The 72,089-nt window shown below is 30.4% G+C and overlaps 6 protein-coding genes across 7 annotated transcripts in view; 4 read left to right on the plus strand and 2 right to left on the minus strand.

Moving 5' to 3' along the window:
* LOC125857177 (protein VAC14 homolog) overlaps positions 1-13,108 on the plus strand; it is a 16,923-nt gene extending 3,815 nt beyond the window's left edge. For both annotated transcript variants that reach the window (XM_049536859.1, XM_049536860.1), the window contains exons 9-20: positions 2,582-2,668; positions 2,824-2,931; positions 3,064-3,155; positions 5,478-5,559; positions 6,903-6,968; positions 9,026-9,141; positions 9,258-9,378; positions 9,592-9,753; positions 9,864-9,992; positions 11,124-11,192; positions 11,811-12,095; positions 12,740-13,108. In XM_049536859.1, the coding sequence (XP_049392816.1) occupies positions 2,582-2,668; positions 2,824-2,931; positions 3,064-3,155; positions 5,478-5,559; positions 6,903-6,968; positions 9,026-9,141; positions 9,258-9,378; positions 9,592-9,753; positions 9,864-9,992; positions 11,124-11,192; positions 11,811-12,095; positions 12,740-12,748 (1,326 nt within the window). In that variant the 3' untranslated portion in view covers positions 12,749-13,108. The remainder of the gene's footprint in view (positions 1-2,581; positions 2,669-2,823; positions 2,932-3,063; positions 3,156-5,477; positions 5,560-6,902; positions 6,969-9,025; positions 9,142-9,257; positions 9,379-9,591; positions 9,754-9,863; positions 9,993-11,123; positions 11,193-11,810; positions 12,096-12,739) is intronic.
* A 3,825-nt stretch (positions 13,109-16,933) lies between these two features.
* On the plus strand, positions 16,934-17,666 carry LOC125857213 (probable calcium-binding protein CML25). The gene is made up of 2 exons (XM_049536908.1): positions 16,934-17,294; positions 17,389-17,666. The coding sequence occupies exons 1-2, from the start codon at positions 16,947-16,949 to the stop codon at positions 17,626-17,628; spliced, it is 588 nt and encodes a 195-aa protein (XP_049392865.1). The 5' UTR covers positions 16,934-16,946; the 3' UTR covers positions 17,629-17,666.
* A 5,522-nt stretch (positions 17,667-23,188) lies between these two features.
* On the minus strand, positions 23,189-23,676 carry LOC125857266 (uncharacterized). The gene has a single exon (XM_049536961.1). It carries the CDS (start codon positions 23,599-23,601, stop codon positions 23,398-23,400), a length of 204 nt encoding a protein of 67 aa, XP_049392918.1. The 5' UTR covers positions 23,602-23,676; the 3' UTR covers positions 23,189-23,397.
* Positions 23,677-31,162: 7,486 nt separating this feature from the next.
* On the minus strand, positions 31,163-36,361 carry LOC125857200 (1-aminocyclopropane-1-carboxylate oxidase homolog 4-like). Its single transcript, XM_049536890.1, has 2 exons — positions 35,407-36,361; positions 31,163-31,591 (listed from the first exon to the last, which is right to left on the minus strand). The coding sequence occupies exons 1-2, from the start codon at positions 36,244-36,246 to the stop codon at positions 31,331-31,333; spliced, it is 1,101 nt and encodes a 366-aa protein (XP_049392847.1). The 5' UTR covers positions 36,247-36,361; the 3' UTR covers positions 31,163-31,330.
* Positions 36,362-45,602: 9,241 nt separating this feature from the next.
* LOC125857221 (ubiquitin-conjugating enzyme E2 variant 1B) lies at positions 45,603-53,921 on the plus strand. The gene is made up of 5 exons (XM_049536916.1): positions 45,603-45,887; positions 47,789-47,928; positions 53,033-53,158; positions 53,237-53,363; positions 53,671-53,921. The coding sequence occupies exons 1-5, from the start codon at positions 45,845-45,847 to the stop codon at positions 53,727-53,729; spliced, it is 495 nt and encodes a 164-aa protein (XP_049392873.1). The 5' UTR covers positions 45,603-45,844; the 3' UTR covers positions 53,730-53,921.
* Positions 53,922-59,711: 5,790 nt separating this feature from the next.
* Positions 59,712-64,736, plus strand: LOC125857212 (probable peroxygenase 5). The gene is made up of 7 exons (XM_049536907.1): positions 59,712-59,847; positions 59,970-60,065; positions 60,988-61,073; positions 62,709-62,803; positions 63,006-63,131; positions 64,327-64,470; positions 64,587-64,736. Exons 1-7 carry the CDS (start codon positions 59,817-59,819, stop codon positions 64,603-64,605), a joined length of 597 nt encoding a protein of 198 aa, XP_049392864.1. The 5' UTR covers positions 59,712-59,816; the 3' UTR covers positions 64,606-64,736.
* The last annotated feature ends 7,353 nt before the right edge of the window (positions 64,737-72,089 follow it).

A 72,089-nucleotide genomic window follows, 5' to 3' on the forward strand; every position in this document is an offset into this window, starting at 1 on the left:
GTATTTCTGAAGACATTTGTTCAAGTTATAAAATTGAAATGGTGTCATTACATAATCCTTGACCTCTCCCATACATGAGGCTGAAAAGAGTAGTTTTTGACCAACTTCATCTACACTATCAGTTATAGTAATGGAAGCAACTTCAGTCTTAGTAGCAGTATGAATATGAATATCATTTGTTAGGAAGTGTCTGTATGGTAAAAGGAGTAACTCTAGTTTCAGAATCTCTTAGGCCTCATTTGTTTGCACTTAACGAAGGTCCTAATTGTAATCCTTCCGATTTCAGTCATTTAGTGCTTTTGTTTTTCTAGGTTTGAACTTTTTTTTTTGGATGACTGTGGTGTTCGAGCCAGGTTTCGCGCACTTCGACTAATTCCACGGGATACATGTCACCTCCCACAAGCAATAGGTACTAGGTAACTCTGTCCACCAAGGCTAGGACAGATGGGAAGAAATAAGAATCACCTAGTGTTTTTTTTGTCTCCGCTGGGAATTGAACCTGAAACCTCATGGTTCTCAACCACTTCATTGACCTCTGGGTGCTTTTTTTAAGGTTTGAATCTTAATAATTGAATCTTAACATTAAGGTTTTTTTAATGTTACAACTCCTTAATGGGTCTAAATAGATTTGAATGATTAAGAGTTGTAATAAAGTCTTAATATCATTAAGATGTCTATTCAAGGACTTCTACAAATATGAGTTCACCAATTCCATCCATTATACCTCTACCTCCATTGCCCACAATTATCAATTGCCTATGCCACCGCCTATCATTATCAGCTAGCACCACCCACTACCCATAACCACCATCCTCAACCATAACCACCACCACTGTCAATCACTACAATATGTCACCACCATCAACTACTATTGCTAACAACTGTCAACACTAGCTACTACCCACAACACCACATTAGTCAACAGTCCAACACCATCTCCAATCGGCACCCACAACCACCACTGCTAGCCATCAACACAACCAACCTCCATATAATTTTCTTAAAATATTTTGTGATATTGTGTTAGACTAATTTAGTATTTAATTTAATTTATATTTATTAATTTTTAAATAAAGAAGTTTTTTTTTTTTTTTGAGAAGGTAACATTTGTGTATATTGATAAGCTTTATATATTCAGATGTTGAAAAAATAGTCTTAATTATTTATCATTTAAATCTTAATACAACATCTTAATAATTAGTTGTGTAGTCATATTGAAACATCTAAATCTTAATCCACATCTTAATATTCAAATATGTATTCAGTTTCAAATGTCTCAATCTTAATACAAACAAATGAGACTTCAGTATAGAACTAGATGCATGACCAGACCTGCGTGAACACAACTAATCTTTCAAACCAAAGTCAGCCCAAATTTGACAACTCTATAACCTAAAAGTTCCGGGGAAAGAGCTTTCCTCCTTTCGCAGGTAAAAAATTTATTGACAAAACAAGGTGTAACTTTACAAGAGTAGCATACGACATACATTTAATGCCCCAAAAATCAAGCTGAATATTCACACAAACTGAATCTCTTATCTACACAAGAAAACAAAAGAAACAAACTAAAGAGGGCTTCTGATCCATAACAATGGATATTTGGCTCCTTCAAACAGTTCAATATCATGAATATGTTGCTAATATTTACTCAATATTCTTCCAAAATATAGCACTTAATTGCCCAGCCACAATAAAATCTCACTCCCTGCATCACCATCTATATAAAATATTGATGACCAATCAAGTACTTTGTCGAAACCACTAGCCAACCTGAGGCAGTCGAAAGAGCATAGCGAATACATCCACCTTTTGCCACTTCAGTTTGGAATTAGGTCTTAGGAGCTCTAATATTGTTATTGTTGCACTTGAGCCGGGGGTCTTTCGGAAACTGCCTCTCTATCTCCATGAGGTAGTGGTAAGGCCTGCGTTCACTCTACCCTCCCCAGACCCAACTTGTGGGATTTCACTGTGTATGTTGTTGTTGTTGTTCGAGCTCTGATATAGTTGTTTTTTGTAATGTGGTAATCGAACCCCCTTACCAACAAGGTGAAAGTTCAAGTAACCAACCAACCAACCGAACTACTAAGATCCCCCTAGCTCTAATATAGTTGACTCTCTATTGCATTTCTAATTATCTTAGCTCAAGATTTAGTTTTAAAATGGCAGGAACAGTTTTTATGGGACTGAATTATGTTAGATAAAAGAGAGAAATTGAAGAGGTGATCAATGTATACCTTATTTGTCTAATTTCTGTCCTTCCATGTGTCCAAATCTTCTTTTCTGCTTAATGCGTCATTAAAATATATCAGTCAAGAGTGACCACTCAGATGAATTTGATTCATATGGAAGTACTTTTTACAACTCTATAATTCTCTGTAGTTTAAGCATAAAAAAGAGAAGATTGGTTATTGTAGTGATTTGTGGAGAAATAATATGGTTCTTGAAGGGAATATATGTCATTAGTATTACAAGGACGTTTTTGTCTATCAACATTTGGTTTGAGGCTTTCAACTTTTATAATAATGTATAGATTTTGTTTGTCCTTAGTTAGTTTTCTAACTTGAAGAATGCTTCTCTTAAGTCTGTAGATTATGGCCGCATGGCTGAAATACTAGTGCAAAGGGCAGGCTCACAGGATGAATTTACTAGGTTGACTTCTATCACTTGGGTAAGTATGTTGATATGCATGTTGCTTGTACCATGTTATCCTTCTTTCTATTGATCAATATTGTGTCTCTTGGCTACGATATCTTCTGGTGTTAACAATATACTAGTGTTTTAACTTGTTAAATCTGTTTGAATAGATTATTTTGTGCCATGCAGATAAATGAATTTGTGAAACTTGGTGGAGATCAACTTGTCCCGTATTATGCTGATATTCTGGGAGCAATATTGCCTTGTATATCTGATAAAGAAGAAAAAATAAGAGTTGTAAGTCGAGATGGTTCCCTTTTCCTTTTATTATATTTGTGTTTTCCCCCTTCTAGTGCTACCTTTCTTCGTTGTTATTGCTTCTTTGTCTGTCACTCTCACTTTTCTATTCGTTGTGCTTCTTCCTTTTAGGTTTCTCGTGAAACAAATGACGAACTTCGTGCAATTGAGGCTGATCCAGCTGAGGGATTTGATGTAGGAGCAATCCTCTCTGTCGCTAGGAGGTATAAGTTACTTATTGAGGGATATTTGGATTTTGAAGATTTGAAGAAGTTGAACTGTCTTGACAGTTGATAGTACAGTAGATAATCAATTAAAGAATTGATTAGTTTCATTAAATAATGGTAGTTGGCTTTTTGTTGAAATATGATTTTTATAGTAGCCAAATACTTCTGACTATAGAACTATGACCTTAATACTTAAATTTTTTTGTTCTTTGTGTTTGTGGACCTTTGGCCTAACTCAATCTCAAAAGCTGATTGCCCAATATTATACAAGGAGACAACAACCTTTTGCCTTGAGCAATGTAGGACTTGACACCCTCCCTCACGCCCGGACAACTGTAGAATGGCTAATATAACATGGGGCTCAACATTGCAAAACCACGTCAACAAGGATCAATGGATCCAGATCAGATACCATGTTAAGTTATGAACCTTGGGCCTATCTGGTAGGTCCCTTGATATGGATCTAGTTATGTGACGCTGCAAGATGAAATCAAATGTTCTTATGCTACGACCTATGGTGCTGGTTCGTTAAGAGAGAGCCTGCAATCTCTCTAGTTAAAGTACTCAAAAACTGGAATAGTTTTTTGCTTATCTTTCCATTGAATTCAAATAACTTTAAATACAACATTGGTGGAGTAACCACCCACCTAATAACAAGGAAATAACTTCCTACTACTACTAGAATGAGAAAGTGGAGAAATAACCTCCTATAAAGAAACAAGAAAACATAATTAATAGATAAGTTGAAGTATTCTACTTTTTGATTTCTTTAAATTTTCTTTGGTAGACTAAAGGGGTGCTAACACTATCTCAATCCTTAATGCTAGCTCATGAGAGGATGATTGACCAATATCATATAAAGAAACCATAACTCAGTTCAGGAATTGACAATCTCTGTTGGGATGTGGGCCATTTCTCTTCCCTGCCTTCCAACTAATTTCTAGCAAATAGGTTTATTTAATTCTATTAGCTAACCTTCCTGATTTGGGTCTCAATCTCATGTTGTTCTCTTTTATTTTTCCTGATACGGTAAAGGTTTCATTAAAGGAAGTACAAAAAAAGTACCCAAAAAATGTTACAAACTCCAGCATAGCTTTATCAGTAACATTCCCAAAACACCTAGAAATTCCATAAGCTGATCTAAGTTATCTACTATATCTCCCTTACCCTGTAAGTACAAATTTTCAGGACATCTATTCTTTGATAAATCTAGGTAACTCCTTTGGTTCTCAAAGCATCTCTTATTTCTTTCCAACCAAATGGTCCAAGAGATCCAAAGAGGTATAGTATTTTAGATTGTCTTCAGATCTTTCTTGACTTTCTGAGATTGCCAACATTATCCTGTTAATCTCTTGTCCCTTTTTATTACTATTGCCTATTGTTTGATCTTCATGAGGCAACCATTGCCATGTGTAAGACCAGAGAATGTGTAAGAGTTATGTTTCAAAAGCAATTACTTAGACTGGAAAGTAGAGAGTGTCCTTTTAGTTACAGGAGTTTGAACAGGTGTACTACATTGCTGATGAGAAAAGACTTACTGGCTCTGAACTGCACATAGAAGTGGCAGATTCTCAGTGAACTCCTGCTATTGGAACCTAGACTCTGGAGCCTTCAACTTCCAGCAATGACTTGGAAATTGATTTAGGGAACTAAATCTTCACAGACGAGAGCTGATCTTTTGGTGTTAGCTCATGGTGCACGTCCCAAACAAATTTGCAAAAAGCAAATGCAGTGAAATGGATGTTTTCAAACACTTATTTTTGCTTTGTACTGTAGCTGGATAATTGCGGAACCTGCTTTTGAATAAGTTTGGGGTGAGATGGGTGATGCCAAATACTATGATGGAACTCTTGTGCCGCTGGATGTGATACATGTGTATGAATGAACCAAAGAACTTATGGAGAAAAACCCAGCTTGTGTGTGTTGGGTGATATGGAAAGAGAGCAACCTGAGATACTTGACGGAATATACAGTTGTACATATTATTAAAAATGTCGATGCCTAGATCTGGTAGCTCTCTGATGTAATTTTCACAATGCATGAAAATGTCAAAATGGCACAATTCATTTGTTCTATGCAACAGTGAACATGCTTCGTAAATGTTTACGACCCTTTTCTACTGCCTGTATGCTTGGCTATCAATAAATTACATATAGAAAAAGCTTATTTTCACCATATAACTAATTTAATAAAAAATGCGATTGGATTATTTATGAAAATCAAAACATAACAGAGTTCGTGATAAGATTAGTTATATCCAAGTAGCTATATGTTATAGTATTGCTTCTAGTTAACTTTCTGTCTCAATTTTTTTATCAGGCAGTTGTCTAGTGAATGGGAGGCAACACGTATTGAATCATTACATTGGATGTGGACCCTGCTTAATGGACATCGGTCAGAGGTGAAGACCTATAATTTAATGACGGTCATCTTGTTTATTCTTTTGCACAATGAGAATACTCTCTCATGGACTTACTGAATGACATAGGAGTTGATATCTTAAACTACGCTGGTTTTCAGTGGGGATACAATACCGTTATCTATTAATGCTGAGTATGGAGCCTGAGTTGCTAAAAGTACTTAGCTCATGTGTTGTTGCTTGTTGGGATGCTTATTAAAGAACAAGGACTCAAGGTTTTGAAAGTGTTTTCTAAAAGAGAGGTCATGAATCATGTTTGAAACCTACAATTTGTGTGTTTCACAAATTTGTATTTTTCATTTAGAAACTAATTGAATTTGCGTAGAAGAAGCAATGGGCTTTAGAAGGAGAGAAATCTCGGTTCCCCGCTCTTTGTAGTTGTACTTGTCCCTTCTCTCTCTCTGGAATGAGATGGAAGATCTGGGAAATGTGGTGCCAGTTTCTGCAATAATCTTTGAGCTATATTAAACTCCTGTGACATGGTTATTCTTCTACAGCTGCAAATGCTTATTGAAGAAACAGGACGTAAGGTTTTGAAAAGTGTTTTCTACAGGAGAGGTCATGAATCATGTTTGAAACCTAGTTGTGTATTTCACAAATTTGTATTTTTCATTTAGTTTTTTCTTGAGATCAGGTAACTGTATATTCACAAAAAACTCATCATCCAAAGAATGATGGGCTGGTACTTACAATCCATGGGTGTGTAACCATGTATTTTTCATTTAGTAACTAATTGAATCTGTGTAAAACAAGCAAAGGGCTTTTAAAGGAGAGAAGTCTCAGTTCCTTGCTCTTTGTGGTTGTCCCTTCTCTCTCTGGGATGAGATGGAGGAGCTGGGAAATGTGGTGCTAGTTTCTTCAATAATCTTAGAGCCATATTATACTCCTGTGACATGGTTATTCCTGTACAGCTGCATCACCTAATGTTCTGCTGCATCATAGTTGCATTTGATGTTGTCATATTCTGTTCTATCAAAATAAAGCTCTTTATTCATGCTACTATAGTTGTTTTTTCAGGTAAAATCATGCATAAAAAATGGATTTACTATTATCATGACAAGTTTTTTGCATTATATTTAGGTGTATATGTTACAAATTCGATTCAACTTTCACAAGTAGTATTATATATTCGGTATCGGAATAAGTTCATTGATAAATGATAATACTCAGATAATGGAAGATATCTTATTGTCAGTTAATCAATATACGTTTTGTTCTCTGTTACCTTTGTCAAAAAAAATAAAATGTTTTGTTCTCAATTTTTTTATGGCTTCTAAAGTTTGATCTGGTAAGTGAATGTTCATGTTTCCAATTTGTCAAAACAGGTCTTGGTTTTTCTGAATGATGTCTTTGACACTCTCCTAAGGGCGCTATCAGATCCCTCCGATGAGGTATCTCTTATTGCTTTTATTCTTTTTCATTGAGTTTGTCATGCTGGTTTGCTTTGCTAGGTCTAGCCATTGTTCTAGCTTCTGATCAACAAACTTACATCCCAGAATACCTTATCTTGATGGCAAATATGTTGATGGACAAGTGATAATAGCCAATACGACTTTTCTGGTAGCATTATGGTTGTGTTTTCCAGGCATTTGCTGACTTTCAAAAGTTCACTTAGGTTTTTGTGCATTAGCTGTGGCCTTTGTTTTGTTCCCCTAGTGTAGTTTCTTGGTAAATTTTGGCCGTAATTCATCCTTCCCTTTTCCCGCACTTAATACCCGTGATTCTTTTTGGCCTCCCCCTTCTTGATTCTTCTGGAAATTTTTACAGCTCTACATGACTCCTTCATTCTTGTTTCCAGATCATCCTTAACCTAATTATCAATCAGTTGAAAAAAAAGAAGAAGAGTAAGAATTAAAATCTTACCTTACATTAATCATTTTTTTAATCCATTGTACTATTTTAAGGCTGGTAAATATTTGCTGCTTGAGTGATTTCTAAAAGTGGTCTAAACTGCATATATGATATTTGATATTTCCTGAATTCATTGCCACAAATATTCTCTTGTTTTGAAGAATAAATGCTAAAAGTTTATTCTAGACTCTTATTACCTTACTAGTTTTTGGATATGCGCGATGCACATGTACTTTATCTCAAGGAGTAAAAATTTACTTAAAATTTGTGTTTGAGATATAAAATAGAAGAGTAAGTCGATGATGGATATTATTTTTCCTTAAAGATGATGAATGTTAAATCCTATATAACTAACTCAGTAAAAGATGAAACTGCCCCTCAATCATCCGTCAGTTATTCAACTTATAATTTGTTCTAGTTTTATAATTTCAATTTTACAAATTATCTATTACCTTTTTAGTTTCAGTGAGAGCATATAACTCTTGAAAATCTAAAAGTGTTGGAGGATAGAACATATAAGTAGGCAACAAATAATCCACGAGCTTCAAATGAACAGACCAAACCCCACTTGTGGTATTTCACAGGGTATGCTTCAGATGAACAGAAAATCAAAGTTCCATGAAAATCATAAAAAGACATACCCAAAGGATATTAATGCGAGTAAGCGAGAAAATTTACTATTAAAAGATGACTTATACACTGAGTGTAAAAAATAGTTACAAAATTAATTAATTTATTCCCTCCACCCCATTTTATGTGAAAGTATTAATGATTGGGGAGTCAACCGATTTTTCTTTGACTATAATTTTCTCAAACTTATTTGAATTAGTTTAAATCATTGGCAATGTTGACTTGTAGCCTTTTCGTGTAATTTTCAAGAATATACCCGAATTCATCGTACGTTCATGCTAATCCTTCCAAAGAATTAATTAAAATTAAAAAGGAGAAGCATAACAAAACCAATTTCACGAAAGAAAAAATGAGAAGAAAATTTCTAGTCATAGAAATATCTGAAAGGGAGACAAATGTGTTCAAGCTCAAATCCTTTAATACTTCATGGTTTATAAATAATAGTAGCTCGATGATCAAAGAACATAGGTGAGGAACTTAGAAAGGCTTAGAAGTTTGAAGCCAACTAAATAGCTGTAAATACAAGTAAACAAAGAGACCAAAAAAGGAAACTACTCTTTGGTATCATTAACATGACTGGACATTATCTTTTATAAAGGTATTTATGTTCCCTTCGGGGTGGTTTGGGCTTGGGACTTCCATGTTGGAGTATAGTATGATGATTAAAAAAAAAATTATGTTTGACCCTTATTACCTGATTAAAAAAACCATTTATGCTTGACCCTTATTAATCTATCTTGAAATGAAAATGAAAGTTAAAGATGATATAAGATAATGGGTTAGATGTTCCGATAAACATTGCCTCTCAATCAAACTTTTGTTTGAGATTGCTGAAGTCATCTTTCTCACTTCCAAGTTTAAATGCTTGTCTCAAATGAGTCTAGACACCCACTATTCGGGAAGGAGATTTTAGAGGGTGCTTCCTGCTATTTTGATTGTTCTGAGTCTTCTTTAAATTCTCTTCCAGGTAGTGCTCTTGGTGCTTGAGGTGCACGCATGCATAGCCGAAGATCCGCAACACTTCCGGCAGCTAGTTGTTTTCCTAGTTCACAGCTTTCAGCATGATCACTCACTCCTGGAGAAGTAAATGCTATATTCTTTTTTCGTTTCTTTGGGGAAAATTTATTGGTATGCTTTTGTTGTTTGGTTTATTGAAGATTCTCTTCTGATGGTATCTTAGCTTTCCTAATCTCTTTCAGACGTGGGGCTTTGATAATTCGACGCCTATGTGTACTTCTAAATGCTGAAAGAGTTTACCGTGAACTGTCCACAATACTTGAAGGAGAATCAGATTTGGACTTTGCTTCTGTGATGGTTCAGGTTTTACTTATATCTTATTTATCAAGAGACTATCACTGTTCCCAATATACAGAGTGAAAGTGCAACGATATAGATCTCACACTTTGTTTTTTTTTAATTAATTTCATGTGATCACAGAACTCTCAAGCTTGGTTTTGAGATATTGTCATGGGGGCTCATATTTAATGTATGGTGCTTAATGTAGTCTTTGATGTATGCTGGTGTTTGTTTCAGGCTTTAAACTTGATTTTGCTTACATCACCTGAGTTGTCTGACCTTCGGGAGGATCTTAAACAATCACTGGTCAAAGATGCTGGGAGAGACTTGTTGCTTTCTTTGTACGCATCTTGGTGCCATTCACCAATGGCAATGATAAGCCTCTGCCTGTTAGCTCAGGTAAGCCTTACAGCCTGCAAGTTTTAAGGCATTCCTCATACCTGTATCAACATCAAGCATTTGTTACCATTATTTCACAGTGAATATAATGAGCTCCGTCTTTGTTACAGTCATACCAGCATGCAAGTTCTGTTATTCAGTCTTTGGTTGAAGAAGACATCAATGTGAAGTTCTTAGTGCAACTACATAAGTTGATCCACCTTCTGGAGACTCCAACCTTTGCTTACCTTAGGCTTCAGGTGTTTTGAATTTCTCCTTTTATTGATTGTGAAACCTATAATTTTGAATTCCTTTTATCATTTATGGTTCTTTATGATTCAGAAAATAAACATATGAATGTTTGTAATTCCTTTTGCGCTGGAGTTCGCCTGGAAAAGGGAATCTAGTACCAGAGAAACCTGAGTGTGTCATTACTTCTAAGCATATATGCTTATCTTTTAAGCGGTAGATTGAAGGAAAAGGAAATACATATTCTTTTCTTTTTAGAGTAGATCATTCTAATTTTTGGTCGTGAAAGCTCTGTTCCTTTCATATAGCCGACCCAACTTAGTTGATTGAAGTGTAGCTGTTAGTTGTTTGTTAAAGCGGTCTTCTTTGCATTTAGCGTTTTCTGTGGAGTGCGCAAACAAGACTTGTGAAAAAATTGCTGCTCCAGTCTCCATTTGCATACATGTTAAGAAGGGAAACCAGATTGGAATTTAGAAGCTCAATGCATTACTACCAAACTATCTCGACAATCTGCTTTACTGCACCAATGAGAGAAATCCTGTATGAAATTCTGACATTGCTTTTAACAGACTTAAATTGATGACCTGCCAATGGGCAGAAATAAAAATTAAGGTTGGGTGTTGTGTGATGGTGGTAGTGTTATATGGTTGAATTTTATATGCATTGGTTCTGATGATTTGTTCCACAGTTGGGATTTTCATTGTGCCTTTATGAATTGCCAGCTTTTCCATGTGTTTTGAGGAGGCTGCAAACTCATAATTGCTCGTCTTGATACCCTATACTGATTTCTTTTTGTAAGAGGGACGTGCATTTTACCTACAAATTGTTGCTGCATTTCTATTTGAAGTCCCTTCCCTCTAGTGATTCATTGGTGCTCAAAGAACCCTTGGTATTAACTGCAAATATTAGGGTTGCTAAGATTAACTCTTTATATAATATCTATTTCTATTGCTGTTGATTTCTTCAACAAATTGGATTCTTTTTGTTTATGTATTTATTTTTAAAAAACATTTATTGTATTCTGCTTTTTACCTGTTTTATGAAGTTGGTGGTGTTATGATGTACAAGCAATTTTATTGGATTTTTCTCTTTTTCACGAATAAGTTCTTTTAGGAGTATCTTAGTGGCTCTATTTCTTGCAGCTTCTTGAACCTGGAAGATACATATGGTTATTAAAAGCATTATATGGTCTGTTGATGTTGTTGCCGCAGGTATGTTATGTATTATTTTCTCCATTGGTAACTTGAGTTGAAGGTTATTGCTATCAACTGCATACCATTTCTGATGCATGCCAGGAAAAGTTTGTAGTTGTGCATTTGCTTGTGCAAGTTGAGTTTCTGTTGAATCATATGTTTAAGAGTACTGACAAAAATCAATCACCGGGTTGCATTAGTTGTTCAATCCATTTACTATTCCTATATCCTTAGAGTTAGTATGTCATGGCTATTATTTCCAGCTTATACTTGAAATAATCATTCGTGAGTTGTTTCCCTTTTTTTTAATTATAATTATGGTGTTAGGACCAAATTGGAAAACCTTGATCATTCCACCGATACCTATTACCTGCTACCTTCCATCAACATAGGTACAACGCCGCGTCTCCGCCCACCAAGGCTGAGGCAAATTGGAAAAAACGCCTATTGTCATTTCTCTCTACTGGGATTTGCTCATTAGTTGGTTTTTATGTTAGTAACATAATGAACTACTGAACTCTTTACAAGAGCTTATCTAATTGATTTAACTGATTATCACTCTTATATGCACAACTTATATGTATTAAGCTGCACATCAAGTTTGCTAATGTAGATATTCTTGATCAATTCATGTAGCAAAGTGCAGCCTTCAAGATTCTTCGTACTCGGTTGAAAACTGTTCCTTCATACTCCTTCAAGGAAGAGAAAGTTGCACGAACATCGTCTGGGATTCCATTTTTCAATGGCGGAGGTGGATTACAAATTTCCGATGATGGCAACCCAAATGAGAATTCACATGATATGCATAACGGAATAAACTTTGGTTCTAGGCTGAAGCATTTTAAGCAAATTCAGCAGCAGCATCGTTTGCACTTAAAGTCAGAGACTCAATCACGATTTAGCTCTGCTTCATCAATGAAGGTTCGTGTGCTTCATAATGTCTACTTATTTTGCTGATAATATTTTAGTTGCATATTGCACTCTGATACTTGTCCAAGAGTTAAGTACCTGAGGCTAGAAATATCCTATATGTTAAGGTAGTTAATAATATTTCTACCGCGATGACTGCTTGACTGTCTATCTGGGTTGAGTATGGAGAAAAAGAGTTCTTGGACTTTTGGGTTGTGCTATTTATTTGCCAATGACAAATGATGGATATATTGGTGTGGGTTGCATTCGCGATAAACAAGTGCTTTGTAATGAGGAATGTATGTGTTTCATTATTGTGAAATTCCACATCTTTATTATGTGTGCATCTTTTTTATATCGGAGAAATTCCCGGTGGGCTTCTATCCAACTCCAGTTGGTGCACAAGTTCAGAACTCCTGGGAGTACTGCCCTGCTCCTCTACCCTTTTCCCAACTTAAATACTAGACTTTAAGTTTGAGTCCATGATGTGCCTTAACTCACACATCACATACTTGTGATTCTTTCACCACTGAGCCGAAGCTCTGAGACCCATATACTCTATTATATTGATTATTGAATAAACCTTGCTTTCTTTCCTTTTTTTTTTCTTCTCTTTGAGTGCATTAGAATCTTAGCTTGAACCTATCTTAATTCAGGAGTTATGAAGACCAGAAGAATTAAAACAATCTGCCGCAGCAACAGACTTGAACGTGCCTTCTTCAAGCGTATGGCGTAGAGCCCCAGTACAGTTGCAACTTTGATTGTTTACTCTTTCTCCTAATCAAGGTTTCTTATACAGCAATCTTGATTTGCTTTCTTTTTCTTTTTTTGGAAAGCATAGTCAAGCTCCGCTAAGTTGTAAATTGTATATCTAGTTATTTGTTTTGTCAAAATTCATTGAGTTGGAAAAATGTGGAGAAAGAGATATTACTTTTAGCTTGGATATTCCAAAGCTATTTTAAAAAGTTTTTGAAAGATATTAAAAGGTAAAATTAGCCCATGTGGTTATGTTATTTTTTGTTGAAGGGGAGCCTTGGAATAACATTGAAGTTGTCTCTGTGTGAGACCTGTAGGTCACGGGTTCGTGCCGTGAACTGACTGTCTACATCACACCCCACCCTTTTGGGATGTGGCTCTTCCTCGAACCTTGTGTGAATGTGGAATACTTTGGGCATGGCCAAAGTGGTAGATGCATAGGAGATAAAAAGTTCCCTTTTATTCATGAGTCTTCTTCTGTTACAAAGAAAGATTCAGTTTTGTGTATTATGAAAACTCTATCCTTCATCCCATTCTTATTACTTGGATTTGAATAATTCTCAAAGCTTGAGTTTTGTGATACTTCCCATGTTTTCTTTGAAATAGTGCTGTTAATCTTTTCGATAGATATTTGGTTCAAGGAAAATATAATTCAAAGCAAGTCGAAAAAAGAAATAATCGGAGGGAAGGAGTAGTGGAGTCATGGAAAAATTCTGTAGATAGCAAGTCAAAACATTCTTAAAAAAGAAGAAGAAACATAACTACAACACAATAATACGATAATTAAAGTGCAAAAGAATAATAGACATTAAGAAACTCTTTGAATAGTACTACGACTATTAGTATAGAAAGATAAATGAGACAACTCTCTACAACTACCAAACATTCATCCTAATTTGTGTCCTCCACAACCTTTTATCTAAGGTCGTGTATTCGGTAATCTGAAATTGTGTAATATACAGTCTAATCACCTTTACCCAATACTTTTTCGACTTCTTCAACATCTCATTAAATTATTCATAGTCAATTTCTCATACCTCCACACAAAAAGTATTCGTGCATCCCTTCTTCACATGTTCAAACCATCTTAGTCATGCTTCTCGCATCTTATCCTACATTGAGGTCCTTCTCATCTTATCTCGGATAACTTCATTCGTAATCTTTATCATTCATATGACCACATATTCATTGCAATCAAATATACTAAATTATAAACCCATGTATCTGTCCTGTCATAAGCTTTTGTCTATTTATTTGAACTCTTGGTAGTTTTTGGAATTTAAAACAAATTTAGTTTTTGCTAGGTTGGTTGGTTTTGGTTTAGTTTCTTGAAAAATGATCTCTACAGTTGGATTTGGTTTTGAATAAGCTCAACATATATACATGAATTGTTGTGACTAGTGAGTGCTACCTTGGGATTTTTTTTCACAAGATAGACATAATTTAGTTTCTATAATAACCTTTTCTTTATACAAAGTCTCTTCAATAGGTTCCTTAAGTCTCTTTCATAACTCAAACCTTTGTAGTCTTTAAGATGCAGTACATCTTTCTATGACCAGTAGCGGATTCAGAATTTTAAAATGATGTGAGCTAGCTCCACTATATTTAGCATAAAATAGTAAGAATATGATAAATCTTTGATGAATTCATAGTATTTAATCATTCAATAGTCTTTTAATTATAAATAAACATTAATATGTTGGTGCACATAACATTAATCAAAGCTTCAATGCGAAAAATTGCAGTTCCTCATGCACTACAAGAAAACTGTGAATTACATGGGGATTTTCCTGGGAATAAGTATGAAAATTTGCAGGAAAATAAGTTTCCTGTGAATTTTCATACTAATTCCCAGGAAAATTCCCATGTAATTCACACTTTTTTGATAGTGTTAGCGATAAGCTACCAAGGCATAGATACTTATTTAAGTTTTTTTTATGACTTGTATATATTTGTTGAATGCTATTCTATATACAAGTCATAAAAACAATGGATGTGGGTTAATCAATTTTGTTATTTTTTATTTATTTATAAAAGCAAAAAGCTCAAATATGTAATCTTATGCCATCCATTATAAGTTTGGCTCATTTATGTCATTTTCGTTTGAGAAAAATGCTTATCCATGGCATTATTTGTTAATGGACAACAATTTTGATTTAGCAGAACCATTTTTTTACACATGGTCAATTATGATTCAGTCTTGGCATCAATTAAGTCATTTTAAATGGAAAAAAGCTCAAATATGTCATCGAACTTTGAAAAAAAATTCATTTATGCAATCCGTTAAAAGTTTGGCTCATTTATGCCATTTCAATTAACACAATAATGACATGTATGAGCTTTTTCTCAAACGAAAATGACATAGATGAGACAAACTTTTAACATATGTCATAAATGAATATTTTTTAAAGTTTGATGTCATATTTGAGTCTTTTCCTTTAATAAAAAACCGACCTGGGTCGATTGATATTTTAAAATAATAATAATAATTTATTTGGATAAGTATATATCGAATATCAGATAGTTATATAAAAAAAATTCTAAATCTTTGTTACTTATATTTTTTTTTGTTCGAAGATATATACAAAAATGTTTGTTAAGCTATATCCACTATGTATATTTGTATATATCCATTCAAACTTTAGGTTAAGTAGGTTCTCTTACCTAATGTGCACCGAATGCAATAGGGATATCTTCTATCTTCTTGTTCATAATTTTTTTCGATAAGTAATATAAATAAAGATAAAAATAAAAATAAATTTTGTACGCAAGACAATATTAACGAACTCAGTATAATTTTATAAGTGAAATTTGATGATAAATAATGTGCATTCAAACATTTTTTTTGCTTTGTGGAGGTTCATATCCTCTAATCCCATATTTTAAGATAACAAATGAAAATTCGTAATCCTTTGCGACCAACTTTTAAAAAAAGTATATCAAATTGATTTTTCTAAAATGAATTATATAAGTAAATCAATCTAAATTGTGTATTAGTCTAGATAACTTTTAAATTTATTTGGTCAAACTTTTAAATCTGCTTTATTTAAAAGTCTAGATAACTGTAAATTTAATTGGTCAAACTTTAAGAATCTATTTATTTCAAAGTCTAGATAACTTTTAATTTTATTTGGTCAAACTTTTAAAATCTGTTTATTTTAAAAAATAAAATTGTCATAAATAAATTTTAAAAGTACTTTTAAAAAATTATGGTTTGTATTTAACTAATCAATTGATGTATCCTACATAAATAAACTACTATAAAATCATTAAGCCTAAATTTTATACAAGGTCAGTCTAAATTACTTTTGGTAAACAACACATTAAAAGACTAGATAGATTTCTTAATCTGTTTTGGTCAAACTTCCAAAACTTACTTATTTATAAAATGTTTTTTTTTTATTATTATTGTAGTCCAAAGTAAATTTTAGAAAACTACTTTTAAAGAGTTATAATTTGTTTTCAATTAATCAATTTGAGAAACATTCCTTCTAATACTAGAGCATCAATTCACCAAGACAAAAATTAATTTGAGAGAGAGCCTATTTTTTCCTTTTCTGAAAAATAACTTATTGTATAATTATAAATATTTATTTTCAAACACCTTAATTATTACTCTCAAATATAACCATTTTTTCGTTTTAAAAAAAAAACTTTTAATCTTCTAGACGTTTGGTCAAGCATGTGGAGTTAATGTATTCAACATAAATAGTAAATCACTATAAAAATCATTAGCTATTAAATTAGTAAGTATAATCCAAAAATATAAATATTTTCCTTAAAATAGTTTATAAATATTCCACTTGTCCTTAGCCTTTTTAAAATCACAACTAATTCATAAAATCAGTCCTTGTCGTGCATGCACGTAATAATAAAATTTCTTAATTTACCTAAAAAAAAATCAAATCTCAATTTCTATTCCTTAAAGATCTCAAAAAAAACCAAACATAAATTTGAATTATTCTTTAAACAAGATCCTTAATTATCTCTCTCTAATCTCTATCTAATCTTCTTGCAAAAAAAATAAAAAATCACAAATTCTATTAAGGTTTTCTCGTTTCATTTCATTCATTTATTCATCGATTTGTTTGAATTTAACTTGACGATATGGGGTTGAAATCTTTGTTCAAAATCAAGAAAAAAGGTGACCCTAGTGCAAACCCTTTCATTGTCAATAATGATAATCCAATGCCTGTGAATTTATCGAGGGTATCCTCGATAGATTCACGTGCAAGGATCGAGGAGGAACTAGAACAAGTGTTCAAGAAATTCGACGTAAATGGTGATGGAAAGATATGTTCATCGGAATTAGGGTCCATCATGGCGAGCCTCGGGAACCCCGCCACGGAGGAGGAGTTGGTCAACATGATACGTGAAGTGGATTCGGATGGGGATGGGTTCATTGACTTGCAAGAATTTATCGAGCTTAATACAAAGGATATCGATTCTAATGAGGTATACGTTAATTTTAAAAAAATATTTAATCGTATTATTATTATTGAACTATTTAAAATAGGTCAAACTTAGGTCTTACGTTTTTATTTTTAAGGTACTTGAGAGCCTTAAGGATGCATTTTCGGTGTTCGATATGGATAAGAATGGGTCCATCTCCGCCGAGGAGTTGCTAACCGTTCTCCGAAGCCTCGGAGAGGATTGCACCTTGGCGGAGTGTCGGAAAATGATTAGTGGTGTTGATTGTGATGGTGATGGGATGATCGATTTCGAGGAGTTTAAGATTATGATGGCAAAAGGTTCTCGATTTGGCGTAACGGATGCTAGGATTGTGTAAATTTGATTAGGTACTTTTATGTGTTCTTTTAATTTCATATGTTTGATTCGAGAAGTAGAAATTCAAATTCTATATAGAAAAAAGAAAGAAAAGATAAAGGAGGATGAATAGTTGTTCTCATGATCGGAAAATTGCTAATTTCCAACGGAAATTTTCGACGAAATCTGTCAATGACTAGTCAAATCTTGAATCTTGATAAAAAATTAGCAATTTTCTGATAGTGTCTCTTTTATTTTTAATTTTAATTTATCGTTGTTAGAATTTCTTAAATGTAGTTCCAAGTTATGGAATGATGAGCAAATGGAATTTAGAGGATTTAAAGAATTGTTAGTAAATTATTGAAATTCCATTTTATGAATATTATTGTGTTTGATGATAATTGGAGAAATATATGGTTTTAAATTTTCGTTTCCATATTGGCATTTCTAATTATTTCAATTGGTAAAAACACTTATGAGATTCCATTTGTATTTTTTTTTTTCTGAGCTAATTGTGGCTATGTATTTAGACTCATTTACTGAGGTTAAATATGAAAATGGTCCCAAAGCTTCTTGAAAGAATCACATTAGATAGTTCCTTATATATAATTGCAATATTATACCACCTCCGTCCACTTTTAATTGTCATGTTGCGCTTTTCGAAAGTCAATTTGACTAATTTTCAAAGTTAATTTAGATTACATCAATTCGATATTTTAAACAAAAAATTTAGATATTAAAAAACTATACGAAAATTACTATAAATTGTAATTTTTTGCATATCAATATGATGAAAAATACATCGTATCGTAAAATGCTAGTCAAAATTCTTATAGTTTGACTCTAAAAATGAAAATCATGACAATTAAAAACAGAGAGTAATAAATGATAATTTCAATTCAAATAACTTTGAACAGATCAATATATAACTTATCTATCTTAATGTATCTTATTTTATCCAAATTTGATTCAATCCGCTCATTTATCACTTCTAATTTTTTTTTCCTTTTTATTTTAGAGTTTATTCGAATTATGAACCCCATGTTTAAAAGAAAGTCAACTTATAAGCATATACATGAAACTTCAAGATGTGAATCCAGAAGCTTGAAAGAAAATATACAGCGCCCCACATACACATTGCATTTACATATAGCCATATATTTTTCAGTTTACATTTACACAACTAATATCTTTTTGCAATCAATGTATATAGCCTATATATTATTTAAAGAGAATGCACATTTTCTATGTCAGGTGGACAAAAATGATATAATAATATCAGTTCAATATTGTTTAGAGGATAATAGGACGTTCGCATAGTTAAAATGTCTTTTTAAAAATTCGGGACAACTTCAGATGTCACTTTATGTCTTTTCTCTATTATATACAATATGTTTTATATATTCATATACTATGAATCATGTNTTATATATAATTGCAATATTATATCACCTCCGTCCACTTTTAATTGTCATGTTTCGTTTTTCCAAAGTCAATTTGACTATTTTTCAAAGTTAATTTAGAGCATTACATTAATTCGATATTTACACAAAAAAATTGATGTAAAAAAACTATACGAAAAGTACTATAAATTGCAATTTTTTGTATATCAATATGATGAAAAAATGCATCGGCAAATGTTAGTCAAAGTTCTTATAGTTTTGTCTCTAAAAATAAAAATCACAATTAAAAATGAACAAAAAGAGTAATAAATGATTATTTCAAATCAAATAACTTTTGAGCAAGTCAATAGAACTTATCTATTTATTATCTTAATTTATCTTATTTTATCCAAATTTGATTTAATCCGCTCATTTATCACTTCTATTTTTTTCCCTTTTTATTTTAGAGTTTATTCGAATTATGAACCCCATGTCTAAAAGAAAGTCAACTTATAAGCATATACATGAAACTTCAAGATGTGAATCAAGAAGCTTGAAAGAAAATATACAGCGCCCAACATACACATTGCATTTACATATAGCCATATATTTTTCAGTTTACATTTACATAACTAATATCTTTTTGCAATCAATGTATATAGCCTATATATTATTTAAAGAGAATGCACATTTTCTATGTCAGGTGGACAAAAATGATATAATAATATCAGTTCAATATTGTTTAGAGGATAATAGGACGTTCGCATAGTTAAAATGTCTTTTTAAAAATTCGGGACAACTTCAGATGTCACTTTATGTCTTTTCTCTATTATATACAATATGTTTTATATATTCATATACTATGAATCATGTATCTATCTTATATAAAAATGTGTAAACATATATTCACCTTATATAAAGAGCATAACAATGTACATAAACTTTGTTAGTTACAGTGACGAACAACTTCTACGATTTCAGATGCAATTGTCATTCAAAACCAAATTCAAAATTTTATCAAATGATTTCAAATTTTGTTGACAAGCTTGTTAAAATATTTCGAATAAGTCTAAACAACACTCATTTTAAATCTATCACAAAAGTCAAATTTTAAATACTAACTCACTTTTTTTAAAATTATTCAATAATGATAGATTACCTTATTAACCCCGATTAGAGCTCCAAATTGTTATGAATCAGCCCTAACTCGATACCATTGGTGGTGTCACGAAAAAATTACTTAGCTCTCAATTAATAGTGTACGTGTGTGCTTTGTTGTATGATTTTTAATCTACTCCTTCCGTTCACTTTTACTCTTATTGAGTTTATGTCGAGTATTCAGTGTCATGTTATGTTATAATGTTCATAGAACTATGAAAAAATTAATTTGTTCACTTGATGATCAATTCAGGGGCGGAGCTACACCTTAACATGGGTGGTCAGATAAACAACCTTTGTTGGAAATTTTTTGTGAGTATATATGTTAAATATCAATATTTTTGGATATGTACAAATCGTGGAACAATCTTGACATACTAAAGAAAGATAGCTCAATGGTTAAGGCTATTCAAAGTCACCTCAAGGGCTTGGATTTGAGCCCAGACTAGGGCATTTTTTTGTTTAATTTTTTTTTTAGTTTCGTTTTTAAGAAAACAAAAGTGACGTTCCTATCTTTATAATTTGACTAACGTGGTTTATTTTTTTACTTGTCCTAAAGTATGAACACCCTCGAGGAAAATCTTGGTCCCACCACTGGATCAACTGATAGTATGAACAAAATAATATAATGTTGAAAAGGTAAGGAAAGACGTCTATAAATTAATTAAACAAAATGGTATAGTGTAAATAAGTGAAAAATGTAATTATTTTACCTTAATGATAAATAAATTTAAAGATTTTTTTTGGTTTTACTTTTTCAATTTACGTTAAATTTAAGAGCAACTTTCACATATAGCAAACACAAAAATCATATTTGTATGCTATAACTATATAGTTTGCATAATTGCGCTCCATAACAAATTTTATGTTTGCTATGGCTATTTCGCTATACATATATACAAAAGAAGCTGGCTATTTCGCTATACATATATACAAAAGAAGCAATTGTATAATCTGTTTCGGTATACATATACAAAAGAATCAATTGTATAATTTGTGTTTGTATAAAGCGAGAAAGAGAGAAAAACAAAAGAAAACTGGACATGGGAAGATCGTAATTGTATAATCATAAGTGTATAAGACGAAAATATATGCATTTGTATTTGTATATACAATTTTCTCTCGATTTATACAAACACAAACGCAATGTATACATTTATGTTTGTATAAAGTGAGAGCGGCGAGCGAGATCTGGAAGAGGGGAGAGAGGGGAACGAAAATATATGTATATATACAATTTTCTCTCGCTTTATACAAACACAAACACATTTTATACATTTGTGCTTGTATAAAAGTTAGAGAGGCGAGCGAGATTCACCAAGGAGAGGCGAAATAGCAACAGTTTGCTATGGGGTACAATTAAATCAAAGTATGGTTATAACATTTAATTTGAATTAATAGTTTGCTATTATATACAATTTTTTCTTAAATTTTGATAGGTAGATTTGTTAGATATATGAAAATAAAAAAGGTTGATTTTTTTTAGCAAAATAGTATATTTTTGTTATTTTCTCTCATATTTTAGGTACGATTTTAATCAAATTTATTAAAATTACTTTTGTGAAAGAGGAGACAAAATCAAATAAATTTTGTGCAACAAAACAAAAAAATTGTAACTTTAGGTAACGAATACAAAATTGGATTACCGCCCATGAAACATAATCTAACTAAATTGAGGAATTAGTTAGAGTTTAGTTACACTATCCTTTTGATATGATCTAGTCTACTCTAATGAAACCCTTTTAGCCCATATTTTTTGCCGTTTGAATGCTCATACTATCTAACAAAAACTTATAAGCGTTTTGTCATAAAATTTCTAGATTTATCGAACTGTTATAGTATGATGATGGGATTTAAAACGCCTTCATTCTTAATATAGCATTTTGCCACAAAATTTTCTATATTTATTAGTATCAGTTGTGGTGGAATGATGGGAACTTAAATCACTTTCATTCTTAATTAAAACATAGTTTTCATAAATGAATCTTTATAAGATACATTCAAATTTAATTGACTTCAATAATTAAGATCGTTTTCTTTATTTGTAATGTATAACCAACTAGCCGTTCAATCATCATTAATTTTTTATTTATGAATTATAAAATCTTTAATTTTGTGACCCCATGACAATGAGTTGCCTCAACCACATACCAAAAAAAAGAAAATGTGGAAAGAATAGATTAGATTTGTTGAATTCCACCCCACTAATTTCTAAATTTCAAAAGTTGAAAATTAAAAACGTTTCTCCCATTCAACATACTTTTCACCAATGAATATTTTGTCTCTATTATTCAAAAATTGAAAGATGAATATTGTTTGAATATTTGGCCTTCTACTCTCTAGTATTCAAATTTAAAAGGTCATTAATCTTCTTGTTAAACGTCTTAACAACTGCGTACATCATATCCTCTTCTGTTCTCACTTGTGTAATTATACTGAACATACTACAGCTAAACAACGACAACATCTTAATCATTAGATCTATAGAACTGCAATCATCGTTGATATTTTCTCAAGTTAATTCTAATTTAAGACGGTATCCTAATAATTTCTTGTTTCAAGCCCACAGTATTTGCCCAGAAAAAAAAATCTATCGGAATCATTTGAGGAATCAGATACTTTATAACAATTGGAATATAAAATTGAAAAATGTTTGTTATAGACACTTTAAGAAAAAAAATTTATACCAGAAAATTACATTTTTCTAATGTAGAAAATAATTTATTTTATTTTCAACATTACATTTTTCAGATTTTAGCAAAACTTGCATTAAAAGAATTTATTGACGATGACACGATTTAACGAAAATATGTACATAAAAAGATAAAGCAAGCAAAGAAACGAGTAGTTATAGAAAGACTTGCAAATTCGAAGATTCAAATTTGAGTCCTGACTATAAAATCATTTTTGAAACAAAAGTTTTATGTCGATAATGAAATTTTCTTATATGAATCCAGATTTAATCGAGTTCAATGATAAACAAAAACAGGAAATATAAATTCAGATTAATCGAATTCATAAAAACACAACAACTAAATTACGAAACACAATCTATTACTGCAAAATCTGAAAACAGAGTAAAAAAATCCAAAGAAACAGCGGACCTGCATCTTTATATATACAAATCTATAGAAGAAGAAAAAAACTACTATGAAAAACTTCTCGAGACTGGAGTCTTCTGATTAAAGGTGGATGAATCCTAACCATCTCATCACATCACGACCTTCGATTTAGCGCTAACTAAAAGTAGATTAACTTCCAACAGAAATAGGCCTATGAGCTAATCCAAGCGGCGATCTCGATCGTTGCTGCTGCTGTTTTCCGGTGATCTCCGGTTGCGTTAAAGCTGGATACTTAATTTTCTCCATTTCTTGTCTTATTTTTCGAACTTGGCTATGAATTATAACAACTCCATCTTCCAAATTATTGTTGATTTTGCCTTGTTTCTGCTCCATTTCTCTGCTAATAACAGAAATATCAAAACTTATTAGTAATTTTTTGGACACAAAATTTCTGTTTTTTTGTGTGTTAGTTGGGAAATTCAGAAGGTATGAGGGTTGTATTTATAGGTAGAAAAAGATTGGTGAAAATGACATGGTTGGTTGATAGTTTGTTCACGAGTCTCTATTTTTTCTAGATTTTTCTAATGAAAAATAAATTATTATTCCTTTTTTAAAATTATTATTATTATGTACTCTTCGTTTTAATGTATTTGTCCTGTTTAAATCTTTTTTTAGGGCTCATTTGGGGGTGGTGTTCCCAATATGATTTTCTTCATATTCAGGGCTTGAACCCGAGACCTCTGATTAAAGGATGAAGCACTCCCATCAATGCACCACCGTCCATGTTGGTGTCCTGTTTAAATCTAGTATAGGAAAGTTGTGAACTTTATTATCTTAAATTAAGAATATGTAAAATATATATAAATATTTTTATATTTTATAATCTTAAATAATTATTACAAAATTGTCGATAAATATATTTTAAAAAAGGGACAAAGGTGTATTTAATAATGTGAAAGGAAAATTGTGTTTTTGAAAATTAATAATGCAAGATGGCTCCTTTTGGTGAACCGTATCTATCATCTATGACGAGATCTATATCAGGTTGTATTGCCGAAAATGCCCTTAAAGTTTTACAAAATTTCTAAATTTCCCACTCAAAAAAAGGAAATATTTTTATTATTATTTTAAAAAAAATTATGGATGGTTGACAATCAATTTAAATAAATTTGTAACATTATTGCGTATAAATCTTATACGGTCACCAAGTTTGCGATTTGTTTTTCAGATGACGTAAAAACAAATGACTATGCTTATGAAACTTATTGTAATTAAATTAAATGATTTGAACTTGTTCAATATATTAGGAATAACTTCTTCTTTTATTTGTCCACTCAAACAAATTAAACTAAAATTAATTATTTTGCTATGATGGTAATTATTTATTACTATTAAGTTGGATTAGTGTGAAAGTCAAATTACCCTAAACCCAAAGACAATACGTGACAACTTCCAATTCAATATTCAGTGGCTGCAGTCAAATATGTTAGAAGAGAAAATGTATGTCTCTTTTCAACAGTCCACTTTAGATGATTTCTTTAATTTGACTCATCTAAGAGATATTGATGTTAGAAGGTGCCACCAAAATTTAATGGAGCGGAATATTATTTAAGTAATAAATTATATTTAAAAGTTATGGAAATAAGAATGTTGAAATGGATGTATAGGTATATTAGAAGAGATAAGACTAAAAAATAAGAATATAGATAAGATAGATTAAATGATTATGATGAAGGATAAGGTGCAGAAAGCAAGGATTATGAGATTGTTCGGAGACGTATGGATGCACAAATGAAAAGGTGTGGAAAATTGGTTGTAGATGCTTATATTAGAGGTAAGTCAAATAAGTATTAGGGAGAGGTGATTAGATACGATATAATGTAGTTGTTGTTTATTAAGAACATGCATGATATGAGATAGAAAATTATGAATGACACGGATTAGGATATTACTTTAGGTAATTTAAAATTGTCTTGCCTAATCTTTCGTAGTGATCGTAGTATTACCCTAAAGAGTTTCTTGGTACTCCATTTTTGTTACTATTTACTACTTTTCTCATTTTGATTATCCGAGTACTTTGTAGTAGTGATTGTTTCGATTTTAGTTGTTTTGTCATGTTTTCTTTAGTATTTTTATCTTGATTTCTTCATCTATATTGTTTTTTTTTTTTTTGAACTGCTTGGTTATGATTTTACTTGAATCGAATAGCTATAAAAAATAATATCTCTACTTTACAAGGGTAGGATCCATAAACATACTATCTTCTCTAAACCTCATTTATGAAGATTGCACTGACTGTATCCTCCATACCAAACACTCTCAGAAAATCAAAGACGAAGTTAAAGAGTGGTATACAAATTTGATCAAATCTAATAAATTTAATTCGAATTTCATATTTATTTTTAAAAATTTATTTATATATATTAATAATTTAAACTTTAATAATAATCTAATGAAATTTAAATCTCTATCTGATTTAGCATCTAATTAAAATGTGCAAGATTCCAAAGCTCATTTAGTTGGCACATGAGATATTTTTCCCTTTCAACTCTACTTGAGATATTTTAGTAAAATACGAAATTAATAATTTATATAAAAGATGCCATGTCACTATCATTTGATTTGAGGCAGAAAAATGACGTGGCATTAAGGGTGTTAAGTTTGTTGGCGGTGGGCGGCCGGCCATTTCAAATTACGCATCTGGTTTCTGTCCACGTGGCATTGTTTTTCAGCCACGTGTATGGTTATAATTTGTTAAAAACATGAGTAAATATACCTCCAAATTCCCGCTAAATCTAGTACTGTATTTTCAATACTTCTTTCGACTTGATGCTCCTACAAGAGTTTGAGATCACTTGTTATATTATGTGGCAGATCAAAAGTGTATTTAAGTTTATAGTCAAATAAAATAACATTTTTAAGACTGTCAATATTTCAATAAGAAACTAATAATTTGCGTTAAAAATTCAACAATATTTTAAATATTCTCTCTTTTAACAAACTTGAAGAACCAAAGTTGACAATACACTTTAAAAAAGAACTATTTTTAAATTTTATACTCAATCAAAATTTTCTTTTCCTAGATATTTTTGGTAATGCGAAATTAATAATTTTTCAGAATATATGTATCTATCATTACTCTATTTCAAAAACAATTTATTCAAAGTGTAAGAGATTAAAATCAGCCACGTGTAAAACTACTTTTTTTTTTGAAGTAAGGCACTGCAATTATTTATTGTTACACGCATCATTTTTGACTTGGCTAATACTATATGATTAATAATGTTAACATTATTACTAAGTTTATTTAGTAAATTTTACTCGTTGTAGGACCCCTCTAATATTGTATAAATAAAATAAAATTGGCATGTTGGCGTACATAATTACGTTTAGATTATTTTATTATGCGTGGTTGGATAATTATATTTGAAATAATAATCACTATTAATTTAGGTATCTATCACATTGCTTCTTTGCTTCGATGATTATCTTAATTAAGACCTCTCTTTTCAACTTCTTTTGACTAATTCAACTAACTATTACCTTTTCCCGTTCAAATTAGTGCATTTTTAGATGGTGAGTCGTGACATATAAAGTTAATTAATTACGTTAATTAAAGGGTCAAAGAGAAAAGGGTAACCTTGGGAAATTTTTTTATTAACTTTTGATCTTTGAGAAATTCATTTATTTTAATTAAATGGAAAGAAATTTAGAGTATGTTTGGATTGTCATTGACTTATAATTTTTTACTATAAGCCAAAAGTTATAAGTTATATGACTTTTGATTTATTTTTAACATTTTAACTTTAAATTAAATACTTATATAAATATATATTTTTTAATTTATCAAAACACTCCAAAAATAATTAAAAATTATTTTATTTAAATTAAGTCAATTCAAACGAACGCTTACTTATTTTGAACGGAAGGGAGTAATATGTTTTGTTGCTTTATTTCTATCATCATTTGTAAACTTGGTCATTTAGGAGACAATTAATTAAAAAATGGGAGGAAATCAAGTTGTTTATTTAATTTTTGTATCCCAACCAACCCACTCCTAAAGTATTAAAAAAAAAGAGTAAAGTATTAAGGCAGCTTAATTAAATTCAGATTGAATAGCTACCATTTTCCTTTTATTTAGTATTATGGTTTTGTCAACGAAGTGTATATCTTTTTCTTGAAAAAAAAATATAATGAGAAGGATGATATAATTAGGATTTAATTGATATACTAGTATTTTTATGACAAGTTTTTCTATATATAATAACAGTAATAATATATTTTGATATAATTGTACGAATAAAATTTGAAAATAATAAAATATTAATATACATATTATTTTCAAAAGATTATCTGATTATATATCTCCGAAAATATTTGTAAGAAATTAAAGTTAAAATATAAAATAAAAAATGAAAACAGTGACGTGGCTGAGATGGCAGCTAAGGCGGTTGAGATTGGTCGGCAGCCGTCAGCTACAGATTAAGCATCTGGGTGCTTGCCACGTTGCACTTTTGTACGGTGTTTGAAAATACTTCTAAACTTATCGTAAGTTGTTAAATTAATTCTTAAATTATTAATAATTTTCAAAATATTTTTTCTTTTATTAACTGAAGTTTGAACTTATATACACTTCGATTTTGCGACCAAAGTGAAAAACACTCCTATACACTCATCAAATTTAGAGGTGTTTTCAATATTTTTTTTCGGTTTTTTAATTAAAAACATCCCTATGGTCTTACAAAAGTTTAAAACTACTGGTTATGTTATGTGACATGTTGAGATATATCTAAGTTTAATTAATTAAATAGAAGAATATTTTTAAGGCTATTAATAGTTCAAAAATAAAACTAATAATTCATTCCAATTTTAATGATATTTTCTATACTTCTCTTTCAATAATCTAACAAAATTATATTGATCATAATAAAAGGACAATAACGGATTATAAGCCGGAAAAGAATGAAAAATATTTTCTAATTATTCAGGAGAAATAGAAAAGAAAAACATACCACTAGGTTTCTTAAATTGAAAATCGAATTAAATAAAACAAATCGATACTAACCAAATAGATAAATATAAATATAATTTGATTTTTAATTATTTAAAAACTATTAAATTAAATTAATTCTAATTAAAATAATTAAATAATCAACCCAAACCTTTATTCAGACATAAATTTAATAGCTCTAACTAAGAATAAAGAAATCTCAATCGTTTCGCGATTTCATGTGATAGTTGAGTTATTGGCATATCTACTTTTGGGATTCTATACATCATCATTTTAATGCCCAAGTTGACGAGAAAATCTTTGTCAGATTTAGCTTTGTACCAAAAGTGGACATCATTTTTATAAGTGGAGTCCTAAACAAAAATGGTGCAAAACAAAATTTATTTTATAATGAAAATAGATTCACAAAATAAACAAATACGCTCCTTCTAATTCATATTAAGTGAATTATTAAGATACTTTTTAAGTTTAAGAGAATTGTTAAAACTCTTTACATATATATTTACCTTTTTTCAATAAAATTTTGAAGTATTTTGTATTTTTGAAGAGAATAATTTAAGAATAATCAAAAGGAAAATAGTGAAAAGTAGTTTAATTTTTGTCTTTAAATATCTTTCTTAAATGGTGTATTTATACACCAACAATTCACTTAATATGGATTAGGAGTAGGAGGAGTAACATATTTTGTTTCTATTTATTTTTCTTAATGAAAAAAAAAGGCAATACTTTATTTTTTGATCTGTTTAAAAATTATTGGCTTTTTCATTTTTTGATAACTATATAATTCCAACTAATTTATATATATCATTTTTAAGATCACGAAATTAAAATGCATTTTGTTACCTTCTATTTATCAATAGTTTAATTAAGAGTTTAAAACTATAAGAAATTTAAAAGTTTTATCATATACATTTTCTTTGTGAAGTTTAAACTAAACAAATAAATTAATTAAATAAGAAAATAAACAGGTTAACCCCGTTTTAATAAAAGGAATTATGTAACCAAAGTTAACGTTGAACGTTAAATTAGTGTTAACGCACAGTTGACCATATAAAATGCATGAATTTCATGTGTTATGTAAAGATGAAATAATAAGTGTGAATTTCATGTGTTTTCTATGGTCAAACTGTACATCCACACAAGTTTAACGTTAACGTTAACTTTGGGTTAAAGAAAACATTTTAAGTAAATTATATGGCGGTTAGTACGTAGAGGTTGTGAGTAGAGATTAACGATGATGTTAGTTAATGATAGTGATTGACAATAGTGATTAATGATAATTGTTGTAGTCTGATAATTGTGGAGAATTGCAATGATAGCAAATGGTGAAGGTGAATGTAAATGTTGGTTGGAATATATAATGATAGCTGGGAATGATAATTGTTAGAGTGATTTATGGTTGTGCGTGGTTGAAGGTGATAATTGTCAATCGTGGGTACTGGTGATAATGAATGTTGATTGTGGTGATTGATGTTGGTATTGATCATGGTGGTGGTATGACTGATAATTGTGATGGATGATAGTGATAGCTGACGGTAGTTGATGATGACTATGATGATGATTAATTGTGATAAATTTTCTATGGTGATGGTTTAATTTTGGCTGAGCATGGTGGTTGAGGGTGGTGGTAATTATAATGGTGAACAACAATAGTCGCAGTTAATTAGTGATCATCAAAGTAAATAGAATAACGATGAATTGTCATTTCTGTAGAAACTTTGAATTAATGATGTTAAAATTTTATTATAAATCTTAATCATGGTTAAAATCTTGACCTTAGAAATAATATGCTTAAGGAGTAAGATCTGAACAATGATCAATAAAAATTAAGATCTTTATTAAGTATAAACAAATAGAATCTTAATTCGAATGTCTCATGGGGGCTATAATAAGCATAGAATATTCATATTGTAGGGATATTAGTGCTTGATTTCAAAATACAAAGAAATATAATCTCAATTAAACCATATTACAAATGTGATTAATTGATTAGAATAATGTGAAAATTTAGAGATTCGATTAAACAGTAGTTGTTATACATGAAGTTGACTATGGCAATCAATTACTAGTCAAAAGTTATACACTAACAATTGGTTACATAGTCTATATAATATGTTTCACATTTGTGTAGCTCCATACATTTAGCAAAAATATCACAATAATTTGTCTTTGAGGTGGGTCCTTTGTCGACATAACGTGACCATAGTACCATTTATAAACTTCGTGCAACGAGCTCAAAGGAAAAATCATGTTTAGGAGACATATCACATGCTAGACTAACTTGATCGTCCTTACGGGCCATATTATCAATTATTATTCTTCACTTTATCGTGTTGTATCAATATAGATCCAATAAAGATATTTACAAGGTTGAATCATTGAAACAGAACATGAAGTATGTAAAATGTTTTCATGAATTACTTGTCTATTTAATCTGATGCATTATTATTGTGGGATACTTAGTATGACTAATATAATTAGAAAAACGTTGTTATTCAATTAGTCCTAATCAAGTAAGGAGGCAAGAAAAAAATGGCACGTTGATGTTATTTTATTATTATAGTTATAAATTAATTGAAAAGTAACTATGATTGGAAAATGGTTAGTTGATTTGCAATAATAGTTTCTTTCTTCAAAATCAAAAAAAGTTATGATGTTGATACACCAACAATTGCAATTATGTATTTTTTTTTGTTCTCTTTCGTAATATTTTATTTCTCTTGATTTTTGGAATCAGATGATTGATGGTAGGTAGAATAAAATTTGAGATGTAAATTTTGAAGTACAAGTTGTATAAAAATAAAATTATTAGGGGAAAAGGATCAATAATACCATTCATCATATTAACAGTGCAAAAATACACTAATGGCCTGGGCGAGACACGTGCTACAATGACCAGTACAAAGGGTTGCAAATAGAACTTAGAACGACAATAAAACAATAAAAGAGAATCAAGACAGATATTATAGATATCGCCACACGTGTTTAAAGTACAGAACATTTACAAGCATATATATGTTTGATGAAATTTTCTACTTTACAGTATTCTTATTCCACAACATATGTATAAGAACAGTAATTTGATGCAACACATCTATAAAGAAGATGTTGTTATATTTGATTTGAAACCCTGTAGTAATTTGTCAAAGTCTTCCCATCCAACTCCTTTGAAAAGAATCTCCCCATGTAATCCTTGTACATGAAGTCGCGGTAAACGGCTGGCTTTTCATCTGATATTAGTTCAGGGAGAGGTCCAAATGAGTTCTCTCTTTGGCCTGGGTTCAAGAAGATGGCAACTGATACGCGGGGTTCTTGAAAAGGGTTGGCTAGAACTCGGTGCACCACACTCTTGTATTCATCATTCGATATTATCTGTAAAAGTGAAGTCGATTCATCATGATACATATTGTTCTGAGGAAGCATGAGAAACAAAAAAGATACGCATTGAACCAGACTATGTTCAGGATAATAGCACCAGCAAAAGTCAAAATTAACCATATTGATAGTTGTTCTTGACACAGCATTTTGGTCTCAGTTGTGTCTACCATTACTACCCTGGGATGCCTGCCACCAGCAACAGATACCAGGTAACTTTGTCCACCGAGGCTAGGACAAATAGAAAGAATCACCTAGTGTCTTTAGTCTATGCTGGGAATTGAACCTGAGACCTCATGGTTCTCAACCACTTCATTGGCTACTAGTAGGCCACACCCTTGGGTGCCTATTAATATACTTTGTTGTTTGGTACACATTTTCAACCTATGTATACACTCTATTTAGTGTTATGCTATGTATAACTAATACATGAAAAATCATGGTATGAGCGATGCAAGAGGTTTTAATACATACATTAGCATAGTTAAAAACACAATTGTCCCTCAAAATCTTTCCCACATTAACTCAACTGTCAGTAACTGAGCCCACCAAACTAATTGTCAAAAGCTGCAGACGCCCTCACCCATTTTTTGTTGGTTGTGACTCACCCAAAATAACACTTCTCAACAAGGAAAGAGTACATAGGAGATGGAGCTCAAGGGAGAAATTATAAGATAGGTCTATAGAATGACAATTATTTGGTTGAAACATTAAGAATCAAAGTCTTCATCAAAAACACATATGCAACATCACAATCTTTCCAAGCTTCTTGCTGAATAACATGATTTCCAGAAAGAAGTCACGGTGCGAGTTAGTGTAGGCATGCCAGAAAGACAAAGGTGCAACAGAATGTACACATGCAATCAAAATAGCTTGTGTTTAGTGGAAGGCTAAAATACAACAATATATCCAGTATAGTCTCACAAGTGGGGTTGGGGAGGATGGTGGGTATGCAAACCTTACACACCTACCTTTGTTGCGTAGGTTGTTTCTGATAGACCTTAGTGGAAGGCTAAAATGAGAAAGCAAATTATGAAAATAAGGTTTTCCTAGATATTGAACATGTTCCCAATTAACCACAAGGCAAAGAACTGTTGTTGACCAACAAAGTTGTACAACAATTTTAAATGTCATACCAAAACATTACAAGAAGAACAAATACACTAGCGAATGAACTTCCTATTCAACCAGCATGTATGTCAACATTCAGCAATTGAAATGAAAATTTCGGGTCAATAGCAATGCAAAATCAAATTTTTTACTCTCTTGAACCCTACAAGCATGCATGCTAGTCTTGGATATCTAAACTTGGAGAACATGTAGGCATGCCTTTATCACAAGAGTCAAAATGAGAAAAATGCAAACATGATAGCTTTCCTTTATAAGAAAGGAAAACGCTCAAATAAGAAGAACTCCATTCTAAGCATCTCAAAGGGTATCGGCATTGAAAATCATCTGCCACTGCAATGCAACCTAAAACTTCAGCTGTTAAAGCACCTAATGCACAATACTTCAGCTACAGATTCTATTATTCTTGGTACGGCTGTTATAATGACATCTTTATGTAAGTGTGACTTGAGCCATTCAGTTAAAGGGATAATAAAGTGTTCCTCAAAGATACTAAACAATCCATGTTGCAATTCCTTGGAAAAAGAACAGTCAAGAAACAAATGAAAATGATTTGCATTGGTCTAATATGACACCTTTGTATAGGCAATTTAACTTCTCCTTGAACTAGTAAAATATAAGGTCAGTTCCTGATTAATATTATAGCAAAAGGCACATGGATGCTCTCAAATCTACACAATGTGAGCCATAAAATGAACAATTTTGAACCCTCCCAGTAATGACAAAACATGTTCGATTTAACGTCCAAAAGTTGAAATTTGTTGCATCTACTAAAGCTAACAACTAATAATAGTTGGAGCGATTAGAAAATTCGACCTTACAAGTTACTCTTAAGAGGGTGTGAAATGTTCCAAGTTCACACATTTATCGCTGAAAAATCTTAGTGTCATATAAGAACAGGAGATTCATCCCCAATCTTCTCTTTTCCTTGGTAAGCAAATGCTTATTCGAGAAAAGCAAAAGCTATTTCTTTATCAGCCAATCCAACAAAACATAAACAGAATAACCTGTTTGAATGGCATTGAGGCTGTCTCATATAGGACTTTTCATAAGCAATTAGCTATTTTAAAGAGTTCTTTCACCTACCAAGATCATTCATTAGTCACCATTCACCCCCTCATCACCTCTTCCATCATGCACCCATAGGTTTTATAATCAGAAACCAAAAACCACAATGAAAGATAACTATCAATCACACATAAACGAGTCAAACATACCTATATGCTAAAAGAAGAGCAGAATACAACATAGACATCGGACACGCTTTTTACCTAAATGGTCACTTAAGTTCAGGAAATGGTCTTAACTTTATCCTAAAAGAATTGAATCTGAATTTAGATAAAGTCTACATTTTGCATTTTTCAGATCAATCCTGGTCCAAGTCTAACAGCTAAAGCTGCTTTGAGTTTCACAGAGCCAAATGAGAACATGACTAAATTCACCCAGTAAGCTCACAAACTTGATAAAATTCATCCCTCAAATATTTACTAACCAGAGTTTTTGACCTATAAGTCAAAAGTTTAGGAATTGGCCTAACCTTGTCCTAAAAACAATTGACACCAGACACAGATAGTCTTATAAGTTTGCATTTTTTAATCAATTTCAATCCAATTTGCTTATCGTCATATAAGTTCATGAATTCGATCAAATTCATCTCAAGCATATAACACTATTCAACTTATTGGATTAGACTCATCCCAGGGCCTTGTGGTTCAACTAGCACATATGTATGGTAGGTAAAGAAGCAACTTATTGATGTACTAATTTCTGTATAACAACGATTGGTAGCTAGTTAGGAAATAAGCTATTCATATATAAAACTAATACAACATTTGATTTTCAATTAGAAACCACATAACTAATACATGTGTAAATTATGATGAAATTTGTATATTATCTTATTAATAACTAATACTTGCATAACTCTAACCAGCTACCAAACGACCCCTTTTAACATTCATGCTATGAACCAAACCAAGTTGTTATATTTAAGTANATTATGACTGGGTGCATCTCTCTCCGCGAGGTTAGAAATTTGAATTTTATTTTTCTTTCTAAAATTAGATAAAGTTCTCTAAGTGGTAATTGGTAGCATATGTTACATTTTAATTAATTCAACACACACACACATATATATATATTAGAATTCATTTTAGACCTATAATTTTAAAATTTTACCGATTTTCAGTAGGAAAAATCTAAACGTCAAACCGATCTAATATATATCACAAATCAACCTTCTTATAATAGTGCACCCATCATCTCAAAATTATAAATACGCCTCTGAGTCTAGCACATATGTATGGTAGGTAAAGAAGCAACTTATTCATGTACTAATTTCTGTATAACAACAATTGGTAGCTAGTTAGGAAATAAGTTATCCATATATAAAATTAATACGACATTTGATTTGCAATTAGAAACCACATAACTAATACATATGTAAATTATGATGAAATTTGTATATTATCTTATTAATAACTAATATTTGCATAACTCTAACCAACTACAAAACAACCCCTTTTAACATTCATGCTATGAACCAAACCAAGTTGTTATATTTAAGTAAAGAATAGTAGTGAGGCCAACCCATGTGCTAAACAAACCATAAACAATATCCTCCAACTTCCAAGCATGCAAATTATACTACACAAATCTAAGTACAAGCAAGTAACAGAGTATACCTGAAGAATATCACCAATATTAATCACAATAGCCCCCGGAATCGGCTTCAAATCCACCCATTCTTCCCCAAATTTCACTTGCAATCCAGTCATTTCATTCTGCACCAACACCGTTAACACACCGGGATCTGTATGCGGCGTCAGCCCTTTCGTCAACTCCGGCTGTGGACAATAAGGATAGTAATGTGCAGCCATAACTCTTCCATCCAAACAAGACAATTCCTTCAATCTATCCTTTTCCACCCCTAACCCTTCACACAATAAACCCATCAATTCTTCCCCAATTTTCACCACTTCCTTATCCCACTCAACAATCGCCTCCCTACACACCTCCGGCACATACTCCCAATCCGGCGGAGTAGGCGTCAACCTCACCTGCAACGTATCCCTCCAGCTTGCAGCTTTCGAGTTGTACAAATCAAAATTCGTAGAATACGCTGCTCCACGAGTAATATCCCTACTATAATACTTCATCTTCAATTCATCATTCTGTTCATTAAACGATTTAATCGAACCTACAATTCTGTTTATAGCGCTGACCGGAACAGAATGATTGATAATCTGGAAGAACCCTAAGCTCGTTGAAGCACGATGAACTTGTTCAACGACCGTTTCCCGAGGAGCAGAGAAGTCGACGACGGGTATGGAGTGATTGTTACCGGGTCGGGTTTTGGGCTCCGGGTTTGGTTCTTCCGAGTGGATGAAGAAACTGGGTATGGTAGTAAGTCCCTTATCAACAAGACCTTTAACTCCGATTTTCGACTCGTCGAATTGTTTCAGTTGTTCGAGACGATCGGAGTTCGGAACTGGGTTTGGGTTCAGAGGACCGGAATTCGCCATTTTTGTAAAGAGCTTTTGAGCTACACAGAAATGGCGGATTTGAGTTGTGAAGAAGAAAATGAATACAACACGTAATTAATAGTTAGAAAATTCATGGAAGTTAAAAAAGATAGTGTCGACAATGAGTGATCATTATTGTATTAACGGAAACAAAAGAAAGCGATTGGTGTTAAAGTATGACTTTTCAAGGCGAATTTGAATTTAGCTTGATTTTAATATAAATAATGAAAACTCAATGTGAACGATTTTGTGCGAATTTCAATTTAGCTATGGATATAGTCAGATTTTAATATAAATTTCGAACACTTAATGAGATTTTTCTGTTTAAATTTAAATTTAGTCAAACTCCAATATAAATATTAAACATGAAAAAAAAAAAGCAAACGAACATGAAATATTTATTATCTAGAAACAACTAAAATATTACTTCAAATATTTTTATTTTAAAACATTACAGATTAAACGATATGCTAATACATTATATATATTAATTTAAATTCACAATTCAAAAAAATTAACTTTCTAAAATTTTGCGTCAAAATAAAACTACATAATCAAGGTGAAAAGGATGGAGTTCTACTCCCTTAGTTTTATTTATTAATTTTAACAAATGTAGCATTTCTTGTAATTTTTTTCTTATCGTGTCAACAACAAACAACAACAATAAACTTAATATGTTCTTGATCAAGAGAGCGTAAAGTGTACATAAATCTTATATCTAACTTTGAAAAGTTAAAAAAAATTATTTTTGTAAGATCTTCGACTTAATAAACTGTGGAAAAAAAAAGAAGATAAAACAACTAAATATAAATAATAATAGTCAAAAGTTTTAAAATCAAAAACATCATTAATAAAGCTAATTTAGTAAAACGCACCTCTAATTATAATATTCTTAAGAACTACGAGAGTTAAATAATATAAAACGAAATGAGTATATTTTGTGTTATGTCTGAAGAATGTTTGGAGAAAAGTTTTGGCCATAGATAATTATGTACATTGTACAAGTTGTTTTTGGAAAAAAGTTTAGCCATAAAATTTGTCTAAGTTTTGGCAAACAACCCAAGATCTCAAAATCTTGAAAAAATGTGTGTGCACGTTTTTTGGTCAAAATTTTTCGATTTTTAAAAAATATTAAAACATACTTCCATTTTTTATATTTATGATAAAAACTAAAAAAAAAAACAATTTGTAATGATTCCAACTATAGTTCTATTTACTTTACCCTACCTTTAATTAAAGATATTACTCATGTAAAATAAGAAATTATATTAAAGAATAGTTAGTTACTATAGTTATTATTATTTATTTTATTGCATCAATGAACCTTTGTAACTAATTATAATTTGATAAATTATAATAATTGTATTATTAATAATTTTATTAAATTATCATGTTATAATTTTGGATAATATATTATATAATTCATTATGAAAAAGGACAATATTCTATTAAATTTATGGATATTCTTTATAATTTTTAAAATGTATAGATATAAATCACGTTTCATGTTTTTTTTTCTTTAAAAAGAATGAAATATGTTTCTCAAAAATTATGGACGTTACATATTAAACTTTATCTTAAACTGGTTTTTTTTTTTTTGAAAAAAAATATTTAAAATTTTATGATCAAACGCTAATTTATTTATGTCCGAACCTTTATAGCTTGACATATGAACCAATGGTTCCACTTTCACAAGTTACCATTTTGAATAATCTTTCTTTCTCTTCATCACGTCTCTCTTCTTGTTTGAAAGCTTACCATATATAAATCCAATTCTTTTGCTTTTTATTGTAAAATTCATCGAAAATAGTTCAAGATGATAAAATAACAAAGGAAATTAAAAATAGATTTATTTTTTTATAAATATTTTCTTTAAGTGTATAATATAATATAATATAATATCACTATTTATACGATAATATTGTGGGAATACACAAGATTATCATGAATATAATATTTTCACTTATTTGAAATTATGAAATTTGAACAATGTTAATGTCGATTGTGGAGTGTTGTTTTAACTCAACGAAAACAAAAGAGAGCTACGGAAAAGAATATGGAATATTCATATTTTATATTATCTAGAAACGAACTAAAATATTACTTATTTTGTTTTAATTTATTTATCTTAATTTTAGTTTGTTTAATAATTAAGATATATTTTTATTTAAAATATATATTATTTTTTATAACTCTTGAATTTTAATTTTTTATTTTAATATATTTAAATTATTTTAATGGATTAGAGGTCCCACTTTCACCATTTTTAGATAAATCTTCCTCCTTCCTCACGTCTCTACCTTTCTTTATTTTGTTTTTTCACTCTTGGCAATATTTATATTGAAATTCGATTAAATTTAAATTTTATCGAGATGTTTTACTTTAGATCTTTTCTTTGCTTTTCTATTTCTTTTCCTCAAAAATTTATTTTTATAATATTACTTTCTTCTTTCACTTTTATTTACTCATAAGTTTTTTCATATTTTTAAAGAATAATAAATAAAATACATAATTTATTTATTATATAATTTATAGTTTTAATGGATTTTAAAACAATAAATTAAAATAAATAGTTAATATTAAAAATAAAATTTGAAAAAAAATTTTTTGGCAAAATTGTGAAAAAAGAAGTTGAATGGAACAAGCAATATATCAATCAAAGTTCAACGATATTGACTATGCTTCTTTAATTAAAGGGAAACAAAAGAAAGCCACGGAAACAAACATTGAATGATTTAGTTTTATCTAGAAAGAAATAATAGTGAAATGATATTTTTTTTAGTTATAATTGCAATATATATATATATATATATATATATATATATATATTTTATATTTTATACATTTTAAAATTTATAACTTTTGTTTTTAAAAAATAAATATTTTATGTTCAAAATTACATTGAATATTAGTTAGTTTAACTCCCTATTGCGAGTTAGTTGCCATAATTTCCTTTATGAGAATCAAATAATAATTTTAAGATATATTTTTCATTATATTTTTATGGAAAAATTACAATTTATAGTACTTTCCGTATAATTTTTGAATATCTAAAATTTTATTTTAAAATATTAAATTAATGTAATCTAATTTAGCTTTAAAAACTATTCAAATAATCTCTCAAAAACCGCAACATAACAACTAAAAGGAATGGAGGGGTACTATGTCACGACCCAGACCGTCGTGATTGGCACACACACTAACCCTCCGGTGGGAGAACCATTACTACAACCAAACTAAACAACTTAACCAAAAATTAGGCACTTAAGGATACAGAAGCATATTTAAATGACAATAAAAATGGAGTCCCCATAAACTCCAAAGTTTTAACTACAACTTAACCAAACTAATGCGGAAGTCTTAACCCTTATAACCTGAAAGTCATTGTACCAAAACTCTACCAAGTATAAGAACAAGGGGTACAACCCCGAAACTAAAAGAACACCTTAACAAATAGTCTGAGTCCGAAAAGAGTGGACTTAAACAAGAAAGATCCATGGCAACCCGAAAAAACGGGTTCACCCTTGAATCCGGTCACGCTCAATAGTCACCTAGCTGAAGTTTATCAATAGCCGCCTGAAGATGCCCTGTATTCAACAAAGAACAAGCAAGTGCAGTATCAGTACACAATCATCGTGTACTGGTAGGATCACGCGGCTATCCCAAAAGGTTAAACACATGTAAATAACCACAACATTATAAAACAAACATATACCGAACATGTACAATATTAGTCATCTTTTTAGGATCAATGTAGCATTACACGTTCTCAATACTACACATTGGTTATCATTTAGAGCAATAAACAATCTTTCAACCTCAATCACCATTAGCTATGAACGTAATCATCACAAGTAGATACACAACACAGTTCAATGGTCTTCTCACGGAACCCAATTCAATGGTCCTCTCATTGAACCCGAACCCAAACTGTTAGCATACCGGAACGTGGTACTCAATCCAATGATTATGCCGGAACGTGGCAATCGATCCCATAATTATGCTGGAACGTGGCAACCGATCTCATGTTTATGCCGAAACGTGGCAACCGATCCATATATTTATGCCGGAACGTGGCAACCGATCCCAGTTAGTGTGTCGGATCGTGACACCCGCCTATTCAACATACCACAATCACAATCACAATGTATATTCGCACAATCATACAACAAAAGGTGATTCATGACATACTATTATTCAATTATCCTCGTTTACGATTAGGGTGATCAATAATGCAACATTCTCATACATACATGTATTATAATGAAGCAATTACAAACATATATCATACCAACATGAAATCACAACCATCACCTACCTCGAATTCAAGCTTGAATCCCCTAAGACACTTGAATCTTCCCTTTTTGGATTATTCCCGCTTGTTTGTGGTCTAAAAATATACAATTAACGCAAGGATTAACAAACGAGACCTAATTACCCGGATTATAATCAATAATATCAATCTTAGGCTAAACCCTTGATCCCCATACCCAGATTAGGGCTTTTTCCACCATAATTTCCAGATCAAAACTCTCCCCCATCGATAATTACCCAAGCAATTAAGTTCTACGGATCGAAACACGGATTCGAGGAGTGAAAACCTTACCGTTAGCCTCAAGAATGGTGAAAAATGCTTAAGAACTTGTCTGGGGTCGTCTCTTAGCTCTCAAGTTCGAAAATTGCAGAATAAAACAATTTTGGGGTTTATTTTCGACTTTAAGTCGTGTCTGCCCTGCCATTGCGGCACCACCCCGCCACAGCGGCCCTGCTACAATGGCACCAATTCCGCTCTGGTGGCCAACACGGAGACAAAATGCTAAATAAAGAATTCCACCCTCATTTCACAACACACCTTCAACCAACGACACTCAGAAAATATCGTTCACGCTAAGATTGATTTCGGGAGTTCTACTAGCTTGAATTCAATTCCGTAAAGTCGTATGGGTTCCTTAACGTCTTAGCTATCCACTCATGTAATCAGATTCATCAATAGATCTCTTATTGTTACCATATTTCTCTAGACCTCATTGACTCCGATTTCGTCCAAATCTGAACTAGGCTCGGAAATCCCAAGTTGCTACGAAATTTTTTTCTGACCCCAATTCTTTCCCTAATGACGGAATTAGGTCATTACATACTAATTTTTTATCTTATGTTTAAGAATGTTTGGGACTTAGGAGTGGTACCCGAACCAAGAACACTCCAAATAATAAAGGTTAAAAAATACTACACATGAAAACTTGCATATATATAAGTCATCTTTGTCATCATCAAAAAATATAGTGTAGTAAAATAAAACTATTTTTTTCTTAATTAGATATTTAAGATTGAGTCTTGAATAAGAAAAAATCTTTAATAAGGAGTGCTCTCTTTCGGATGGGATCCTATGTATTGCTAATTCAAATTAATTGAACTCCAATATGAATACATCGGATAAAACACCGAATAAAAAGTCAAAAAAGTTGTCATTAATATCTTGCGATAAGAACACGATATTCGATTCTCAAAGCTATTAAATAAAAAATCGATATGCCATTTTATTTGCATAATATATGTATATTATTTTTATGAATTAGTTAATTCACTTGTGATCATGTAGTTGTTGGAACCGAATTCATTCAGGCTAGTATTTAAAATTAATCTTTACATGTGTAGGAAAAAATATTATGTATAAATTACTCTTTTTTTTTTAATAGTTGAGAAAGGACGAATAGAAATAAAACATATACACGTAAAAAATAGATTGTTATTTCATTAAAAAGCAATTTTTGTTGGTCTAATTTCACTTTCATATCCTCTTTTTAGCTAGCAAATCATAAATAATTGAATATTATACCAAATCATTCTAATTTTTAAGTTGGGCATGATTTCACTTTCCTATAACTTGAGGGAGTATTGAAACCATAAAAATAAATTCAAAACTTTTTTATTAATGTAAAAAAAATGCTAAAAGTAGTTTCTTTTACATTTTTTTTAGCTTATTGTTCATCTATAATGATGAAATAAGGCCGTACTTAGTATTTCAATCACTTTTTTCGACTTCTATTTTTTCAACTATCAGAAAATGACTGGGGATGATATCGAAAAACCTCAAATTTAGACTATTTTCTGACAATTTCATCGAAAAATAATGATTTTTTAGTAATGAGCGATTTAATATTAAAATTTATCTATACATATGTAAAAATAATATTTCGTAGTATATATTTATCATTTTCCCTTCTTTTTTTCTAGGAAATGGTGAGTAGAAATAGGATACTTGTATTATACATAATATAACTTATTCATAGTATAAATACACTTACATATTTAAGAATGAAATATAATCAGAGAAAAAAACTTCTGGAACTCTTCGTATTTTCTCAATACAACTCTTAGCTTAGAGATGCATTTAACTTTTTTTATTCGATATTTACATTAGAATTCGATTATACAAATTTAAAGATGAATTTAACTTGTCAGTTTATCACCCTGATTAATAGATTAATGTAGGAAAAAATATACAAACTATATATTATAAGGCAAGTTTGGACCGATTTGGCTGGCGACAATTCTAAGAAAAATTGAATTGTTTGTCCACTCTATCAATAGATGATATATAGTATGGGTATCATAGAGGACTGAATTATATTTATTTTTTTGTTGGAATTATATATGATACTAAGTGAATATACATGATATACACCATACCAAAAATAGATCATTGCAAAGCCAAATAAGTGTTGACCACCTATTTCCAAAAATTAAAAAAGCTACAACTTCAGGACTTTATAATCTGTTTACATAATCCAAAAATGTTGGGGTGTAATGTAATGAAGAGATAATTGCGCATATATATATATAAACGATTTAAAAACTGGTAAGAATAATAATATCAATTATAAATTTGGTTGGTGAGAGTAATAATTATATTCGATATAAATGGTTTAAAAATGGGTAAGAATAATAATACTCCGTTCAACAATAGTTGTCAACTATACTTTTTGAGATGTCCAATAATACTTGTCCACTTTATGAAATTAATGGATAATTTTACACTTAGTTTCTAATTTATCTTTATCATTAATTATTGTCATTTCTCTATTATATTTTTCAAGACATTGTATTTATTATTTTCAAAAGGTGATATAGTAAAATTACCCTTCTATTTATAGTTTCTTACAAAGTGTGAAAGTTAATAGTGGACAAATATTATTGGACAAAAGAGTATCAAGCATAAATTTTATTGGTGAGAGTAATGTCTATATATGTTATAAATTATTTAAAGGTTAAAAAAAGTAATAATATCAACCATAAATTTGGTTGTTGAGAGTATGTTTATATCCAATATAAATGGTTAAAATGTTGGTAAGAATATTAATATAAACTATAATTTTTGTCTAACATATATGAAAAATTGTATGTAGATATATAATAGTGAATTTTTTTTTACAAAATATAAACTTGTGGATCAATATTTGTATTTGAAAAATGTGTTATTTTGACATGAAGTTTCAAAATCAAGCTTTTTGGAGAAAAATTTCATCTCATGATTTGAATCATGAGATGAAATCGCATGTCCAGATGTTGATTTCATCTCATTATTTCAAATCACTAGATGAAATCGCATATCTTAAGTAGGCGTTTGGACATGCGATTTCACGCTAATGATTTCGTATCATGAGATGAAATTTCAAATTCTCCAAAAATTATGATTTGGAAATTTCAAATCACGATTAGAGAATTTTCAAATACAAAAATTGACCCACAAGTATATATTTTGTAAAAACAACTCCACATTTATATCTACTAACCATTTATTTCATATGCAAATAAAAGTTATAATTTATATCATTACTTTTTAATACCATTTATTTACTCTAAATCATTTCCTACTTTATCATTTATATTCACCAAATTCTTTATTTTAGATCAAATTTATTTACCAACCAAATTGACCAACAAATGGCTCAAGGTAATAATGTCAGTACATCTTTTGGTCATATGATTGAGAAATGTAAGTTCAATGTGAGAAGATTGACCATACTATGTGGGAGAATTATATTAAAGACACTGCAACTTATGTTTAATTTTATTTTGTTATTGAATTAAAATTTAATCAATAAATATTGTATTTTTTTTTTTGAAAAAAAAGTTTTGTGATAGTATATTATGTGATTTATAAACTTTTGCTTATTTGGTAAGATTATATAAAGAATTGAGACAATTTTGATAATTTTACAGCTCATGAGTTTTTTTATGTTCATAAGAAAACAGACAACATAAAAAGTCCAAATTGCATGTCCAAACAAAACTTCAACTTCATCTCATAATTCATATCATGATTTCATATCGCATGGTCAAACGGACCCTTAAGATTTAAACACTTTTTTTTATTTGAATAAGTTTTAATCGTTAAGGTCTTGAATAAAGTTTTAATATCATTAAAAGGTTTTTGTGTATGGATAATTTCCATCACCATATTATCCACAATTCAACCAACCACCACTATTAACTATCTTTGCTATTACAATTATCACCACTATTATTGATCATCATTATTGTTGACAACCACATGCCATCACCACCGTATCTGTTATCAAAACCACACTAGCAACCAACAGTGTTGCCAACCAATATTGTCAGTCGCTACTACACTTACCGCTCCATCATATAATATATCCACTCCATCACTATCAGCCACCAACCATCACCAATGCGATCAATCTCTACTATCCACCACATCTACCATCATACTATCAACGATTACACATCCTTCTCAATACCATTGACACCAGCTATAACATCAATCAATTTCAACATCACAACCATCACCACCATGTTGATCATTATAGCACCAACTACCTCCACCATCACAACTATCACCAGTTCACCACCACTATCACTAACAATTAACAATGGCATAGCCAAAAAATTTACTAAATGGTCCAGACTAAGCGATTCAACTTCTATGTTTACAAATAAAGAAATTACGCATATTCAAATGTTGAAAACACAAATGGTCTTAAACATTCAATATTTTCAAATATAAGAACAATGCATTAATCATTCAGATGCACGTTTAGTTTCAAATGTGTTAATCTTAACGAAAATAAATAAGATCTTACACCACGAATATTTATAAAAATATTTTATTTTTTCAATAATTAAAAATATTTTAACAATAAAAAAGACAAGACTGAAATCTCAATATCAAAGTTGGGTGGTTAGTTTAACAATTTGCTTGAGGAGTCAAATTTTGCTCTTTAACTTTACCAAACAAAAAAAGTTCAAGCGGTGAATTTTATGTGGCGATCGGTGAGTGTGACACTAAAAATGATGAACATATTATCATCAATTCATTTCCTTTTTAGTTTGATTTTTTTTCCCCCTTTTTACCTAAAATCTTATCCTCAAATTGTATTAGTAGTTGTAAACTTCACATAGTGAATAGTAGTTAGTGTACCATAAAGCTGCATTCTTGATTTAGGGAGTTGGGACCAACATCTTCTTCCCCTTTTTCCCTATTTCTCACTTTCTCTTTCTTGTTGCCTCTTTCTTAGGATTACCCTTTTGGTTTTTCAACTCAAAGAACCTTTCTTTACTGTTGTATTTCTGAATGTTGCCAGAAATGGGGTCAGAAGGATCATCAAGAGTTGTAGGTAAGCATCAAAATCTTGGAAAAAGATTGGATTTTTATTTTCAGTTCAAGTTTGGGGTTGTAGATCTTTGTAGAACTCTTTTGTCTTGTTATCCAAAAGTGGTCTTTTTTTGTTTGGATTCATGGGGTTAACAATTTTGTGCTGTTTAAACTCTTTATGGTATTTGGGAATAGGGTTTCTTTATTGAGTTTAGTTCAGATTAGGCTAAGTGAGTTGGCTGATGATTGCTGACATAGAAAGATTCAATTTTTAGCCCTATTGGATGAATTTGGTGTACACTTTTATGGGAAAGTTGAAGTTTTTGTTGACAGAAATGCTTGCCCAATTAAGGTGAAGTTATTAGCTGAATTGATGCCAATTTTGGAAGTTCTGTTTCTATAAGAAACTATTGATAAGGTTACTATCCTGTTGTAATCTGTAGCTGGGGTTTACTATCCGGATGGTACATATCCCGTCGCCTTGGGTGTTTTGGGCTTTATCGATTGTGGAGGTCGAGTTTCCTTTCTTGATTTGTTACTGCTTCTGTGTGTGTGTGTGTGTTTGTTTGTTTGGCTTCTTTTGGAAATTGAAATCTAACTTCAGAGAGAGGTTAATGTATCTGAGATGTGGATGGTTAAAAAATGTGGATGTAAAGAAGGGTAATGTGATTTATGAGTTATGACATACCACCTTAAAAGATCCACCCCATGTCAACCATAAATATAACCCTCTCAAAGATATCGAACCTTCCCATACTTATGAGTGGAAATCCAATTCCGTTTTGGAATATTTTCATCAGGGATGGAATGACCTATGTTGTAGTGGAGGAGAGAAGGCGAACCAACTTTCTTTGGTCGCTTCTCCCGTCTGATTGAGTAGCTTTCGCTCCTTCCTTCCTACTTTATTATAATATAAGCATACTCCGAGAACCCACAATTCTTTCACAAATTATCTTTTCGTGAATTCGACATCAGTGATCTACGACCATCCTTTCTTCTTTCCATTCCCAAAAGGAGTAGTTGGATGATAGGTGCTAAGTCCAGGCCTGGACATCATTCCTTTTTCCTCCTCTAGCTGCTGGTGAGGGTAAATATTTGAATGTGTTGGGTGGGAACTAGTGTAAGACAACATAAGGCAAAATGAAGTAGGGATAACAGAACTTCAAGTGTTTTATCTGTAATTGTAAAAGCAATTACTTTTATTGTAATTAGAAATAACTAACAGCTACTTTTCATCCATAGCAGAGAAGCCATCAAAATGAATTGAACTAAACACTGACTTACGCTTTCTTGATTAGAGTAGTGGGTGAATGGCTTGAAAAACATTACTTCTGTGGCTCCAAATGAGGATTAATCTTCACTAACCCTAGAGTAGAAAATAAGACCTTCATCTATGGAGATGCCAGAGGTTCTAATCTTGGTTCCAGTTTGAGTTTTCTGTTTAGCTTGCTTGCATCCTTAATTTAATGCTGATTATTGTGCTAAACACGTAACCAGTTATCTTTATTAGCTTCCTAGAAACAACTACTTTCACGGGAAAGCTGTTGGCGATCTCGTCATTTATATAAGGCTAATGGTAAAAGGGGAATATTAAAGTTAGTTTGTTTCTAATTATAGTAAGGTGACATTCTTTTTGGGATGGACTAAAAAGGAAAGGGTGCCACATATAATGGGACGGAAGGAGTATTAATTTTCCTTAGACATTCAATGCTACCTTGCAGTGTAATGAAATTTAGCCTAACACTACTCCTTTTGTTGCTCTAAACTGCATAAAGCATCATCTGTAATTGCAATGACATGATATTGTTCAGTAACTTTGTCTTTAGTCTTTTTCAAGGAAGCCGTTCTTAATGCACTACATTCAACATACTATATCAGCATGTTTTGTAATCTTCACCTGATAATATTTGTGTTCATGTCCAGTCCCAAGGAATTTCAGATTATTGGAGGAGCTTGAAAGAGGAGAAAAAGGAATAGGGGATGGAACTGTCAGCTATGGGATGGATGATGCAGATGATGTGTACATGCAGTCATGGACAGGAACTATCATTGGCCCTCCTAATGTAGGCTTGCTTTATCAGCTCTTTCATGTTTGTGCCTATGACTCTTTTTTTCTGTGTTCTTGAATAGCCTGATTATTTTTCCTAAGGATGCAAGTGACTTTACAACTTTATATTTGCACGTAGACATTGTATTTTGGATTTTGGACGTAAAATGTTAGGAGGTACTACTCTCATGTTGACATCTGAAGTATGTTATTACTCATTTACAATGGATACTGAATTCTGTCAATTAAGATAGTCAATTGAAATCTTACCACTCAAGTCGTAGAACTAACAAGGTAACACCACAGTTTTGAATTATCTTCCGTGAAAAACATAAGTCACATTTTTCAAAGTTTACATATTATAAATTACATGAATCAATCCAAATTGAGCCTAGAATTAACTGAATTTCAGTTTTTAGTTTTGTATGCATATCTTGGTTATTCTAATAAGTAATAACTGTTAGCTTAACTGGCAGAACTACCGTTACTGCAGTTAGGCTTCATGGTACTTTGTTCTGTTGGTAATGAAAATATGTTTTTGAATTTGGTTCTCAGGCTGATCTTCAGTTACCTTTGCTGACTATTTGATCATATCTCGATTTTGTTAGACTTGATTTGCATTCATTTTTGAGATATCTTTCCCTGGGTATCCTAAAAACAATACTAAGATAACTGAGAGGAAGGGGACTTAGGGCTGATTATGCCTTATCCATGTGCTAAGTTATTGGAGAAAGTTTATCTGGGTTAACTAGGAAAAATAAACTTCTGCAGGTCCATTCATTTTGAACAGGATTGTGGCTGCACTAGAAAAAGAAGAATAATTAAGAAGAAAGTATGCCATACAAGTTATTGATAAAAAATATGTTGGCAATGAGTTGTAGAATGAAGAGGCAGAGAGAGAACATCCCACTTATGGGATATCAATTTTTGAGTCATATTTATGTGTCATCTGCTAAAGAAAACATGATATACAACGTGTGCACAATATTGTATTTGCGTCATTATCATTTAGAACCTGCTAAAAGAAAGAGTATGATATGATGCATGTAATAGGATGTAATAATTGGGGCAAGGAAATCACTCAAGAGTGCAAGAGGAAGGAAGAAGGTAAGCAGTACGAGTAGTAACAAAAGAATAATTGGTGGAAAGAGAGAGTATAGGAGTCCCTCCTTGAAACTGGATTCTGAATGTGTCTAAATCATTTATAATCTGTTAAGGGAAAAATGATACAGCACATATTTTAGGACATCAGAGTCAGCTGTGCTGGTGTATACTATTGCTGACAATATTGTGCTAACTGACGAAACTAGCAAGAGTGTCAACCAAAAGCTTGAGCTATGTAGAAGCAATCTATACAGTAGGGTTTTAAGATATGTAGAAGTAAGAACGAATATATGCTCTACAAGTTTAATCAGCATAAGAAAAATGAAGTTGAGGTGAGTTTAGATGGGGTTGTAGTGCCCAAATGCAAACAATATAGATGCATAGGCTTGTTGTTTGAGGAGAATGGAATTGTAGATGAAGATGTTCCACCCAGAATCAAATACGCATGGTTGAAATGGAGAGTGCTACCAGGGTGTTGTGTGATAAAAGGATGCCTATTAAAGTGAAAGATAGGTTTTATAGAACAAATTATAAGACCAACAATTTTATATGAGAGCGAGTATTGGGCCACTAAAGTTCAACAAATCCACAAGATGAGTGTTACAGGGCTGCGGATCCTAATACGGATACGTGGTAATACATGATTAGACAAGATTAAAAAAAATGACCACATTTTCTCGAAGGTGCAAGTGGCACACATTGAGATAAAACAAGTGAAGGTCGCTTGGTTTGGTCGTGTCCTGCCTCGACCTTCATATGCACTAGTCTGTAAATGTCATACCATGGTGAATGAAGGTGTTAAAAAAGGACTAGGTAGGCCTAAAACACATGGGAGGTAATGTCTTGAAAGACCTACAATCTCTTGGAATTCATGCGGACTTACAAAAGATAGAGCACAACAGAAGAAAAAAACATATATAGGCGATAGACACTGCTTGAGAATAGATTTTAGTCCTGTTAGTCTTTATGAGGAAAACAAGGTTTTAGTCATATTTTTCTTGATAAGGTTAAAGTTTATTAATAAAGGTACCATGATGGTACAAAAGACTGCATCATAAGCAGTCAACACCTAAAACAGCAAACCACCAGTTACAAATTTCCTAACAAATCTAAAAACTCTATATACTGATCCATACTCTCAATAACATCTTTTACACCAAAAGAACAGATTTCGGAGACGAAGTATTTTTGATTCCGGATATCAGATATGTGAGCCCTTTTATTTTCAAAGTGTTGTTCCTCTCCTTCCCGATGGTCCATAAAATGCATAGAGGGATGGTCCTCCTCAGCTGCTTCTGATCCCTTGTTATCTTCTGCCCTTGCCAAAGGTTTTAGTCTTATTATTACATTTAGTTTAGGTCCAATGCTCTCTAGGAGTTTTTTAGCCTAGTAGAGATTTTTTTTCTAGTTGAAAATATAGAGAACTTATAGTATTTCTATTATTATTTGTATTTCGTATAAGGCTTGTCTAAGATGAATTTTAATTGGATAAACATGATCAATGAGAATTCATATAGCCAGCCCAACTTGTTTGGGACTAAGACATAGTTGATTGTTGTATCATCAAGAGCTATTAGTGATGACTTACAATCCAAGGATGAATTTGTAATTAGTTGGCGACACGCTCTTTGCCACTTAATGACTTAACGAGTAAGTCTGCACATTTGATTTATTCCAGGTGCATCTTTCTGCCACAAGGAACTAAGGACACACTTGGGCCACAAAAACTTTGAAAATGACACTTTGATTTTCATCGAAGGGCTTCGATTTTTAAACTCCGCCTTTTTGGTGAACAAGAAGATGGTAGGGCACAACAGTTGCCATTTCAAGAAAAAGAATTCAGTATGGTAAAAAGCTGCATGTATGTTCTTATATAGATAAAAGAAACTAGAGTAACAAGGATTGGTATTGCAGGAAATAATCTAGAGATTTGCCTCGGCATTCAAATATATTTTATTCTTTAGGGTTTAGATAACCAATGAGGGGGTAGATATAGAAGAGCGGGAAACAGTCTAGAGAAGGGGAAGAAAAAGAAGAAGAAGAGATAGAGATAGAGAGAGCAAATGTAGTTCAGAGTTCAGACCGAATAAACTGGTGGAGAGCGGCATGTTTCTAGGTGTCGGCGCAAAGGCATTTCGACATTTCTGATTACAGTAATGGAGGTGTTTGGTTGTTTTGAATCTTTTTTTGTGCTAAAAGTTATTTTCTTAGAAGGTATCATCTCTCCAATTTTTAGCGTTATTGGATTTTTCTGAATTTAATGTTAGTGTTGTTCTTCTCTTATTTCTGCTTTTATGAAAGTTTGAGTTACCACAAAAAAAGAGAAAGAAAAAGACGATCAAAGTAGACATGTTACATAAGTCCTGCATTTGTGTTGACTATCACTATATCAGTGTCTGATGTGTGCGACATAGGTACAAGTACTTCATGTGAGTGCTTGTAGTAACAGAGGTGTTTGGTTGTTTTGGATCTTTTTTTGTACTAAATGTAATATTCTTAGGAGGTATCATCTGTCCAATTTTTAGTGTTAACGGATTTTTCTGAATTTATTGTTAGTGTTGTTCTTCTCTGATTTCTGCTTTTATTAAAGTTTGAGTTACCACAAAAGAAAAGAGAAAGAAAAAGACGAAGGAAGTAGACATATTACATAAGTCCTGCATTTGTGTTGATCTATCAGTATATCAGTGTCTACATACCTTCTTCATCTCTTTGGATAAGAAACTATTATGAAAATATTGCACTTTTGAGTTTTGACGCATCTTATATCACTTTAGTTTCAATTCATCCCCTTGATACCGTACCAAATACATTCAACCTCATCAAAAAGCCAATATTGTCTTATTAGTAACTGAGCTACCTATTGGAATAAAAAGTTAACTGCTGTACCGTCATACTTTCTAGCTCAACTGCTTATGGAAACTTATGTTACATGAATTTGCTTACCGGTATGTATCTAATACGGTTATGCATACCTTCCAGTATGGGTACTCACATCTTTTTCCTGGCCAATTTTAGCGTACAACTCCTAACTTTTAGTTTATGTGGAAGAATTTAAGGAGGTATTACTGCCCATATTCACTGCCCATATTGCATTTTTTCTACACGGGTGCATAAAAAACAAATGAACGATCAAATACAGTATGACTGAAAGTATTAAAATGAAAGTAGGAACTATAGAACGACAATGGAGTAACTGCCCCCAGCTGCTCAACTCTGCACTTATGGATAACTTGATTTTCAACCACCACGTATGATGATAGAAACAAGAGGTCAGCAGTAGGTCGGTGGAACCGTAAATTTGTAATAAAATTTGATTTTGTTAGTAAGCACAAGTCTGGCATTGACAAAAAATAGCGGACCTTAATTCTCACTTAGGTTATTTAGCATTCTTTGAAGCAAATATGGTCTTTTGTAAATGAAAATTATCCTTCTGTAGTTGTTGAAACCTCACTAGGGGTCTTAATGGAGTTTACTCAATATTAGGAATCAAGACAACCATCTTTCTATCCAATGTGCCTTCAGTTTGTATTTGTTTAGAATACAATTAAATATAGAAGTGTGCTCTCTGACGGCTTAAGATTTTAGATGAGATGGTCACACATTTCAACATGGTATCAAAACCAGGTCCATTTCAATTCTTTGTTCACCAATGTTGGGTCCCCATCTTTTATTGTCCTCACTCCGGTTAACGAGGTCTAGGCGTGCAGGGAGTGTTAAGAGTCTCCCATCTGATATGACATGGGTAATTGGTCTTCTTATATGATTTTGGGTAATCCGCTCCTCAATAGAGTGTACTTCATCAGATATGGGATGGGTAATTTGGTCTCCTTATATCGTCTTTGGGCAATCCTCCTCTCCAGAGCTAGCTTTTGGGGTTGAGTTAGGCTCAAAATACATTTCTTTACCGTATTCAATTCGTTTTTGTAAGACTGACAAAATAATTGCTCGCAACTCATGCTGACTTTGACCGTAAGGAAAGCAAAAATTTCTGTGATAATGACATGTATTGTTGACAGACTGTACACGAAGGGCGCATCTATCAGCTGAAACTATTTTGTGGAAAGGAGTATCCGGATCAGCCACCTGGTGTAAGGTTCCAGTCCAGGATTAACATGAGCTGCGTAAATTATGAAACTGGTGTGGTAGGTACCGCGTACTTTCTATCTGACTTAATTAGGTTTCATATTAACAAAGTACGCTTACGCGTGAGAGTTTTTCAGGTAGAGCCAAGTCATTTCCCCATGCTTGCTGACTGGAAGAGGGAAAACACAATGGAGGATATATTGATGCAGTTGAAAAAGGAAATGACGTCTCCCCAAAATCGAAAACTAGCTCAGCCTTCTGATGGTGAGTCATTACTAGGTTGATCAATATAAAGAACTTCTAGTACTTCTCATTTTTATTATTATCTCTTGTTCTATATAATATCGGCTTGAGTTAAGGTTCTATCGAAAACAACCTCTCTACCTTTGAGGTAGGGGTAAGGTCTACATGCATTCTAACCATATCTAGACTCCACTTTGTGGCTATATGACTGCCTCAGTAATGTCTCGATACGAGCAAATGCAGTAATGTACCGCATTGTTAGATCAAATAGCACGTTGAGAACAAAATTACGATATCAATCTGAATGAAGACTACTCTCTTTTGCCAGGCAATGAAGAGGGCCGGGTGGATCAAAAAGGCCTAGTTGTGAAATGCTGCATTATGTAAGTTTTGATAAAATACTGAAAGATAATAATGTTGTATATAACCTTAATACGTAGACGATTCGAGAGTATCGTAGCATGTATAAGTATGTGTATGTTTTGTATTTCTTATTGAATCCTCCTTAAATTATGGGATGGATTGATGTTTAATGCCAATTATCCAACTCTCTGAATAAGGCTAACTATAGTTTTCATACTAATGATTTGCTGAATGCTACTCAAGTTTGTTTGTTTGAGAATACAAATGATGGTCTGCTTAAAGAGATCAACTTAGGTTATGGAAGAATTTATGTGATTTCAAGTAAACTTAGTGATTTGTTAGCGGTCGTTTGGTTGGGAACAAGTTACCCCACCATGTATAACGGATAACTTATCTCATCACTATGATATAAATGGTGAGATAAATAATTGAAGGACTGTCTAATACCTCCAATCATGATAAAATATTTCTACATTTTATTTCAACATTATTATACCTTATACTCACATCAAACGACACATGTTATAGGAGTAGCAATCCCCCTCCCCCAACCCAACAAATCAGAACTCAAGAAAAGATGTCCATGTGCAGTGCCTGTATTGGTCCCATAATAGTAATAATAATTTAGATTTGTATAACCTAAGGTCCATCGAAAATGAAATATCATAATTTATTCAACAATTAGGGATCGAACTCGAGACTTCTAATTTAAGATCGAGGATTTCTATCCCTCTCATGATATATTGAAGCAGTCATTGCTTAGAAAGTTTGGACTATATAATTTTTTTTTTATGGAGTATTTCATTAGTTTTCTTGGAAAACGACATTTAAAAAAATGGGTAATGACATATTGTAGGGTGAAGTGCACAAAAATCCTATTTTGTGGCCATCATTTAAGTTGTATCTTAATTTTTCTTATACATAAAAAGATAAATCCTTTTTGAAACTACTTCAAATATTTGGAAACTAAAGCTTTAGATATTTTTTTATTAAAGTTGTGGCCTTTGGCAAAACCTAATATTAGGTATATATCTATATATAGTAACTATACTACATATATATATAAATTACAATAACTTGTCAAGGCTAACTTTAGACATTTTGATTTAAGTCGTGACCTTGACTTGTCTAAACTTTAGACATTTTTTTAATTGAAATTTTGATCACTCATGAGGTCAATTTTTTCTTCTAATTTTAACAATTTAACACTGAAATCTAACTCAAATAAACTTAAGTTTGAAACATAAGCTTCTTATATCATAAGGAACAAATCTCAAATTTAGCTTTCTTGTTGCATGTTGTATCAGTAGATAATATTATATCAATTTTATACCTAAAATATCTAAATTTGTGAAGAAACTATGAGTTCACATGCTCTAGATTTAGCACTTTCTAACTCAAATTCAAATTATTTGATCCCTAAATAAAATATCGAATACTGAATAAAAAATCAAAATAAAGAGTCTTTACTCCTCAGCAACTAAGGTAACCCCACCCACCGCATAGGGAATACATTTTTCTTGGTTATTGCTTGTTAGAAGTTAGTAAAGCTAAAGTCAAAAGGAAGAAAAAAAAAAGTACAAATTCTTTATTTGTTAATAAAGCAAATAAATGTTTGTTATTGCTTTATTGAATTATGCTTTAACTTTCACGCCACATAAATGTACTTTAGTTGCTTTTGCGGTTCGTTTGCTTCCACGTTTTCAAACTACATACTGATCGAACCAAAATAGTTGTCACGTTTCACTTCTCGAAAATTAATTTAACTAATTTTATAAAATTAAATTAGATTAAATTAATTTGATATCTTAAAATTATAGAAAAAATACTATAAATTTCAATTGTTATCTTTAATATGATGAAAGTATACATCTTAAAGTACTGATCAAAGTTTATGTCGTTTAATTATCAAGAAATAATAATTATAACAAGTATTTTAAAACGGACAGATCAATATTTTGGATAGTGAACGAAGAATCCATGATTAATAAAACAAATGAAGAAGCATCCACTCAATTGAACTACTTTTCTATACTTTTGTAATTATTTATACCTCCCTAGTAATTTTTTTTAAAAATGTTAGGAGTAACTATATATTATGTACTACAAATTAAATAAATAATATAATTATATATACAATAAGTTAGATTAGTAACAAAAAATGAGGCAAATAACTTACGACAACAAAATAAATAGATATTATAAAAAAATAAATTATACAATCTGTATATATAATTAGATCCGTGAAAATAAATGTAAAAGATCTACTACAATAAGTTTAAAAATATATTACAATATTATATAAATACTTTAACTACAATGTACATAAGTTAAATTCAAATGAACGATTTATATAGTTATTTTTGGGTCACTGTGCATTGAGGTTTAAATTCCTTTTTAATACTATATTTTTTTCAATTTACTTTTAACAATAGTTTTAGTTAGGGACGTTGTTTATGATTCAATTTGAATAGATTTTTCTCTTTTAAAAAAAATCAAATCAATTGAATCGATTTAACAAGCAACATAATCAATTAAATCGAGTTTTTATTGATCTTTTTTTGTCCGTTTCTGAAATTAAATATGTGATATACAGTACCAAGTACATATTCAAATGACTATTGTCCAATATGGCACTATCAAATTAATTACTACTTTTAAAGAAGATATACGTACCTTCCAACTAGAAAATCGTATTCTATCGTCTAAGAACTTACCAATTTTTAAATATTAAAATTTTATAGTACCTTTTTTTTTGCGGTTTGTATGGTCCAATCATTAATCGCGAAATTTCTACAATAAATTGGTTGGGTCGAAAATTAAAGAGTTATCTTTTACCTAAATACCTTGATGATGATTAAATTAAAGATATATGTAGCTTTCAACTAGAAAATCGTATTCTATCATCTAAGACCTTACCAATTTTCAAATATTAAAATCTTATAATACTTTTTTTTTTCGGTTTGCATGGTCCAATCATTGATCGCAAAAATTTCTACAATAAATTGGTTAGGTCGAAAATTAAAGAGTTATCTTTTACCTAAATACCTTGATGATGATTAAATTAAATTATGGTGAATAATTGTAAAACTCAAAGATGAATTTTATATATTTTTTATAATAACATGAAATAGATTATTCGATATATCATGATAAATTACTCTCTATAATATAGAAGCGAATATAAGAGTTTAGGGTCAGTCGGTCCCGATTTGCATTTGTCCTCTATTCATATTTAATAATTTCTTCGTTTTAATTTATTTGCCTTTATTTTTCTTTTTAGTATGTTATGCATTTATAAATTACAAAAAATAATACTATAAATCATAATAATTAACAAAATAAAATATAAAAAAATATATGTTAAAATTTGATCAATTCACAAAATTTCACATGTGCCACATTAATTTGGACAGGGCGAGTAACATATCTTATTTGAAAATTACGTTTAGAGTACTATAAATCACAATAATTAACAACTTAAAACTATGTTTAAAAACATATTAAATTTGGTTAATTCTCCAAATTTCACATGTGCCACATAAACTGCGACAGAGCAACACATATTATTTAAAAATAACATTAATTAATAAAATTAAAAATCACAATAATTAATTACAACTTACAATATTTAAAAAACATACTCCCTCTGCCCCAATTTATGTGGCACTTTTCCATTTTCGAGAGTTAAACAATTTAAGTTTAACTGGAAATTTGTGTGTGAAATTTTCAATTTTTTGAAATGAAATTTATATATTTGTAAACTACGTAAAAAGTACTATAAGTCACAATAATTGACAATTCAAAATAATTAAAAGATATATAAAAAATTCACGATCAAAGATAAACTTGTTTGAATCTCTAAATCCGAAAAGTGTCACATCAATTGAGACGGATGGAATATTAAAAATTTGATTGACTCTCAAAGTTTCTCATGTGCTACATAAATTAGGAAAAGTGAGTAACATATATTATTTGAAATTTACGTTAATAATATTATAAATCACAATAATTAACAACTTAAAATATTTAAAAATTTGATCAACTCTTTAAATACGTGCCACATAAATTAAAATAAATAAAATAATATATATTAGGCTCATGCTTACACGCCACTTATTTCTAGTACTACAAAATAAACGAGAATGTCAAATCAAAGAACTAGATCACTATAAATGCAATGAGTTAAGCTACAAATAAAAATTGTAAATAATTAATATTCACCTTATATTTTATATTATTTTTAAAAGTACTGTACACACATGGAGACACACACATATAAAACAAAGCATCTAACACATGCTATATATTTTTTAGAATAATGATAAAAAATCAACAAAAGTTTTTTTTAATATATAAAAAAAGGGAAAAGGTAATAAAGAGATGAAGATAAAATAAAATAAAGTTTTTATAAAGAAAGATTCTAAATTCCAGATGTGAAAGGGAGAAAAAGACAGTAGTTGCATTGCTGGTTTTACCGAATTTATACGTAAATTTTTTTTTTATTTAGCAATAGTCTTATAAGGATAATGCTTTCCTTATGTCTTATTAATAATTAATAAGGAAGATCGAGCTAAAGATAATTGCTTTTTACTCATAAACGGTCAATTTTTTTTTGAAGTCACCCTTGACTTTATCATTATTTTGAGTTCTGAATGCACAAAGTCAAAATATGTGTATCGAACGCGTAACCTATTATTGTAGATTGTAACCTATGTTTGCCACCTATTAATTTTTATTAACCATTTGAAATATATATGAAATTTATTAATTTGATTAATTTGAATTGAAGCAATCAATCGTGCATTTCTGAGATTTAAATTGATGAATAGATCTTTATGTCCTGTCAAATTGCTAATTAAATTCGCTCTAAAAGGGCAACAAAGGCTGAAACTCTTCCTCCAAAAAATAATAGACCTACTTGTCATTTTTTGTTACAATAAATGGGGTCAGATAATACACTTTGTGTCAAAAAACACATTCATCATATCTCGTCAATAATTATTATTTTTGTTAACTATTCGAAATTTGAAGTTCATTTATTAAAAAAAATTAACACAATGAGTTTATCATTTTGTCTCTATTAATTGATAAATTAATTTTCTCATTAAAGAGGTTTTACCTTTTTTTTTCCAAAACATTAACTCTCTAAATAAATTGAGTGTATAATAGGTAAAAAATATATTGTTTTTCCTTGATTTGTCAAAAATTACAAGTAAAAAGAGACAAATAAAAAGTTAAAATTGGACAAGTAGAAAAGGACATAGGGAGTATATTTTTTCTATTTTTTTAAAAAAAAATCATTTCAATAAAAATGTTTTTTTATGACAACTCTCTAATTCTAACTTTTTACGTGACATGTTTAAGATCGGAATATTAAATAATATTTTAGTACATTTGATATATCTTTAATTTCCAACCACAAAATTTAAAAATCTTCTTTGCTTTCTTAAAATTCATGTCACGTCAAACATGACAAACATCTCAACCTCCATGCCAAATCAAAATAGGACAAACAAATTATTCGATTCCTAACAAATATTTCTTACATATTTAATACTCCTTCTGTCCAACAATACATATTTCTTAACTTTGTACATTTTTAACAATACATATTTCTAACAAATACATATTTCTTAACTTAATACATTTTTTAAGAAATTATAAATAGAAGGATAATTTTACTATATCACCCTTTGAATATAATAAATGTCTTGAAAATGTAATAGATAAATAACTCTAATTAATGATAAGGGCAAATTAGGAACTAAGTGTAAAATTATCTATTGATTTCATAAAGTGGACAAGTATTGTTGGACATTCCAAAATAGTATAACCTGCCACTATTATTAGACGAAGGAAATAAATCTCTCAATATAAAAATAGAATTTGCCCAAAAATTATTAAATTTCTAAAAATCCGCACCCGATATCCTGGATCTGTCCTTGGAAGGAAGGAGTGATAATTATATATATAGTATACTTCTCCAAGTTGTATAATACACATCAACTTCTATAAATACTTGCTTTATTCCTTCCATATTCTCATTGCTCTCTTCTATAACTTCTTTTCTCTATTCATTATTATATTCTAATAACCAAACTTTTAAATATGGCTTCCTGCAACAACATTCACCAAGAAGGTATGCAAAATAATTTAACTTTTTTTTCTTCTTCTCATGTTACATGATTTATAATTTTCATATAATTTGAGAACGATTAATTTGATGAGTTATAGTTCGTCTAATTATAATTTTATATGCAGAAATTACGAAGAGCGAACCAACTCCTCTACAAAAACATGTTATGTTCTTCGATATCGATAACAATGGAATTATTTACCCTTGGGAAACTTATCAAGGTATTTTTATTTTTCTATATCTATCGATTTGAATATTCTTTGTCTGAAAATTATACTGTGTATATAGATCGAACATTTTTTTACGATTTGCATTGCTCATGAATAAGTGGAGAGAATAGTCCCATTTCTTGTTAGCCTCAAAGGAATCGTGTGTTTCTCCATGACAATAAAAATTTGTGGTAAATAATTGGAGAAAATATTTGTGGAGGAAAATTGGAGTGTGAAGTTGTTTGGTATAATGAAAATATAGGGTTTTATAATTAGTTCCGGAATTATAGAGTTACTAGACTACTTTTTATTTTTTTCATTAGCTGGCGAAATCAACCTATAAAATCATAATTTGCCTAATTTATTTAGGTTTAGGCGGGTTAATAATTTGCTCATTTTATCTCCTTAGATTAAACATGACTGATATGCAACTCAAAATTAACTTAACGAGAAAATTTGTTTAACTATTTTTACAAGATATTTTTCATACAGTCATAATATAAGGGATTTTTTTTATTAGGTACTCAAACAAATTATAAGAAATCAAATTTTGAATATAAATGGTAAGAATAAAGTGGGCTATAACTAGTTTTTTTCGCTCATTCTAACCCAATTTATTTCATGTCAAGTAACATTTAAGCGAGTCAATAACTCGTCTTTGATTAACTTAATCGATTTTGACATTTTCTAAATTCACCCAACCTACTAATTTGATAGTACTAGATAATTTTGTTTCAATTTAATGAATATGTGGCTCCTAAAAAAAGTACAAAATAATTGTATAATTGAATACATATAAAAAAAATCAATAGTACTAATATGTGGACTAGAATTTAGTGAATCTTAAAAATCTTACATCCACTTTGTAGCACCCATTTAATGACAAGTGAATATCACCCTTAACTTTTTTACTAATTTATTTTTTATTTTTCAGGTTTTCGAAAAATAGGAAGTAATATTTTTCTTTCCTTTGTTGCCTCTATTTTCATTAATTTTGGCCTCAGCCGAAAAACTCGACCGGTAAGTCTCTCTATATTTATATATGTCGTTAATTAATTATCGCTGAAGATTATTTTTAATACAGTGTCTCCATGATTCGTACATTTGAATATGAACGCTTTATTATTTCCTATTTCCTATTATTTAATAAGTGCTTCTCATTTTGAAAATCGTGACAGAAATAAAACTAATAAAAATATTATATTGAAAGACTATGGTAGGTAATATGACATATAATAGAAGTCATAAAATAGTTTTTTGCATGAATGAGTGGGTCGGGGAAATTAAAATAAAAGAATAGGACAAGAAGTAGAAAACATATACGCATTATCCTAGTGGAGAAGTAGAAAAGAAGTAAAGGAAAAGACAATAGCTCTTCGATGATAACGAATTCATCTGAATTTATTATTTTTGATGTGAAATATATTAAATCTGAATCGATAATTTTAAAAATAGATATAATGAGCTTAATAACAAAACTCATAACGGTCAATTGAATCCTTCATCAAATTGAAAATCTAAATTTACCTTTAACTCTACTCTTGAATAAAAAATGCACTTCATAACAAGTGTTGAGTTAGTAGTTCATCTATGAATTCGATCAAATTTAATAGATTAAACAATATATTTATGTTATTAAATTTATTAAATATATACATATATACTAAATTTAAAATTTAATTATTATCACTTAAAATTATCATTATAAAATTCAAAACTTAAATTAAAATTCTAACTTCGTCTATCCATATATTATTATTCTCTAAAATGTTTTTGTAGAAGTGGTTTGCATGGGTAGACATGACCCTAATGTTGCCAAAGTGGAGCAAAAATATAACCAACTTTTTATAGAATTATTATATTTCTAACTTATAGAAGAAAAAAAAAGATGCTTTATATAAAAATGACATGAACAAATCGAGAAATGATTCTATCAAGATCTCTTTTATTTAAATGAATTTATTCTCCTACTTTTTATCTCCAAGTTGTGCGCAATTAGCCAAAGTTGCATTCACATGTAAATACGCCAAACTAAATTATATAAAATACTTAACATGTCATTAGAAAGCTTATCTTGCATGCATGTGTTTGATCAATTAAGTCATTAATTAAGTCTTTGAAGTTTAATTTTATTGTGTTTTCTAATGTTAGATAAAGCTTTTCACCTGCTGCAGAGGAATTTTTAATTTTTTCATATTCAATCGGTCTAAAAATAATGAAATATTTTTCTAAGAAAACAATTATTTTTTTAAATAAGGAGAATTACTTACCTAACCACGAAATACAACAACAACAACAACCCAGTGGAATCCCACTAGGTGGGGTCTGGGGAGGGTAAATAGTACGCAGACCTTGCCACTACCTCGTGGAGGTAGAGAGGCTGTTTCCAGGAGACCCTCAGCTCAATTTCACGAGTGTCATTCTACATTAATTATATCATGGCCTGTCTTCATTCAACGTAACACGTAACATCTTCAATCCACACCGACCCACACTCCCTCCATATCTCATATATTTATCTAGATTATATACAAATACATTTAAAATAATATTTTTTATTAGACGTTACACAAAATGTTACTATATGATATGTTTAAGAACATAAATTTCTACTATTGCGTTTTTTTAACGGTATGATGTGAAATAATAATACAGGGAAAAGGGCCTTCTTTACTCTTTCCTATTGAAGTGAAAAACATCAAACTTGCCAAACATACCAGTGACAGTGGGGTCTACGATAGTGAAGGAAGGTAAACACATGTCCTCGAAATAATGGATCCATCCCTCTATTCTTTTCTTTTTAAATATCGAAGTTAAATTCGTTTACCACGTTCAGAATTTGAACCTATGACCTAGCTAATTAAGTCACAAGTCCTTCTACATTAAACATTTTAATTAATAATGTTAAAAAGCAGAACTCAAAATTGTTTTTTTTTTTTTTTCATGTTGAAGGTTTGTTCAAGAAAAATTCGAAGAGATATTCACCAAACATGCACGTTCAAATGGAAACGCCTTAACAGCCCAAGAATTGGATGATATGCTTAAGGCAAACAAGCAACCAAAGGACTCTAAGGGACAGTAAGACTTCCTCCGTTTCTATTTTCGTTTGAAAAAAAGCTCATTAATTAAATTATTTTTTAGAAGAAAAAAGGCTCAAATATGTCATCAAACATTAAGAAAAGGCTTATCTATTTCATCCGTTAAAAATTTGAGTCATCTATGCCATTTCAGTTAATAAATAATGACATAGATGAGCCTTTTCTCAAACGAAAATGGCATAGATGAGCCAAACTTTTAACGAATGACATAGATGAGCCTTTTCTCAAAGTTCGATGGCATTTCTGAGCATTTTCCCATTATTAAACGTATTTCTTTTATAGGTTAATGGCATGTTAGGCAAAGTTTATGAGAAACCAATTTTATTTTATTTTTGAAATGTTTATTTCAAAAATTGAGGTGTTCGATCAAGCTTTTAAGAAAAAAGATGAGTGTTTTTGAATTATAGTATAAATATTTTTTTTTTGGATTTGAAGCACTTTTGAAATCTTGGTCAAACACATATCACTATTCTTATTCATATTGACAAAGGTGTGTTTAATATCTATTAGTAAACACAAATTGTTACTCTCTAAAAGTATTATAGTCAAGGATTAAAAAAAAAAAACCCACCTAAATTTGTATCCTAGTTGTTTGAATTTCATACCTAAATTATCAAGTGTGAGTTTTCTATCTGAATCATCACCAAATGTTTATCGAAATCAACCTCAATTATCCGTTGTTCACTTCTTCCTACTTGAACAATAATCCTCGTTCATGTAGGAAAAGTAAACAGCTCATATTTTGAGATTGGTTTCGATAAACATTTGGTGATGATTTAGATAGAAAACTCACAGACCTGATAGTTAAAATTCAAAAGATCAAAATACTTTGAATATATTTTTTATTTTTTATCCTTCACTCTTTTCGAAAATGACTTTAAACCCCCCGGCCCCACCCCACCCCCACCCCCAAGTAAGTAGGTTTTAAAAGTTTAATCAACAGACTATAATTGGTATATAAAAATCTTAAAAGACAGATAACTTAGTTCAAAGATTATACGTATCATTTTCTTTTGAGAACTAATCAGAATAGTTGCTCACTCAATCACACAAACTTAAAATAACCAACAGATGTATAATCTATGTATAACTATGTATATTTAGTGTATAATTTATATACCAACTAGAAAAAGTAAATAATACCACTGACTATTTATGTGGATTAAATTATGCAGTGTTGCTGCTCTGTCAGAGTGGAAGATTCTATATTTTCTTTGCAAAGATAAGGATGGATTACTGAAAAAAGATATAGTTAGAGCTGTTTATGATGGTAGCCTATTTGAACAAATGGCCAAGGAGCAACAAGCCAAGAAGAAAAAGTAATTAAATTATTTTCATGCCTTAATTAATTTCAAGTTATAGCTAATTGATTTCTCTATTAATTTGAACAGGATTTTTTAAAAAAAAATTGATGTAATTTTATTTGTATTATCAGATTTATATCAAGTTCATAAAAATGGATGTAATGCTAGCCACTATGTATAGTAAGTACATTTGTTATGTATGGAGTGATATCTTGTGGATTTTCTCTTATTTGTAATTTGTGAAGTATTATTTCTTTGTACTGATTAATGGGGTGATTTAATTTTCTCTTATTATATGACACTTTAATTATTTTTTGTTACATGAAACTTTCATTTTTCCTTTTTTTGTGTCACCTCCCTAATATGGAGAAGGTGGAGGTGGTAGAATTAATTCATGAAAATATAATTGATCTAATTCGTTTAAGTTTGGATTGATTATTGATAGCAAATATATATATTGTATTTGACTTGAAATCTGATATGAAATTATTAATTAGTGAGACAATGTGTGATTATTTCAGAAAAAATTAATAAATATGGTACGAATATTCCTTTGAAATAATAGGAGAGACAAAAACCATGTATTGTTAACGGGTGAAGAATTTGGCTACAAAATGCCTTTTTGAAATGGGCTTTCTGTTCAAATATATCGTTCGGGTAACTAGTTAATATATATATATATATGACTTATATATATTTTTTTATATATTCTGTAAATTAGTTGACCGCCAGATAATAATAGTATGTGATTTGAAATTGTATTGGGCTACTGAGAGCAAAATTGGAATTGGGCTGTTTTATGCCAATTATTGGCCCACATCGATATATGTGCCAAATTTCCTAAAAATCGCTCCTTCAAGTAGGAACTTTCACAAATAGCCACTATATAAGCTTAATTATGCTCCAAGCTATAATTTGTATATTTATGGGTTGTAGCTATAGTTTAAGCTTAAAGAAAAAACTTATATCCTTTGAAATATATTTTTATAATCTTTTAAATCCAAAATTGGTAGCTAACAATTTTATCTCTTTAAAAGTAGGAAAAACCACATAATTTAATTAGACATACTTCACTGCTATTTATACGATTATTATTTATATTTTTAAAATATTAAGCATCTTACCACTAATTAAGAGTTTTCTATCATATATTGAGGAAAATACACTTAGATACATGCATTTTGTTACTAGATACATAAAAATAGGGAGAGAGGCGAACGAGATCGTATGTATCCCAATTCCCAAATACATGCGAATCACATTAGATATACATTAGATACATGTATTTGTATATATCTGATGTGATTCGCATGCATCTGAAATAACATATACATGGAAGTGTGCGGAGGAAGGCGAGGAAGATTTGTTATGTATTCCATATTAAAGACAAATTTTCATTTTAAAGTATGTAATGATGTATGTAAAAAGTCTTGATTAACATGATCTCACACGAAATCAACCCTTTGTACTTTGATCCAATCAATCAAAAGGAAATTTCCCAACATTTTTATCCTTTTCTAATATCTTAACAGAAACAAAAATAACTAGTACTAGTACTATTTATTCTCCAGTGAGTGTATAGTATATAGTTGTATATTTACCTACTAATTGATAATCTTGAACCATATTATTATTATTATTATATTGGAAATATAAAGTACATGTGACACACATACTCGCCAAGAAATTGGGCAAACTTAATATCAAAGACTAAAAGAAGGAGGAGGGAAAAAAAACACCCTTACAAATTATCCTCTGTTAGAGACTCGAGTTTAATATTTATTCATAGATCTTATAAATAGAAAATTAGATAATCATGTAGGTTGCATACGTCTATTATTTATGCATACGTCTATTTATGCATATCCAAAGTTAGAAACGTACGTAAATTTCAACTGAAATCAAGTTAAAAGACATGTGTATATATTAGGTCAGAAACAAAGTTCAAAGAAGCTATGTGGCCAGAGACCAATTCAAAGACATTAAGGTAGGGAACTATATATATGGAGAAAAACACAAAGCTATGGGGTGCTAATGAAAGGCCTTATCTAGAGAACAAAAATGCAATAATTTGGTAGGGAGAGTTGAAGTAGAAATAGAAGACAAATATTCAAAGCTCAAAAATATAAATACTCAAAAGACATGATAGAATGAGACCGTTATTTTATTGCGATACCCTAGCTCCGCCCATATACGTATGTTACACCTATGAGAAGAATTGACAAATTTACATATAATGTCATAATCCAAACTCGCCTTACATATTTTCATATTTAGCTCAAAATAAAAATCAAGAGTGTCATGTAAAGTTTTGTTCAATAATCTTATATATTACTTATACTTTTCTCTTCATTTTTGACGTGAAAATTGTCTAAAGTGTTATAAATGTTCCTTTTTTAAAAGTGCGATAGTCTTTTTTTGGTGTGATTTTAAATTAAAGATGTGTATACATTTATTTTTAATATGTTAGGTATAAAAAATAAAAAATATATATTTTTACTCCGATGGAGTAAACAATTATTACACTCTTGAATGTATATAACGTAAGAAGCACACTAGAACTGCTAGAGTAATAAAGAAATATTATCTTTTTTCCTCATAATTCATCAGTTTATTTATGATATGAATATGAATATGGATATAAGGATTTTTTTTATCATTATCAATAATAATAGATAAATTCAAAAGAAATAGAGAAATCAAAAGTCTTGGTCTTTGAAATGACAAAATGAAAAAACAGACATAAAGCAAGTTTCGTGTTTTACGGGAGTCAATAATATATAGTCAAGTCAAATATTATGCATGGAAAAATTAAAATGAGTCCCCATGGAAATAATTTGGTCATCAATAAATTCAAATTCTCATAGTACTTTTACAGATCTTCTAGCACGAGAGATAAAAGATAATAATCTCGAAATAAAATATATAATTATTTCTTAATTATGTGTTTAGTCAGAAGTATTAGTTAGTTTAGAAATTATTCATCTTACTATTTGTACTATAATGATAAAATAAGTTATCTCATATCTATACTGGGATAACTAATTTCATGAAATATCTTAATTCATAATATACCTTTAATTTGTCTATTCCACTCGTCAGGAGTGGAGCCAGATGGGATCAATGAGGTTTATCCAAATTTCTTTGGACAGAAAATTATACTATTTAATATCGATAAATTACTTTTATGTATTTATAATAGACATTGAACTTTTTCTTAATTACTTTGTGTATTTATTTTTTCGCATTTTGAATTCCTTATTGAAAATCATGATTCTATAGTCACCCACCATGCATCTACTTGAGAGTAATAAATTGATTTTCCCACCAATTGAAGCAACCATGGAAAGCATTTACTAAATAATATAAGATATATGAACTATAATTAATTGGTTTTGTGTCGTTACCTTTGCAATTATTTATCAATCAACGTAAACAAAGAATAAAGAATGTACCTTTATTCTTTTCCTCAATTGCTCCAAATAAATTGAACAACAGACAACCTTAGTTGGAAATCATTGTCTGCCTTTTCTTTTGATAATAATTGATTAAATGGACTCAATCAATCAAATTAATTAGTGGGAGTGTAAGTTCATGGGATTTCTTAAAAAGTTAGATAAAGAAAAGAAAGTTATTATAGGAATAATACTATGAATCACTCCTAGAAAACTAGGAAATAGGGAGGCAAAATTTTGTATCTAAATAACAAAAAATTTATATTAATTCATTTAGCTATGAATAAGTGACGAATTATAAAAAAATTTCATTTAGTTAGCTACTCTATTTAACTATGGATCAGCGGCCGGAGACAATTGATAAATTTTATAACAAATTTCATATTTTCTAGTAGTGAATTACGTGGATATTAATAGGCAGAAGAAATTGTTGGAAATCTATATTTTCAACATAGAAGTTATCGGTGTGGTTGAAATTAAGGTATTTCTATTTAGAATTAAGGAAAAATGTTTAAAGGTCGAATAAAAAATAATTGAATTCATACACATATAATTAAAATTCAGGTAAAAGTGATTAAACTTTAATTATATAATATGTGTCGAAAGTTCAGTAATGAATTATGATTTTTTTTACCCCTCTCCGAGAGTTCTCACATTTACTTTCTTGGTGACTCAAACTCAGAACTTTAATTGTTGGAAGTGATGAGTGTTTACCATCCGAGCAACACGTTATTGTCAAATATGACGATTACAATTAGCTAGTTGAAGTTTTTTTTTACTTTTTGATTTCCATTAAATATTTGAAATTTGTTTTAGCACTCGACTAATTTGAATTCATACGGAAAAGTTTTACTTTGGACCAGGATAAAAAAAATAATTGTCAAAGATATTTCAAGTTTTTGATCTTGAATCTGAAACCTTTGTTAGGAATAAAGGAATACGTACTGCTTATTGATTCAACCACATACTTATTTCCCTTTTCTAATGCAACTAATTCCATATTTTAAGTTTTTTTTTTTTAAAAAAAAGATTTCTAATTCCATATTTTAAGAAAACTTACCTAGGTATTCTTTGGATAATATAATAGCATAAAATTTATTTGCACCAACAATCTAATACAATTTAAACTCTTATATATAGAGTAAAATAAAAAATACTAGCATGTCATTGACAAAATCACCTCTTCTTTTTTTTTTACCATATTTCTCTTCAAAAATTGGGTAGCCAAGAATGGTAGTAACTAACTTAATGGGGATTTTTTTGGTTTAAAATATCATATGTAGCTACCAAAAACTCACTAATAAGTCAAGAGTGGAAATAGAATAAACACCATTTTTTTGGTTGAATGTCCTAATCACTATCTTATGTGAAAATTTAAGTGTCAACTAATTATTGTACAATGGATAAACATTTGGGAATATGTTAATCTCAACTAGATTACACGTGATACTTTTCAAGCATAATATTTAAGATTTTTTTTTAACAATTTAAGTACATGATGACCATTCAAATTAGGAGAGTCGAGACCAAATAATTCATTTTGGAAAATAAATATTTGCTATTAATTAAGGTGATAATAACATGAATAGAACATATATTTAATGTGTGAAAGATTTCAATTAATACATACCAATATACCATTAAATTATTAAGTCTCGAATGTGTCTAAGATCCCTAGCCAACGGCCCCCCTTTTATTACTAGTCTTTGAAATCAATTTATGGTCCTTTATCGAAGTACTATTATTTTTCTCTTTATTTTTTTCCTAATGTTTGATATCTGTATTAGAGTCTGATCAAATTCGTATTTGCACATCATTGCAAGGTCCATTTTTGGGGCTGTGCTTCCAACTGAATCTTTTCCATTCGGAAAATTCGAACCTGAAACTTGTGATTAAGAATAAAAGGATCTCAATCATTCTACTGTAGCTACGTTGATTATTGAAGTATTATTAATACTCGATTTGATGTTGAAAGGTTCATCTTGGTTGTGTGTAGGGAGCAAAAACTCGTCAAATGAAAAGTTCCTCGTCCCATTGAATTCGACCAACGATATTGACTTTCAAGACATGTTTCGACCAACAACAAAAAAAAAATACTTATGAATTATGTTATTAATCGACCTATTTGGATCCACCAAAATACATTTAACATCATGACTTTAAAAGAAAATTGTATCATGCCCAAACTACATAATTTGGTGATCATTTAGCTATACAAAAAATAATAATGTTCAAAGTGCATCCCTTGTTTTTCTATTCCCATGGTTGTTGTTGACTGCTACTTGTTAGTAATTTTTTGCAATTCCTAATTAAAGCATGATTTTATTTAATTTAATAGTAATCAAACTGTATGAACGTATCTTAGCACAAGCATTCTGATACAAAATATTATCTCATGCCTGATATATGTATTTGTTTGAAAAGAAATTAATTTATTTGAAGGTATAAACCAAAATAAAGGCAATCTAATACATTAATCTCTAGCGATGTACGATTCGTGAAAGAATAGAACCACAACGTTCTATTTAAATATATGATCTCCAGATCAAACTGCAACAATTTTGTCAATTATATCAAGGCTCTCCTTCTTAGAATTTATTTGAAGGTGTACGTCTATTAATTCAACCTCTGTCTTAAAATATTTTTCATGAATTTTTAAATATTATTTTTCTTAAAATTAGAATTAAAAACACAACATATAATTTGAGCCAGATAAATTAAAATAGTTAGTTAACGACCTAACGATGAATTTTTTATTTTTTTTTATAAAAACCCTCTGAAATGCACAGTTTTTTATTTCTTCTAGGAGTAACTTTATTTTGAAGATAATATCTAAAAGAAATCAATATTCCCAAAGCGATGGTGTTCTGTCTTTTCTTTCCTTCCATCTTTAATTAATTTCAATATTGAATCTTGAATTAGGTCAAATTTACAGTTAGTTTGGTACATTTAATATGTATTTTTTCTCCCATTATATAATATTTTTTTCTTTTAATATTATGTGGGCGAACATAAACATAACTTCAAAAGATAAAATAAATTTATCATAACTAAAAAGTCGTGTTTTATGGGTAACTTCTTCAATAAGTCAATATGAACTTCTGATGAAGATCTATTGAAAATAGTTTTCAATAAAGATAAAAGAAATTTACTACTATAAACACATGTTTCTTACAAAATTTTTTTGTTAATATCGAATTTCTAATTAAAAAAATCTATTAAAATAGTTTTCAATGAAGATTAAAGAAATTCACTACTAGAAACACAAAGCTTTCTACAGATATTCTTTCTGATATTAATATTATGTGGGCGAATATAAGCATAACTTGAAAAAAGATAGAATAAATTTATCATAACTAAAAGTCATATTTTTTTATGGAAAACTTTGCCAGTATGAATTTCTGACAATGATTTATTGAAAATAATTTTGAACAAAAATAAAAGAATTTACTACTATAAACATGTGTTTCTTAGAAGTATTTTTGTCAATATCAAACTTCTGATGAAAATCTATTGGAAATGTTTTCAATAAAAATTAAAGAAATTTGNGAAATAAACACACATTCAAAAGTCAGAACTATTAAAAAAAAAAGCATACACACAAGAAGGACCAGAACCAAAAAGCTTAAGCAATGGTTATTGGATTATTACATTATATTTCTCTATCTCTCCAATTTTAGATTAAGAAAATATATTAAATTAGCCAAACAAAAAAAATGAAACTTCAATGATATCAATAATTCAGCCAACTAAAAGAAAGTACATCAAGAAATAACGAAATAAGGTATATAGAAATCTAGTAAGAAAAAAGGGAACCAAAAACATACCAAAGTAATTATTAATGTAGATGAAAGAAACGATTGCGGATATAGACTTCAAGATTTCAATAATGATCAATCCAACAAAAGCAGCAAGCAACAGTGACAAGGAGCAGCCAGCAGCAGCCAGTAGTAACAAGCAGCAGCCAGAGCAAGGAAGAAGAACGATGAAAAAAATAAAACGTGAAAAAATCCTAAAAGAAGAAAAGGGTTTTTTAATATTTGATTTTGTAATTAGGGATTATCAGGTTTTTAATAAAGAAGAAAAGGGCTTTTTAATATTTGACTTTATAATTAGGGATTAAACTAATAAATCTTAAATTCCCGCTTAAAATATAAGGCTGATAAAAAATTGCCTCTG

This window comes from Solanum stenotomum, chromosome 2 (genome assembly GCF_019186545.1).
Source record: "Solanum stenotomum isolate F172 chromosome 2, ASM1918654v1, whole genome shotgun sequence".
In the NCBI taxonomy this organism is placed as follows: domain Eukaryota; kingdom Viridiplantae; phylum Streptophyta; class Magnoliopsida; order Solanales; family Solanaceae; genus Solanum; species Solanum stenotomum.

What these genes read in the sequence shown, in the direction of transcription:
- LOC125857213 (XM_049536908.1), top strand. Translation starts at nt 16,947, where the DNA reads ATGGGGTTGAAATCTTTGTTCAAAATCAAGAAAAAAGGTGACCCTAGT. An exon ending in AGGATATCGATTCTAATGAG is followed by an intron (nt 17,295 to 17,388) that starts GTATACGTTAAT and finishes TTTATTTTTAAG; the next exon opens with GTACTTGAGAGCCTTAAGGA.
- LOC125857266 (XM_049536961.1), bottom strand. Translation starts at nt 23,601, where the DNA reads ATGGAGCAGAAACAAGGCAAAATCAACAATAATTTGGAAGATGGAGTT.
- LOC125857200 (XM_049536890.1), bottom strand. Translation starts at nt 36,246, where the DNA reads ATGGCGAATTCCGGTCCTCTGAACCCAAACCCAGTTCCGAACTCCGAT. An exon ending in ATATTGGTGATATTCTTCAG is followed by an intron (nt 31,592 to 35,406) that starts GTATACTCTGTT and finishes TCACTTTTACAG; the next exon opens with ATAATATCGAATGATGAATA.
- LOC125857221 (XM_049536916.1), top strand. Translation starts at nt 45,845, where the DNA reads ATGTTGCCAGAAATGGGGTCAGAAGGATCATCAAGAGTTGTAG. An exon ending in AGGATCATCAAGAGTTGTAG is followed by an intron (nt 45,888 to 47,788) that starts GTAAGCATCAAA and finishes GTTCATGTCCAG; the next exon opens with TCCCAAGGAATTTCAGATTA. An exon ending in ACTAGCTCAGCCTTCTGATG is followed by an intron (nt 53,364 to 53,670) that starts GTGAGTCATTAC and finishes CTCTTTTGCCAG; the next exon opens with GCAATGAAGAGGGCCGGGTG.
- LOC125857212 (XM_049536907.1), top strand. Translation starts at nt 59,817, where the DNA reads ATGGCTTCCTGCAACAACATTCACCAAGAAG. An exon ending in CCCTTGGGAAACTTATCAAG is followed by an intron (nt 60,066 to 60,987) that starts GTATTTTTATTT and finishes TTTATTTTTCAG; the next exon opens with GTTTTCGAAAAATAGGAAGT. An exon ending in GTCTACGATAGTGAAGGAAG is followed by an intron (nt 62,804 to 63,005) that starts GTAAACACATGT and finishes TTCATGTTGAAG; the next exon opens with GTTTGTTCAAGAAAAATTCG.